The following is a 71,521-nucleotide window of genomic DNA, read 5'->3' on the forward strand; positions in this document are numbered from 1 at the left end:
TACCACGGAGGCAGAGTACGATCGAGCCTTGGAAAACTTCAAGGATGCATACCAATGGTGCCCGGCAATCGTAGACTATGTGATGCAGCAGTGGGTGCCTCAGAGGGAAAAGTTTGTCAAATATTGGACGAACCAAGTTCTTCATTTTGGGAACACTACGACATGCAGAGTCGAGAGCGCTCATAGAGCTTTGAAGGACTGGATTGATTCTTCCACGGCTGCTCTGGATACACTGTTCGAGAGAATAAACAAGGCTATTGATACTCAGAGGAACGGCATCAAGAACTATCTCGAGGACTCCAGACGACGACATGGCATGTTGTATGGCCATTTCATATTTAAGATTCTCCACGGTCGTGTGTCACACCACTGTTTGGGGTTGATTCTGAGCGAGTATACCAGGATGAGGGAGTTGGGCGATGAAGTGGCTATTCGGTGCGGATGTGCTATATCAATGACTCATGGATTACCTTGTGCATGCACCATTCACCGCGTAATTACGCAAGACAGGGCGTCGTTACATGTCGATCAGGTTCATCCATTCTGGCGGACGCTCGTTATCGGAGAGCATGCTGTTCCGCATACGGTTCACCGTGAATAGGAGGAGTTGGAGCAGTTTCAGATGATGTTTGACCAAGTGTCCTCCAGTCACCCTTCGATCATTCGTAGTGCTACACACATACTTCATGACATGTTCAATACATCGTGTTTGGATACCGAGGAACCGGAAGGGGTCGAGCGACCTAGGGGTCGACAACCACGGCGGAACAAGAGTGCGTTTGAGTACATTCGTGGTCGTGGCCGTGGCCGTGGCCGTGGTCGTACATCCTCATCAAGTGGCAGCCAATCATCGTCGTCGGTGAATATGCCCGGCACCGGTAAGACATTCGACTTCAATTTCTTTTGTTGACTGTTTGATTAGTTTACTGTTGACTTGTTTATTGTGTTTATTGATGTGTGTAACAGGGAGAATGGACATTGAACATTTTCCATATAAGGACAGGATCCCTAATATCATGATGCCATTCTTGGACGGGTGGAATGATGTCATTGCAGATGGTAACTGCGGATTTCGGGTTGTGGCGGATGTGTTTCAAATGGGTGAAGACAACTACGGTTTAGTGCGGCAGTTGATGTACAGTGAAATCGCATCAAACCGAGATGTGTATGGCCATGTGTACGGCGAGGACTTGGATAGGTCTCTGCAGCGTATCCGGTGGGGAGGGGGACCTTGCGGTCAAAATCATTGGTTCGATGCGCCACTTGATCTCTTTGCCGTTGCAAACATCTACAAGTGTGCAGTCATGCATTTCGGCCTTGGTTTACATAGTCGAGCCTATTATCCATGTACAACGGTTCTGCCCTGGTGTTCGCGCGAGACCGTCACCAGACCGGTAAGGGACGTTGCTATTGGATTTCTTGGGCCGTCATACAGACATTTTATCCGATTAGACATGTCACCCGATTTTCCGGTCCCAAATATCATACCGAAGTGGTATGAAATTCGTAGAGCAAGCGTGGAGGGTTGGGATGCTTTGTACCATGCTCGCGTGCAACAGTGGAACAATTTAATTGCCATGTAGTTTTTGTTGATGTACACCTACCTTTTACTATGAGGCCTTGTATTGTCAATACTATGTCATTTCTATGTGTTCATTTTTAAAAGATAATGTTTCATTTTAAAAACTAACAACAATAATTTCAAATATTACAAACTAAAAAGATAATATTGAATTTTAAAAACTAAGAACAATAATTTCAAATATTACAAACTAAAAAGATAATGTCTAATTTCAAATATCAGTAATCCCTCTGTGACGCCCACTGCCACTGCTCAAGGGTCCGTTCCAGATCGTCAATAACAGCTCTGCCTGATGCACTCGTCATGCAGTCCCTTTCCTCAAAAAGTCGGTGTCCCAACTGCATAATCTTGCCCATCCACTACACAAAACAAAAAACATGAAACGACGTATTATACATATATATATTAAAATAAGAGAACAACAAATAAAAGATGAGACGTACCGCATAAGAGGCAGTGGCAGGTGGCACATCGTCATCATCTGCGTCGTCGATGTCTTTGATCAACCTCGGGTGCGAGTGCCGGATGTACCATTCCATGTAGTGCTGGTCACACATGGCAGTCACCCCACTTGGCGGCCGCTGCAGCTCCGCCATCCATAGGCGGGCAACCATCGGAAACTGCTCCCACATGAATATCATGTTTGACGGCCATTGGACGACGTACTCCTTCGACGACGCAGATCGTACCGCCTTACTGGGCCATGCCGGTGGAGGTGGGACAACTTGGACAAATCCAAGCTGGCGAAGACAGCGCTGCGGCATGTACGCCTCTACGATCTCGCGATACTGAATCAGTCCAGTGTAGAGGGTCCTGGGTACCCTATTACTAGGGTTCTGGCCGAAAGGCATCCAGTTCACCTGCACATTATTTAAAATCAGTAACAGTCATAAAATAAAGCATCAGATTGTAAAAGTAGAAATAATTTAATCACTGTACCTCTAAGGGGGACATCCTGTCAAGCGATAACCGTATGGAGCGCAGGCGGTCAACGGACTTCTTCTCGACACGCGGACTCCACGCACAGGCACGTGGCTGGCCATCACCAATGGGAACCGGGTCGCGGTGTGGTCGAAACGCAGGAAAATACTCGTATATCCAGGTCTGTAACAACGTCAGACATCCAGTGATACCTGCTGCATCAGCCCGGCTCGAGAATCCTAACTGGCGATACAGATACGCCAGCGTAGCCGACCCCCAAGAAAACTGGCCTACTCTGTCGGGCTCACACGCGTCAACTATGTCGCGTGGCCTGAGCTTGTTCCCGCTCTTATCCGGAAACAAGGTACACCCGAGAAGAAGAAAAACATATGCAGCCAGCTGTGTGTCCTGCGTCCTACGTGCCGTAGGGTGCAAACATCGCTGCAAGACGGCTGCGATCTTAACGCCGCCGTGATCCCACACACCAAGTGCCGATGTGTACAGCGCAACCCTATCCACCGCCAACAGCTCCGCTAGTAAATCTGCCTGATCCGCATCAGTGACGACAGATGCTCGGTTTCCCTCCACGGGAATCCCAAGGATGGCCTCGACGTCATGCAACATGATCGTCATCTCACCGAACGGAAGGTGGAACGAGTTCGTATCCGGCTGCCATCGCTCAACGAAAGCCGTGATCAGCGTCCAGTCAATCCTGTCGTGCATGGTGGCAGGAAGGTGACTCACTCTAGTGGCCCTCAATCGCCTGACCATCTCGCTCTCCTCCGGCCAAGCATCAGCCCAGCTACACAAAAACCTACAAGTCTTTTCCCGGGTTTGGCATTTCAAAATGCCTGTATCCAAAGCCCTCTCCTGGTCCTCCCAAATACGGGTAGCGATGTGTCCTAAAAAGCTAGGAATCACACTCCCGTCTATAGGTCCCCCGGCCACCTCACCCCTCACCATCCAAGAATCATTAACGGCCCTCGACCGTTTTCTGCTACCCGCAGACACAGTGGACGCAGATGATGTGCCAGATCTACTAACAAACCTACCATCTCGACCCTTACGCACATCTACCCTATGCGTCTCATACGTATCATCAAGTCTCTGACTGAATGGACCGTAATCATCATATGGTCCACTCTGATCGTCGACATCCTCATCTGCATCATCCTCGTCCTCGACCTCCTCCTCCTCGACCTCCTCCTCCACCTCCTCATCATCATCATCATCATCTTGATCGTCCGCAGAACAGTGCACCCGTTCTCTGCGGGCCGAGGCCGAAATACCACGGGATCTAACGTGTCTGGGCCCCGAGCTCTCCATTGAGTAGATCGTACTCCTCACGACGTCAATACTCTTCCCCGCACCAGGTCTAAATTGCGATGCCTAACTCCAAGTAAATAACGAAACATAATAACGAAAACAAATTAAAAAAAGTCGAAAATAAACACAAAAGCAAATAAACAAGTCACGGAAATAAAATTATAAACATAAAAAATATAAAATTAAAACAAATAAAAAAACAAAATTTAAAAAAAAAAAGATAAAAAAAAAGGGAACATACAATTTAAAAAAAAGAAAAACAAATTTTTTAAAAAAAAAAAAAATCGAAAATAAAATTTAAAATTAAAAAAAAACAAAAAAAAAATTAAAAAAAAAAAAAAAAGAACGAGGCGCCTAGGCAAGGCGCCCGTACGGTGGTGTCGGCGCCTAGCCCAGACGCCAATACCACGGCCGTGGCGCCTAGCCTCTGCGCCGCTGCCGTGGTAGTGGCGTCTGGGCTAGGCGCCGCCACCACCGTACGGGCGCCTTGCCTAGGCGCCTCCTCCGTGGTGGTGGCGTCTCGCCTTGGCGCCCCACCGTCGCCGGAGGTTTTTTTTTTAAAAAAAAATTACAAAAATTAAAAAAATTACCTTCTGGCCGGCAAACCGCCTTCCGCCCACCGCCGGTGCCGCCACTTCCTTGCCGGGCCGCCTCGACATAGCTCTGGAAATAATTTAGAGAGAGAAAGTGGAAGTAGAGAGTAGAGAGAGAAATTGTGTGTTTTTTAGTATGAGGGCAAAAGTGTCATTTCACTCTTATTTTGTGGGCTTTATGTAGGAATTTGCGGGCGATGTTTAACAGTTCACTTAATTAATTGCAGGGTTGGTTATGATATTTCTTAGGTAACTCATTAATTTTGTGTACTTTTACATCTCTGCTGGTCCCAAGTTGATCTTTTTTCAACTCCAACATGTGTCTCATATTTTTGACTTGGTATTTTTGTTGCTAGCGTATAAGTTTAGGGTATTGATTCAATTCTTATCATCATATATGCATTATTATCGACTAATCAAGTAATCCAATAAAAATAGCACTTATGGGGTGTTTAACAATAGCTTTTAATGTAAGCGTCAATGTTTGACATTATAGTGGTGAATATTCCGCACTCACTAGCTGTTAACTTTTGGTCGGGGTAGTGTTTTACAAATACTAGAGAACCATATAAATGATGTAGACAAGATTTGATCTCAAGTCTCTTGGATACCACCTCTCAAAACTTTAACCAACTAAACTACTTGATTATCCACGGCTTTTTACAAAGTTCAATGTGAATCTTAATGTGCTAGTTTTATTTTATCAACCATTAAAGATACAAATCACTCTCAATGATGAAGGAAACAGTCAACTCATCATTTACGATAGACACCTAGCAAAACAAGAGATAGTAAGTATTAAGCTAAAGGCCATCATTTCCTACTCCAATATTAGTATAGTCCAAGTCTAAAGGCCCCATGAAAAGCCTCTATGCCTGCAATTCCTTTCAAATTCAACTGTTTCAAAGCACTAAAATGACCTTGAAAAAAAGCTCACTATGCTGGTAATAATGTAACAGCTAGTACGAGTTTCTCTCATTTATTTACAAGGACGATTGCAAAAGATGTAATAAGTATTGTCTCACGTAGTCACGTTTCTAATGTTTTTGGGGGGAGGGGTTTTACACTGGTACTTACATCAACCTATCGACTTCCTTAATGTTGCACAAATTAAATTTACGAAGAAATGCTTTGCATTAAGCGTAGTTTTAAATGAACTCGTTAATGCTCGCGAACAATTAGTCTATGCATAATGTGTAGTGCTTAATCAAGTCATACCAGTCTAGTAAAAATAAGCTTTCTAATCAGGCCAAATAGCAGTTTACTAATATGATATTTGAACTAACTATGTTGTCAGAGTTATTAGTGTTCCACTAAACTATAGAATTTGTTTAGAAAACAAAGTACTGTAGTAAACAAAAAAAGCCTAAATTATGGTGCAGCAAATAAAAAACAGATCCAAACTTCAAAACAGCAGGTTTTACATCTAGCAATTTTAGCTTCAGATTAGTGAAAAAAAACATGGAAAGGAATATGATCTTTCAATAGGCATATAAAAAAACCCACAATAAGTGATGTTGCCTTGCAACTACTCTAACGCAAATGGTCCCAAAACAGTAAAACCTTAATCACAAGGCACTATTTTATCTATCAAATTTAAGTCGAAATGATAAAAATCCAATCGGGGGTCGTTGGCTAGTAATTTAGCCAATTGCCTTACACAAATGGCTCAAAAATGTTAACCACAAAATAATTTCTTCTTTTGCCTAAAAAGACGAAATTATAAAAACCTAATTGGCTAGCAATTATCCACTACAAATACCCTAAAGTTGTATTTGTAACAAGACAGTTTTACATTTAATCAAAACAAAGACGAAATGATAAAAGCCCAAAAAATGGCACTGTGTAATAGTCAACCAAGACATCAAATTGGACCCAAAATCTTAGTTACAAAACTTCACAATCCCTATAGGTCAAAAGTCTCACAACAAAGGCGAAATGATAACAGTCCAAATGGTATCAATGTATCATTGGCTAGTAATTAGCCCGTTACCCAACAATGATCCAAAACTTGTAACAAGATAATTTTATCATTTCAACAAGATAACGCGAATTGAATGGTGCTTACATAGGCACATAGTCGCACCAAATACCCCATACACGTTATGCATTGCACCTATGAGATAGTTGAACAAAAGCGATGCAAAAATGCTGTAGGATTACCCACATCTCAATCAGATTATATCAACATATTTTTCTGTCAAAGGTAATTCACAAAGAACTAGGGCACAGAGAATTAAAGAAAGTAAGAGAATATAACACTTACAAAGACTTGAACACCTTCAACTTCTGCCTCCTGCATTATTTACTTACTACTGCATCGTCTGAATTAGGGTTTACAAAACTGACAAGAATTCCAAGCAGCACAATTTAAATACATCCAACATATATATAGCTTTATCCTTCTCTCCATGACTTACAGTATACATAAATCTGCTTTCATATACTCCATAGCTCGCGCTTTATTGCAAATTTGCAATACACTTCATAAATTTTCACTTTGTACAGGAGGGCTGCATTCAAATTAATAAGAACATAAGCCCCAAGTAAGTGATGAAAACGTACACAAGAGAGCCTTATGAAACGGATGAAAACAGAAAGTATGAAGATTTTTAAGAAACGGAGGGAATAGATTAGCATATGAAGTAGAGAACACCAGTAACACACTCACCCCAATGTAAGAAAAGTATTTGAAATTGAGTTATTATCTTTTTTTGGCAGCCATTGAATTGGAGCTGATGAGGGTACGCTGGTATCTGATTCCGCAGCCAAATGCAGCAGAGAAAAATGTTCTTTTGACACATCTTTCATCTGTAGTATTGACCAAGACAACTATTTTACTTCGTAATCGAGAAACTTTCTTTGGAACAGAAGATGTAAAATAAATTTCGAGGTCACTTCCACCTGTTCTTTCAACATTTGATTTTCCTTTGCCGTTTCAATCTCCTACTTGTCCCAGTTGTGCCATCACATTTCAATGTACCAGCAACATCAAAGAAAATAAGGGCAAATAAGTGAAAATCTATGTTGCTTGAACTCATTTACGAGTAAGTGACTATAAAAACATAGTTATGTGACACGAGTACTTGAAGTGAGGTGAGGTGAGGTGAGATGAAGTGTCCAAATTACGTAACAGATAATGCAATATGAGTAAGAAAGAGTACCTTTCCCTTGAGGGTGACAATCTCTTTCCGAAGTTTTTCACCCTGAACACGATCACCAAGTTCAAGCAATTAAAATTTTAGGACTTAATGTAATAATAAATACATGATTGATGTAATTTTGTTTCAAGTAAAGAACACAACCTTGGCTCGGCGAATTTTGGTTTGACCCCTTTCAACTTGTCTTTCTAGTTTCATTAGCTCATCGAGGCTCAATGCATCAAGGTCATCTCCATTTATACGACTATCACAGGATCATAACTTACATGTAAACACGGATCCTAAAGCATAGCACACAAAGCTTACTGGAGAGCAGTTACTATGAAGTTTACCTTATGTCTCGAGTCTTGTCCTCAAGTTCTTTGCTTAGCATAGCACACAAACTATCCTCAGCCTACAAACACAAGAAAAGTAGCATCAAATCAATGTATCACCTAATGGATTTAAGTACTGAAAAGTGATTTTACTACAGTTTTTGAAAGATGTAGAGTTTCATTGTCTGAGCTGGGTTTCTTGTTTTGTAGAAGTAATAATAATCAAGTTATGCATATGATCTTTTACCTTGATTCTGTTTAATCTTAATGAATCATTAAAGGGGACTTAATTCTCCCGAGTTTATATCAATTTGAACATATAAAAGTCTGCATAACCTACTTTTGCTAGGAAAATGTTTGCAACTATATGCGATAGAAATGTAAAATCTCCACATAAAGGACTAAATCAACAAAACATACTATTATATGATTTCGAAGAAGTGGAGAAGTTGATAACTCCAGGATAGTTGAAACAAGAGACGGTTAGAAGAAAGCTCTACCAATTACCCTAGGCCACTTGCATTTGGGACAAAGGAAATCAGACACTGTTAGTCTATTAGCTAGGGTAGGAATTGTATTGAATATATATTGTGGAGTAATACACTAGTAATTTACATAAAGGCTATATAAATGCCTCCAATTTACCTAGAATTCACTCCATCTTCACGACTTAGCAAATGACAGTGATTCCAACAGCAAAGCCCATATGATTAAATGAGAACAGTAGAGCCCTAACTTCATTCTGTCTCCTTGAAGAATCTAATGTAGCATTGACATCCATTTTATGTCCTATTTCCAAACCATGACTTACAAAAAAGAAAGCACAAATTTGTTCTTTCTAATAAAAAATCTTATGAACAAGGTGTTTGTGCCTGCTTTTAGCAAATTTTCTAACAAAAATACCTCAAAATGTAGTTAACACAGTTGCTTTAGATATAGCTTACCTCTAGCTGTAGTGATGATTCCTCTAGCCTGTTGATGTTGTCTGCATGTAACATATGCCGTTGAAGAACTTGTGTCATCCTTGATAGACCAATTAAAAACACATTCAAGTTATGATACATTTACAATATTATAGAATAGTTGGCAAGTGCCAGTTTACAAATACCTTGGGGAAACCTTTGGCAATCATCATAGAGCCAATGAATTGAAACAATTCCAAGGCAAAAGTTTTGATGATCTTAGGTACATAAAAGATTGTTGTGAGCATTTGTCCATCAGGAACATTGACCATACAAAAAAGTCATTCTTCTTCAATATCACTTTTACTTAGAAAGGTGAAGCAATTTAAAAGTTGAAAATATGATCCTACTATCATAACTTCGTAAGTATCTTGTTGTCAGTCATGTGTATTTGGTCAAATAGTATAAGGTCAGACTTATAAGAGAGCAGAAAACAAGTGTAAGCAACATGAAAATGGTTAACAGCTTAACACTTAAGGAGGCGAGATATGGGTTAAGCAAAGCTCCTAGAGATTGATATAATGAAATTAGTAAATTTGGATAAGTTAATAAGTTATGAAGCTAAGTGGTGTTGAACATGTTTGCACGAATATGCTTTTAAAAGGAAGAAAGGAGGACATAATGTTTGTAATCCGTACAGTTGCACTTACTTCAATTTAAATACAATTTAGACAAATCATAAGCCCACAATTCTATTTCTAAGAAAGTAAAACTTCAAATAATCCACAAGAAACTGCCTCTACCACATCATGCAAACTTTAATCGTTACATCATTTCACATTTAAAAAAAAAAAAAAAAAAAAAAAAAAAAAAAAAAAACCCTTCAAACTTTAATATTTACAGCATTTCACATGGAAAAAGAAAACGGTAATAAGCAACAACACTCACCTAATATAAAAAGAAAACAAACAGAAAAGAACTCTCAGAATTCATCTAGTTGGTGCATTGTACAAGGGGTTAGCTTGTGTGGTATAAGAAATTTTCTGAGGACTGTTCATTGTGAGAAGATCATGTTATTGAAATCATCCATGAGTTGAACCCTAAACAGAACAATCTGTTCCTAGTTCTTCTAAGTCAGCAAACCATGATCCCACAATTGGGATAGCAAAATGGTTGCCTATTAGGCCTAGGGCAAAACTCACTCCGCCCACTGATTATATAACTATGATAATTGAAAATTGATGTATATTAAAGTAACAATACTCTCTCCTTTTATTAGTCCACAAAATTAGGGTTTAAAGGTCAAGATTGGCCAAATTTCTCGAAAAATAATGTCACCATTTTCAAAAAAAAATTATTTTTAAAGATTTTTGTGAATAAAAAAAAAAAAGATAACTCTTTGATTACATCATATAAATTAGAATGAAATCATCTTCAAGCAGCAAAAAATTGATAGATCCATTGATGAAGAATATGTAATTTACAGAGACATGAAAACTCTCTTATAGATGTCATATCAAAAACCTCTTGTTATACTACAACAACAAAGCCTTAGTCTCAAAATGATTTAGAATCGGCTAACATAAATTGTCATAAGAAATTGTACCACAAAAAAAATTAAATTAAAAAAAAATCATTTAAAAGAATTTGAAAAAATGTGAGTAAATGAAAGAGCATTTAAAAAAAAAAAGAAAAAAAAAGAAGACAGTTTTAAAGGGTACCCAAATTTCCAATGAAATTCAAGAAAGTTTTAAAAAGAGAAATCAAAACGTCAAAGTAGAAAATATAAAGGTTTAAGAAAACTTTAGTTTTGAGAATTAAACATTAGTAATGAAGAATTCTAGGTAAAAGTGTATATTCATAGGGAATTTTAAGTTTTGTTAAAGTTTGGTGAATTATACATTAACGAGGAATTCTAGATAAAGTGTATAGTCATGGGGAATTTAAATTTTTGTAATTTTGGTGGTTAAGTAAAATGGATAGAAGAAGGGAATATTCCTAGTTGTATATTTTTATCCAGTAAAACTTTCGTGACAGAGGTATATAATTTCTCTAGTTTTGGCATCGTGCAATGCATGGATTCATAATAATAAAATTTAGGATTTTTTGTGAAAAACTACTTTTCATATACAACTTTTTGTCAAAAACTACCTTTTAAAAAAATTGTTGTAAATGACTACCTCTTTTTAAAAAAATTGTTGTAAATGACTACTTCTTTTTAAAAAAATGTTGTAAAAGACTACCTATTACCGGAATCTGGTCGTTCACTTTTTTTGTCGGCGTTGACTTAGTCACGTGAGTAGCACGTGCCCTTTAATGACCCTTTTCCCACCCATTTTCCCCCAAATTTCACGAATTCCTCTAATTCAGCCCTTTTTTGTAACCCTAGAACCCTAATTTCTCGATTTCTTCTCCAATTTAACCCCAATCTGTTGAATTTCCTTCCAATTATTGTATGTTTTCCTTAAAAATCATGTTTATTTTGCTTAATTCGTGCAAACCCCCTTTTCAATTGTGAGGTATATGCGAAAATTGAATGTTTAAAGCAATTGTGTTTTTATGTATTGATTGTGATTGCGAATTTGATGCAGGTGCGATGGCTTTTCCTTCCGGAGACTAGTGCAATTGTGGTTTGAATTTAGGGAAGTTTGAAGTTTGTGAGAGGAATTTACAATAATGTATTTTTTAATTTGATTGTTGCGCTATTGTTGTTAGTGTACCGTGGTTGGGATGGTGGTTAGTATGGCTGCTACTTGTAGCTTAATGGGGCCAGGTGTGCTGGTGTTATTGTTGGTGGCGTCAAGAGGTAGAGATAGAGGGTGGTGGTGCGGTGATGGCGTGGGAATGTGTGCTGCTACGAGAAAGGGAAGGTGCTACTGCGAGGATCGCGGAATTGCGAAGTAGTGTGGGTTTGGATGTGTTAGATTCGACAGGCTGGAGGTGGTTTCAAGTGGGGTTGTGTTGGTTTTGGGATGCATGAAGGTGTAGGCCGGGGTGTTTTGAGGTGGGTTGAGGTGTTGTGGTGGTGGGGTGGTGGTGTAGCTGGTGGTGCATAGAAAAACAAAGAAAAAAAAAATTTAAAGGTCATGTGAGTGGCATATGGGTGGTCAACACCGGCAACAAAGGTCAACAACCGAATTCCGGTAATAGGTAGTTTTTTACAACATTTTTTAAAATATAGGTAGTCATTTACAACAATTTTTTTAAAAGGTAGTTTTTCACAAAAAGTTGTATATAAAAAGTAGTTTTTCACAAAAAATCCTAAAATTTATTATTAATAATAATAGTCAATTGAAATGGAGTTAATTGAAATTAAATGACTTATGTACCACTATTTAATTTTTTTTATTTTGAAGTATGAATTTATTTAATATATGCCCTTAAAAATTTTATGTGTTGCATATGTATAAAAAAAATTATTAAAAGAATTTAATTTTTGTAAAAAAATAATAAGTAGCACTTTGGAGGAAAAAAATTTCACAAAATTTTGCCAAGTGTTGAATCTGGAGATCACTTTAGTATATGTATAGATTTTAATATGACATAAGGCAAGGGAAGGGAAAGATAATGGAGGAGAGGGATCCATCTTCCTTCTCATTAGATTGTTGGAGAGATTTAAAGGGAAAATGGAAGGTCAACTCTCTCCCTCACCTTACTTCCGTTTCTCTTCCCTCTATTTCATTCCTTTCCCATTGCCGTAACTATTGTTATCTAAACAGATTGTAGAAGTTGTGAAATAATTGTGGAAAGCAAAAGAAATTAATATTTTATACCAACAATACCCAACTTATTTAGTGTGTTTGGATGCTAAAAGAGGAAGAAAAAGGAGGGGAAGGAATCTCCCTTTCAGTTGCCTTCTTTCCTCATTTGTTATCCAAATGAAAAATACCTCATCCCTTCATTTTCCTTCCCTTCTCTTCGAAGGGCACAACAACAACCCAAATGAAAAACGGAAATTAAGGTTCATTTGGCATCGCCATGGTTTTCTATTTTTTTGGTTTTTCAAAATCATATGATATATATCATATAATGAATAAAAAATTAGTCAAATTTATTAAAATCATGATAATTTTGAAAAATAACAACAGAATAGTGAAAACACTTTTTTTTTTATTTCCTGTTTTGTTTTTTGTTTTCAAAAACACATAAAACCGAAAATCAAAAACCAAAAACAGTGTCAAACAAGTCCTTAAAGAATTAGTTTGTATTGTCTCTAATTGAAAAAATATTGTTTGTGAATTCTTCAATTGCATTTATTTTCTCTTTTTTTTTTTAATTTTGTAAATGGTAGTAGCTTGCCATTGTAAATGTTGTGGCTTAAATTAAGTAATTTGACATGCTAAACCAAAGCTATAAAGGATGCAGCTATCCATTATGGATAGTCTTAGGATAGAAAACTTAAATGAATCATTAAAAATAAAACATGAACTTCTCATGGAAAAAAAAAAATGGGTATGTTCACATTTATTGAACTAAAGTGAGCTAAACTGAAATGATTGGAGCTGAGCTGAAGTGAGCTGAAATGAATATTTTATGAGGGAAGGAAATTAAGAGCTGAATTGAATTGAAGTGAACTGAACTGAAATTAAGCTGAAGTGAATAGGCCCAAAATCAAAGCCCGCAACATTTCACCACAATCACCGACGTTGCTATTAGAAATTGTGCCTTGTTCCCACCCAATTTGAAAAGTTTTCAAGTGATTTTGGATGTTAACATATTCTCAAATTTAGGAATATAACCTAATATTGAGATTTATTTTGCATCAAATTAAATTTCTCTAACAATTTATCATAAGAATAAAAATCGGGCAAAATAAGGGGGTTTATATTTTTTGTAAAATATTTGAATTCCCTAAGAAAGCCAACAATTAACTTCTTCCTATTTCAATTTAAACAATGAGCAAGCGATCTTCAATTAAAACTAGGCATAAAATCAAATTATTCATTGCTTGTGAATCAGAGAAAATAATTAAGGGTTTAATACAGTTTTAGTAAAACTATAAATGATGACGACATTATCTTCAAACAAAAATCGCCGAGAAAAAAGATAAAGGCAATAAAAGTCGGTAATCATATTGTGGTTTAAAAAGTAGCAATGTCAAGATAATTTTAATAAGAAAACGGAAATAAGAAGAATTGGTTTGGAGTATTGCGTATTTACTAGCTCATATACAGATGCCATTAAGACTTAGTACTCATAATAAGTTTTTAAAATAAGATGAAGACAACATAGCCTACCTGCATACATCAACAATTTTAAGCCTAAGGGAAAACTCAAGTGAGCGAAAATCCATTAAAACTTAATACTCATAAAAAGTTGGAAAATTTCACAAGAATACTCCAACCTTTGCCCTGTTCTCCTAGAATAATCCAACCTTTCAATTAACCTTGAATAATCCCAATTTACTATATATTTTCTTCTACCAATCCTATTTGACTAGTTACCTGAACTTCGGGTATATTTTTTCCCCTTAATTTTTTCCCTCCCTTCTTCCTTCTTCCCTCTTCACCCCCATTTCAAGCTTTTAGCCTTTAAAAATAGCTCCATCACCTTCCTGCACCTTCCCGCCACCACCTCACATCACACCCCGTCAAGGCATCAACTAGCCCGCCCCACTACCCTCTCCTCTCTCCATTAATCAACCCAGCACGTGCTACCCCCTTTGCAGCCACCACAACCCCATTAAACCCAGACCCGAAACCTTTCCTCCACTCCTACCCATATACTCGAACCACCAACCTCACCTAGCTGAAACAATTAAACCCTGTCCCACCCAGAACTCGAAACCCCAACCACACCTACCCAGAAACCGAAACCCCAACCCGCACCATTGTCCTTCTCTCTCTTTCTCAATTTAATTTGGGGTTGAATTGGTTGTGGTCGTACACTGTTGATGTTGTGGGTGGTCGATGATGTTGTGGGTGTTGTTTGCAGTTGCATTGTAGGTTGCTAGTGGATGGATGTTGTGTTGAGTGGTGATATTGGTGGTGTTGAGGTGGTTGTAGGTAGTGGTACAGTAGATGGTGGTGAGTGGTTAAGGTGGTGATAATGGACGAAGGGAGAGGAGAGAGAAACGGGTAAGAAGGGGAAAGGAGAAACAGTTTTTGTTTTTTTTTATTATTATTATTATTTTTATTTTCAATTAAAAATATTTTTTTTAAATTAAAAAAAATAACCAATTAAGAATTGCCACGTGGATGGTAACCAGCTATAAAGGGTAAGGTGACCTGCTAGGGTTGCTGGAAGAAAATAATTGTAAACTTAGGATTATTCAAGGTTAATCAAAAGGTTGGATTATTTTGGGAGAATGAGTGAAAGGTTGGATTATTGGTGTAAAATTTTCCTAAAAAGTTTTTAAAATAAGTAGTATTTTTATCAATTAAACTTTTCAAACTTTGACCATAATTTTACTAATAGTTATAATTATTACTCCCTTAGTTTCATGATCAATAACAATCATTTGACTTTTACATTTGCTAATACTAAGTTAACCCCTATATATGTAATGCTTAGTAATTAATTTGTACAAAAACAAAAAAAAAACAAAGAAAAAACAAAAAACCACTTATATAAATATACTTTAAAGATTACATAATCACCTTTTTGTACATGTGGGAGTGAGAGAAAACCCTAGTGGTTTGAGCTCCAATCCCAATTTCAAGTGATTTTGGGATTAATTCTCATCGCTTGACGCTCGCCCTTATAGCTCTCTAAATACTAAAAAACCTTTGTGTATATATGAAAAAGTAATTATGGTTATAGTTACTGTATAGATAGTGCAAAAGTCAAAAATATTGTAAGTATTTTAAAATGAATTATATCATTTTTTTTACCATTGGAAATCTAGTTATATTTGTTTTAAAGTTTATTTATTTTGGTAACGTAGTACTAACATTTCTTAATTTAACCACCAATGCCCCCACTCGGGACAAATTCAACCACCAACATATAAATGTTGAAATATGTGTTCTGAAAACCATGAACAACAAATATTTCTTAGTTATTTTTAACCGCAACGTTAGGGACTTCAGGCTTGTCGATGCACATTTCATCATAATTTAAATATCATAAGTTGTGTTATAGTAAACATAAAAAAAATTGACATTATAAAAGTGTATTGATCAAGATCTCACATGGCTATCTTTTTTTCTAACTTATAAATCACATAAAATGGTCAAAGGACAATGTGTAGATAGCCTGAAATTTCAATGTTAAGAAACAAAATACGAAGGAAGTACCAATGTTATGGCATTATTTGAAAACAAACGAAATATATAATAGCTAAATCAAATCACATAAAAGTCAAATGTACAAATTATATACTTCGATGAATTTAAGACAACTTTTCACACGATTGCAATAACTATTTTTGAAATTTTACCCATTGTGTACCCGATATACTAAACTTGCATAATGGTGCCTAATGGCAACAACTTACTTGAATAATTTTTCTTAACCTTTAGTTAAATCAAATCACATAAAAGTCAAATGTACAAATTATATACTTTGATGAATTTGAGACAACTTTTCACACGATTGCAATAACTATGTTTGACATTTTACCCATTGTGTACCTGATATACTAAACTTGCATAATGGTGCCTAATGGCAACAACTTACTTGAATAATTTTTCTTAACCTTTAGAGTGATTGGATTGAAAGAAATGGAAGGAAAGGAAGGGAAGGAAAATTGAGAAATAGAGTGTTTTTCATTTGGATACCAAATGAATAATGAAGGGAATTAAAAGGAGAAAATAAAAGGATTGCATTGTAAAAAATTGATCTCTCTAACAATGGAGAGATTTGAAAAGAAAATTCATTATTGTTCCCTCTCCTCCCCTCCCCTCCCCTCCTTTTTCTGTTTCTTCTCTTCCCCTTCCTCCCCTTCTTTACATTCCTTCTTTATGCCCAAAAAAGTGTCATTGTCTACTACCCTCTATGAAACTTAAACCAAACCCCTTTCAAGCTTTCAAGATAGTTAAACTTGGTATTATATCCCCAAAGCGCACGGATGCTTGAAAACCTCTAAAGCAAAATTTCTCATCTGAAGTAGAAGCCCTTATAAAACTTTTGGTGATCATAGTTCTAGAGGTAACACTATAGATTGCACTCTTACATCATATACCCACTATATCCGTGATTGAAAATGAAAAGGTGGCTCATCTGATCCATATGTGTTATCCTTTGCCTTAGTGGCTCTTTCTAATTGCAAAATTTTGGATTTGTCAAGGATAGTCTTGTTTTTTTCAATTTTTTGAGAAAACTTGAGACAAATACAAACTTCAAGAAGACTAAACCCCCCTTCCAATGGCCAATACCATATGCTCCTTATGACTCATAAATCATTATTCAATTCAATGCTTAGAGGTTCTCTCATGAATTGCTCAGTAGCATATTCCAGACCATGGTAAAGAATATCCTCCACCGTGACATAGTGTTCAACATATATAGCACTTCTTGCCTTGGGTGCCTAGCTTGCTTGGATCGGACCTCTAGACAAAGGTATGGAAAGCTTTGCCAATTACCTTAAACAAAAAAATAATAATAAAATAATAAAATATAAATTCTAATTGAAAATAAGTAGTGTCCCAAATAATATTTCGCTTAACAAGTCTTAGCTGCTGCCTAGTGCCTACTGGAGCCTTTCATTGGGGACTTTTAAAGCATTGATTTCAATCTAGTAATCATCATTTCTGGTCAAGGTGACAATCCCGACCCCTGGGATAACATGTAATCTAATCATACTCCGTTGAAAATAATTCAGAAACCAAATAGGACTCGCATCTAATCATCACAAGAGATATAAACTAACAGAACTTACATCAATCAAATAGTTAAAAAATAAAAAGGCAGCCAATGTAAACTTACAAAAAAGCAAGGTAGGACAAAATTCACTAAGCACTTTGTTTTGCTTAGCAAAAGGAAGAGTATTGATTCATAGTGTCTAAGTAAAGTATTAGAGACATTGCATTACACTGCTACACTCACCACCCTCCAAGACCGTCTCTGACTCTAGTTGCTATTACCTTTTTCAAGCTCTTGCATGCTCATACCGTCATACGTGACTGGACAGAATGAACAAGCATAGCTTATACTGATCAGAATAAATTAATCACACATAGCCTGTACTGATCATGTGTGTGAAATACTGAATTTTTCATGCAAGGAGATCCCAACCAAGATATTGGGAAATATGATGCGATTTCAGTAAATAGAGTATGTTATCCCAAAGATTGAAGACAATGAATAACTTGTTTCACAAAGGTTCAAGTAAGGACTAAAATGGAAAAGGACATTCTCATCCATTTTTGCACTATAAAATGTTCAAAAGAAGATAGGTGTGAGCATCAAAGAAGAATTCACATCAGTATAACAACTTATGAGACAACTCTTTGGTCTAGTAATTTTAAACCAAGGCACTGTTCAGTGTTCACTTTACCATATTTAAAGAACATTCATTAAAATGATTTTAGTTTAGTAAAAATCATTTCATTTCAGCAAAAATAAGTTTAAGTTAATAAAAATAAGTCAAAGAGCATACATAATAAAGAACTAGTCCTCTATTTTTCTAAATGTCAAGTATCCACATTAGAAATTTGAAGAATATAGTCCTCACTTCTATATTCTCCCAATTGTTTAGGGAGGCACAATTTTCTTCCTAGGGCAAAATTTCTTGTCTCCATTTTGTTCTTTTTTTAAAAATATATATATATATTCTTCCTCCATAGGTTGAGCATGGATTCACCTTTTAAGAACACCAGCTGGAATTTTAATTCACACATGACAACCTGGGGTCTTCGACCCCCCACTTCTTAGTCTTCCTTCAAAGGGTATCCCAAGTAGCTATCAAAGAACATGAGGGTTGTCTTTAGACAAGCAAGGCAGTGGACCAACAACGTGTGCTAGGAAGGTCCGTTTTACCACTTCGATTGAGATAGAGGCATACTCATTAGATTGACTATCTAGTGGCTGGTGGTATGACATGCTATTATGCCATGGTCAGCAGATTAAAGCACCAATTAAAAATCTGCTTGTTTTAGAAAGATTCTTGATCTATTATCTTATAGTCCTTTTGATCTGACTTCTAGTACAGTTTTGTGGAAAAGAAACAAGCTCTATCCTACTTTGTGGACAAAAAGGACGATTTAGATAGTATGTGGGCTTGTAAGACGAAAAATTATATGCCAAGGGATTCCCTTTCAGTACATTCTTCAATGCACCTTGTGAGCTTTGTTCATCAGAATCTACTCCTCCTCATTTATCACTTCTAGGAAATATCCCCTTTTTTACATTTCTCACCTAGGAACACTGTAAAAAAAAGGAATTTATTTATCCTTTCACAAATAAATTCAGGATAGTACCTTTAGAGCATGGAAATTCATAATCCCCTAGAGATCAGCAGCTAATCTTTCATATCTACCTCGCTAACACCACCATAAACATATATATCTCTTTTCTTCTTATAACGCTAAGTACATCCTAAAAACAATATTGTTTTATACTAAAATAGTACCATAAACACGGTCAATTGCTAGGCTGATGCTAACATAAAAGTAGCATTAGTAGCAAGTCTAGCAACTAGCAACAACAGGTTAAACACAATAACCAAATGATATGAGATGTTTTCTTAATCTAATGTTGCAACAATGTAATTTGTACTTTTGTAGTAGTCCATCTACTTGTGAGTTGTGATAATGTGGATGTAATATTATCACCATGTAATAATTTTTGTATGTAATGGGAGTAAACACTTACTTCAGTGAAAATTCCACTGCAACTATTGCTCTCATGCTATATCTTATGTATGTAAAACTTTTTAACAATGAAATTTGTTCATACCAGTAAACTTTTGATTCATAGGGTAAATAAGTGTTGCATAGACTTTTTGAACTTGAGAAAAAATGATCAATAACTTTATTTGCAATTTCGCTCTCTTTTAAACCTTACTTTGCAACCAGAAACATGAATTTTCCAAAAATCCACACTTAAACCATTGGTGGATATTATATCAAAGAAATTTTGGGGGGCTGTTTTGTAGGAAATAAAAAAATCAAATGGACTGGTTCTCTTAGATTTTTAGTAGAAGGCGTTCCGAATTGAAGGAAATATAGGATTTAAGAGCTATACTGTCATTCATAAAATACTTGAAGAATGTACTTCATAATTTCGTATATTGTATGGTACATATATGGAGTACATGTTATTATCAACATTTGCCGGTGCCTAGATAGTGAGGAATAGCTCAAGTGGTTAGAGCTTTCAACTCGGTTTCAAGTGATCGATTCTCACCCCGCCTTTGTGGCTCTCTAAACACCAAAAAAAAAAACATTTGCCGGTGCCTATAAATTTGCTTCAGTTTTGTGATCATTTCGGTTTAATAAATTTAAATATTGTTGCATAAACTACTCCCAAGTCTCAGAAAACTAACACTAAGCTGTTCATGAAATCATATTATTATTAAATCTCCAGTTGTAGCAAGTTTCAACCAGTTGAAACCACTAATTTTCTGCAATAGACCTCATAATAATATTTTTCTTAAGAAAAATCAAACTGAAATTAAAAACCCTAGATAGCCCCCACCATTAACTACATCTATAAAATCAGATAATAAATCACAGTGCAATTACACACCTTAGTACCACAACTTTCCATGTATATCACATGGTATACTTTTCAAGATTTCATTAGCCTTTCTCATTTTTCATGATTATTATTGTTATCATTCTTTCATTTCAACTAATTACGCAACAGCCACAGCATTCAATTGAATATTAAAAACACGAACACGAATAAATACACTCATACATACAAAATTTAACAACAATAAGTGAGGATTAGAGTCACCTTGAGTTGGAGTATTCAAAGAGTTTGCCAGTGGAAGAGAAAACAATAAGGCCAATTTCAGCATCACAAAGAGTAGAAAGTTCTTCAGCTTTCTTAATTAATCCTCTTCGTCGCTTCGAAAATGTTACTTGTCTCGCAGTTACATTATCAATCTTCTTGATCTGGATTCTTTGTCTCACCATTTCCCTCTACTACCACTGCTGCTTCCCAAATAATAAATTAAAACAAATAAATTATTATCAACCTTATAAACTTTATACAGTAGAATAAACAAAAATAATCGCTCCAAATTTTTAAAAACCTTATTATTAATTACATGATATTCAAGTCAAAAATCAAGTAGATCTTTCAAATGTTGATGATAAAGCTTAAAGCCAAGTTTATAAATAAATAAATGGTACTCCGTATTTACTATACTATAGTAGTAGTAATAATTGACAACTGTTTTTATGGAAATTGATTGTGAACAAAAATTCCAAATTACTAATTTAAGCAAAAACAAGCTAATCAAATTAGTAAATTGATTACCAAAAAAAGAAGAAAGAGACCGGAAAATAAAAATAAAAAATAAAAAAGGACCAACCCTAGAAGGAAAGAAAGAGGGAATATCAAAATTAGTGAGAAAAATAAAAATTAAGAGAGAGAAAAAAAAAAAAAAGAGGTTTACCGATTGGAGACGGAGACTGAATGAGTAGGATTCCCACTATCCTAAGTGGGCGCCATAAGAGGAAAATAATGTGGAAGAATGTGATGGTATTAGAAATCACAAACACCATAGACAAAGCCTCCAATGGTAGGAAGAGAGAGAAGCAATGAAATTTAACAATAAGGAAAAAGGGTGGGTGCCCACTTTGAGATAAATGAGATTCCAAATATAGCCCAATCCAACCCAACTTGCTGGTTGTTTTTCGAGTTATTGTACTAACCAAAGTGGAAACTATTTTTTTTCTAGTAACTTTATTATTTTGGTATTTTAGGTGTACTTTATTTTGTACAGTATCATTTGATTTAATACTTATTTAAAATGTACTTTATGTTGTACCAGTATAATTTTAAATGTAATTTTAAATATACTTGTTTAATAAAATTACTGTATTTTAAATGTATCTTTCTCCCACTCTAAAGTGTCTGATTCATTAACCCGGGGACTTGTAAAAGGTTAAGGTTCGATAAGAAGTCTTCTTCTTACCTATCAAGTTAAAATGTTGCGAAATATTACAAGGAGAAGGTCTAACCAAATCAGAATCTTAAACAAGTTAACTCGATCCAATTGATTTCAATAGAGCATCGTAGCATACATGACCATATATAATCCCTTATTTTCAAAATAAGTACCTTGCTTTTACTTTTATATATCTTATTTAAATGTACCACTTTAGGGCTTGTTCAAAAAAATACAAGGCATGTGCAAAATTTATAGGTAATTTAGAAACTAAATTGAATAAAGTCATAAAAATAAGGTTATAATGATATTTACATACTATTCTAAACATGAACAACATTTTAAATTTTCAAAATTGAAAAACAAGAAATATATGTATTATGGGACGAATGGAGTATACGGAAGTAAACAAGATCATACGCGGAACCCAAAATTGATCACCCAAATTTTGGCGCACGATAGGGTGCAACCTCCCTAGATTTCAAGAAATATATAAATACAGTAAATACACAGTTAAGAGTTTAAGACTAAAGTAATGGTATTATAAAAGTAAAAAAAAATGGTACAAAATTGAGCAGACAAGTTATGGCCTGAGGGGTCCTTGTATTAATGTAAAAGTGTACCCTCGTACCCGTCAATCGTCATGTCATTTCTTTCTCTGCCACTTTACTACGCCTTTTTCTTTCCATTTTTATACTGTGTAATTAATCTGTTACTAATACAGTCTTAACCAGAAACTTAGGTGTATCATCATCTCCTTCTCTTGACTCGTCTCTCTCTATTGTACTATATTCATTTTATCCACATTTCTTGTTCCTTTTTGGTACCTTGTTATTAAAGATATTTCAAATAAAGAAGATTTGAATTCAGAATAATATTTTGCTAGTACATGAAATCTAAGCAATAGTAATTTTAAATATGTATAGTTTTTTAAATAGTTATTTACATAGGCTAAGGTTACCGTGTATTGTAAGGGTTTGGCTCTCTAGATAAGGATAACGTAGCATTTTTTCGCCCGTTAGTGCTTTGTTAGAATAAAACAAAGATGAATTATTATATGTGGTCCTCTTTCTATGTATGAGTGTTTTTTCTAATATTTTTCATTGTGTTGTCCTTTCAAAGAGGTCGCATTTTATAAAAAAAATCAAATGGGTATATATTCTTGAATGATGTCAATGTACCAATTATATAATTTGGGTTTTTTACAGCCAATTATGTCATCATCTTAATAATAAAAATTATGAAAATTATAATCAATTTTGTCCTCGACTTAATAATAAAAATTAAGAAGACAATTTTAGAGTATATCTAGTGGTGACTTCTATACAAGTTTTATTTTCAAAATCTTTAAATGCTCATGTTTTACATAAGTCGAAAGTACTCTCTTTTTTGTACATATTACTTGTATTTCTTAACAAAGTTTGAGCTTACCATTAAAAGACAACTAAAAGGTGGGCATAAGGGCATTAATTCCTAATATTACCAACATGAACAAATGTAAACCACAAGTATAATCTGCACGAGGAGAAAAAAGGATTGGTGCAATAAAGTTGACATACTGATGTAATTTCTATATTTATTATGCACCTGATATTTTGAGGATTATTTACATTTGTGCATTTATAATACCCCATTAAGAGATGAGTGGATCCAAAAATGTTGTTTGCAAGTCAGACAAATCCCTTCTACCAGACAATATGTTAAGCTTCTCCAATTTCACACTGACCGTTTAAGGATCTATGACATTAAACTATGGGATGTGGAAAAGAGGAACATATTGACGATTAATAAGGTATTTTTTTTATAAAAAAAAAAAGAAAAAAAAAAAAGGTTAAAGACTTTGGTCCACTACTTTGTAGTCAGAAGAATCTCACATTTGAATACTAGCCATATCAATTTGAAGGTGTGCTTGTTTTAACTTATTTTAAATTACTAGTCTCTCTGTACCTTAATTGAGTTCTTATTTTTAGCATTTATTCCTCACGTGATAAAAAGAAATAGGAATCTAATTAGGGGTGGAAGGAGTAGTATTTTGCTCCATACTGTATCTCATTATTATTCTAGCAAATATAAACACGAAATCACAAGTAATGTTAAGTGTTTATAACTTGTACCGTTCAATTAAATTGGTCAATATAGTATGAAATATAAATAAAACATGTAGTATTGAAAATATTATAAATTATAATCAATACATATTTCAAAATACAGGAGTAGTTCTTAAGTATATTATTTGAACTCTGTGGCTACTTGGTTATATCCTAGGATATATGAACGCTTCATCCAACTGTTGTGTCCGTATCGGATACCGGCATTTATGGGACACACGACGATATGTCTCGGACTGTATCCTACTATGATATGGAATGTTCAACTCTTTTTTAATGAGGAAATTTAAGTAAAGTAAGATAAATAAGGTAATCGTTAAATAATATGGGTGTCTTAACTCATTGTTAATATGATACAATATGATCTAATGAGAGGACCTAATGACCAATATATGGTCAAATTCTATATTTTTAAATATATTATATAAATTTTAACATTCCTTATCCGTGTCCTTTTTGAGATAGACTTTTTTCTTGTATCCGTATTTGTGTCAGTATCCGTTCTTGCAACATAGGTTATATCTTGTCAATGGCACCACAACATTAAGGACTAGGACCCATTCTAAGCAGGCCAGCACAAGTTGCTAGCTCATGGAGTCATGGGCCCTTATATTTCCCCCCCCCCCCCCCCCCCCCCTAGAAAACATTACTATGACCCATTACTTGCTTAGCACATGGTTTTTTTTTTTTTTAAAAAAAAAAAACTCTATTTATAATTTCGCATAATCATCCTTTGAGTATATTTTCACAACTCAAGTGCAACCAAAAAGAAAAAAAAGAAAAAAGGTCACTTTCTTAATAAATGTACTAATTCTTAAAAATATAAATTAAAGGATATGGCCGTTATGGGGCAATAACGTAATATGATACTTAGGAGTTAGGAAGTACTTGCCTTTCATATTAAAACAATAGGACAAATAAAAATTAGAGTCCTATCAAATACTACTCCACCTAATCATATTTCTAGTTATTTATGATCGACGGAGAAATGAATACAAGTTTTATTCTCTGTATAACCTAGAAAAACAAACATCTGTTATATACATTCTCTCATAGTACAAGGATGGTAAGCTAGTAACAATCTTGTGAAAAAAGGAAGTATAAGTGACATTAGAGGATAAAATTATTTGAGGATAAATTAGGGATACAAATATAGTAAAAGTGACAAATTTTAAGTCGGATCATCGCTCTTAAAAAAACCTTTTAAGAAAATTAAGAACATCAATTTGAAACAATAACAATACTCGTATTACTTGGTACATGCTTATGTCGTTGGTGCCCTTGGGCCTTGGTGGATTAGAATTGGATCAAAATGATCTTTCTATCATTGGAAAACACAAGGAATTACTAATTAGGATGCTTTTAAACCAAACAAGGTTGACATTGACGAATTTTCGTTAATTATACAATTCTCAATTTTTGTTAACCATAATCACATCAAATCCTCAAATCTCAATATCACTCACTAATCCTCTCCGTTTATGTTACATGAAATTCACTAGTACAAAACTATAAACTTTTGAATTCCTTGTGTTTGGGTACTAAAATGGTCATACCCATTTTAGTCTAGGGTAATTCTATCCTTATAAGCCCAAAGGGCGTAAAAAGGCCTTAGAGGCTCTAATTCAGCCAAATGCACTAATATGGCCCATAATTGCCCATAACTACATATACCCCTCAAGTGGCCAAAGGTAAAGAGGTCACTCTTATCATCTAAGATGACCATACTCCTCCACTCTCTCTCCTAAACTCCTCTCAAGCATTGTTTGGCTACTAACTTGGGCGTCAGAGGCTCTGCCCCGGGGCTCGGGGTTCATATTGCAGGTCCATTCAAGGCCCAAATCCGAGGTTCTCAGGCACCCCTTCTAGGCCCGATTAGCTCATATTTTACCGAAACACCTTGTAAGCTGTAAAATTAAAATTTTCTTGTCACATGAAACTCACGATAAATATGTGGGTGAATTACGAGTTAAATCAAAATACACTCTCATATTTCAAGCTTCACACTAGTTAAGTAGTTATGTTCCATACTCTATAAATTCCTTATTTGTTGAAGCTACCATATAAGTGTTTTTTTTTTATTGATTTATTTTTAACGATAACCAAAAAATACAAATTCTTATATGTGACTGGCCACACTGTGTAGCTGAACTGTTGAAGTTACTTTGTTACTAGTGTTTTAGGGTCTGTTCACATTTACTTAATTTCAGTTTATTTCAGCTTCAATTAGTTCAGTTCAGCTCTAATCAGTTCAGTTCCTAATTTTCCTCTCTTATAAAATATTCATTTCAGCTCAGTTCAGTTCAGTTCAGCTCCAATTAGTTCAGTTTAGTTCAGCCCCAATTAGTTCAATTTAGTTCAGCCCCAATTAGTTCAGCTCAATTCAATAAATGTGAACATACCCTTAGGGCTACCTAATCAGTATTTAGGGGTCACTTTTTTTTTTTTGACAGACACTTTGTTAATAGTAGTATATTATAGTATTACTTTATTGATATTATAGGAGCTACTTAATAAATGTTATACGTGATTTAAGGATTAATTTGTTGTTGTACGTGTAATCGGTCGCATTGTTGCACACAAGACGCACCACCGTAACAAACACATCAACATATCATTAGAACAGAGAATAAGGGAAAATAAAAAGGAGGGGAAGAGTGCAGGCAGCAGAAAGAAATGGGGAGCAAGAAGAGGAAACGCGGCGGCGGCAGCAGCGGCGGCGGTGGTGGTGGCGAGAGGCGAAGCATTCATCCTCGTAACAGATACGCTGATAATCCTCCTGATTTCTCTCTCCTCGCTTCTCTTTATCCCTCGTTTTCTTCCTTCGTTTTCTACTCTCGTGACGGTCGACCCAGAATTGATTGGACTGATTTCAATGCAACTCGTGAACTCACCCGCGTCCTCCTTCTCCATGACCACTCTCTCAATTGGTACTTTCTTTATTTCATCTCCTTATTCTTCATTATGTAGACTTTCATATATGTAATTTGTTTCTGGGTTTTTCTTCAAGTGCTTGAATTTTATTACCTTGCCTTGTGAATTTGGTTTCTGGGTTGTTGTGATTATCTTACAAATTGCTTAAATTTGTCATGTTTGATTGAATTACTGTGTGCCTTGATTTGATTTGGGATAAATGATGGTATTTTAGGTGGATTCCTGATGGGCAGTTGTGCCCAACTGTTCCCAATAGGTCAAATTACATACATTGGATTGAGGATCTTTTAGCATCTGATGTTATTGAGAAAAACAATGTTGATGGAGCTAAAGTAAGAGGCTTTGATATTGGAACTGGGGCAAATTGTATTTACCCTCTTCTTGGTGCATCTCTTTTAGGTTGGAGTTTCGTTGGCTCAGGTAGTCTTTTTAGTATCCAGCAATCAACCTGTTTAAGTCTTTTCTTGTTGAAATATTAGTATGCATATGTCTAATTTGAACTTTACTGTATTCGAGTGTAGATGTAACTGATGTAGCCTTAGAGTGGGCGGAGAAAAATGTTAAAAGTAATCCACATATATCGGAACTGATTGAAATTAGAAGGGTTGAGGTTGCTGGACGTGCCAATGATTGTGAAACCTTACATTTAGATGGTAATAAGACAAGTGGTGATTGCCAAGAGAAGGAAGATGTTAATGGTTTGACCAAACATGAAACGAGAGATCTTGATGAACCTGCTGTTACTGATCCTGAGGGAGTATTGGATATCGTGCACTCAGTAAATGGCGAAGAAGTGGAAGGTTTGGATGAAAGGAGGGATGATGAAGCTCAGGCTCAGTCCTTGAGTCCTCCTGATGAACCCAAAATAGACAAAGGTTATCATGGGCCACCTATCCTTCTTGGTGTAGTTAAAGAAGGAGAAAAATTTGATTTCTGTATGTGCAATCCTCCATTCTTTGAAAGCATGGAGGAAGCAGGACTGAATCCAAAAACTTCGTGTGGTGGGACGCCAAAAGAGATGGTCTGCCCTGGCGGAGAGGGGGCTTTTATCAGTCGCATTATTGAAGATAGTGTCGCGCTAAAGCAGTCATTTCGGTACAGAAATTTTTCCATGGGTCATGATTAATGTTTTCAGATGGTGATTTTGTGAATGTTGTCTGATCCACATTTGCTTGCAGGTGGTACACTTCAATGCTTGGGAAAAAGTCAAACCTTAAGTTTCTGATGTCAAAGCTCCGGGAAGTAGGAGTCACCATTGTGAAAACTACTGAATTTGTCCAGGGTCAGACTTCTCGATGGGGACTTGCTTGGTCTTTCATGCCTCCAGCCAAAATTTTGGTTTCCTCTCATGTGAGGGGTAATAGTAGTCCTTCCTTCATGCTCGAGGTATGCCTCATGACTCTGTTGTTTGGTCTTTGAAAGTTTTTGAGTAATAAGTATAGGAGTTGTACATTTTTACCCATTAAAATCATTCTATTTTTTATTAAATTGCTAGCAGATATTGGAAGGTAATTTTCTACATGACCTCACTTAAGGAAGCAAACAAATACTCCCTTTCATTATTCAATGATTCTTATTAGCTTCGGTATCAAGATGTCTGGTTGGTTTGGGTGATTAGAATATCTAAGCTACTTATGAAACCCAAGATTTATGGATTGTTTACATCTTTCTAAGGGATCATTGTTTATTTATTTATTTACCTAACCTACTCTGTTTAAATAGGAATATTATTAATGATGTTCTTCCTATTCAATGGTTATGGTTTGCACATGTCTATTATCATCTTCGGAAGTTCAGATGTACTCTTTCACCATGTCTGAATCTTCTCTTCTTTACTTCCAATTTTCCAAACACTCTATTTATTTTGGTTAAGTACTATGGTAAATGAATTCTTTCTTACTGGAACTCAAATGAGTGTTAAACTTCAGATAAAAGGATTTTTAATCAGGAATGCATCTCAGTAGCTTACAATTTACATTATATCTGCTTATGTTTTATGGTTGCCATATGGAAATACACTATAATCTCAGATTATTTATTTATTTATTTATTTTTGGGTGGTGTGATGTTAGGCTATTCTATTATGTAATTTATTTTAAGCAGTGTATTCTATATTCTTTGGACATTGGTAGGAAATTAGGAAGTAACTTTTTTTTGGTGTCACACCCATTTTCCCCCCAGGAAGCTGGTTGTTCCCTTTTCATAAGGTGTTTTGGTACTGCCAGTCTACACATCTGATTTAGAGTTTTCTGGAATTTTCAGGGTCTCCAGCATCAAACCAGTGCCTTTGATGTTTTGCAGTCTGTGGAATCCTTTTTCAGCTACTTTGGTGTATCCTGCAAATGCAATGATTCATCATTTACTGTTGAAGTGAGTTTATGCATTACCTTTGTGTCTATTTACTTTTTTCCATTGTGTCAATGTCAAACTGCACTTTAATGTTGACACTTCTCTATGCTTAGGTAAGTGCAACAAATGATCATTGTGACACTATATTGAAGACTGATGTCAAAAATCTTGACGAGGCTTCTACTTGCTTGCGTGTGGCTGAAATATCGAGGAGTGCAAATTGTTCAAATAGTCCAGTAAACTTATCTTTTCGCGTCTTGGTATGACTTGAACTTCATAAATGCTTATGGATTACTCAGAACTGACACTTATAATATACAAGTAATTTATTTTATTGTCACAAGGTCTTCCAGCAGATCCCTGGTACACTCCTGGTGAAAGCATCATTAAAGCCGGGAGATAATACACTCGCAGGTAGTAGCTTCCTTGTTCATCTTTTTTAGATCACTCCCTATTAAAATTCTTCCTTGAGAACTTGCTTTTCAGTTTTTTTGTAAATTTTTTGTTTTTCTATGTTTTGCTTATTAAGCAACTTTCCTCATTTTAGGTCTTTCATTTTCAAAGATTTCTATCTTAATTTTGAAACTGTACATATGAGTTTTGTGATGTGATCAATCGTTGATAATGGCTCTCTCACCACTTGTACTGTTGTACATATGTTGTGAGTCTTGTGACCCTTAACACTTTTCTTCTCATTCTACCTTGAGAGTAAAATTTTCAAAATTCCATTTATTTATAAAGAATGGTGCATATTTTATCATTTTGTACAGAAACTGGTGTTCCCTCTGAATTCCTCTAACGTGTATTGTCAAGTAATGAAGAGTTCAGAGACTGGATGATGTTACACGTGTGACTCATTTCATACAAAGTCATAAATTGAGGGAATACCAATGATTTATGTATACCTTTATATGAATGTACAATTGTACATTAACATGTTCATGGCATAGCATCCCCGATCACCACTAGCAACAAGAAAGCTTGAGCCTTTTGTGTGTAACCTATTCCTGTGTCGGTAACAAGTTTTGAGGATTCGTGAAGAAATTACATACATGCTTGTGAATATAAATTTGTGGGAAGTAATGAAGTATAGATATTCACTTGGGACATTCTTTGTGAGATTGCACTTAGATATGCCTACTCATGCTTTTGCTTCATATTGTTTTTGTTGCAGGAATATTTACATCTGTGTTTCAACAATTGGAAGAATTTTTGAAACACAAATTTTGCAGGAAGAAGGCTCGTGTCTAACCCTTTGCATTGAGGATGATGTCAGTTATGGCCTATGGTTAGTGTTAAAACATACATGGAAGTGCAAAGCCATGCTCTTTTATTTTGTTGCCTATTAGGTAATGTATTATTCTACGTAAATGATTGGCCATTGTGTAGTTATATTTTTTTCTCCCTTTTCTAGTATGTTGCAGTTGACTGGTTATAAATAAACCTTTACAGAGCATCAGGGAGGTATATTATGTCCATGTTCGAACATATGCTCAAACCTCGAGCCGGTGGCGACCTTCGGAAATTGGAACAGCTTATGAAGCTATGACCCTAATTACGTTACTTGGGGTATGAAGAGTTTCCTTTGCTCTTTGGTAATTGTTGTTTTCTGCTTGATGGAATATGGTTGTTATTTTTAGATTCATAGGAGAGGTGAAAAAAGAGATTAGAAAGTTCTATTCTACGTACATGATTCCTGTTTTATTTTCAATTTGGGTAAATTATTTCCCCTTTGTTGTAAGCTTGTAACCTTGTATGTTACTGGAATTTAGTGGATTTTGGTCCATACCTTGGAATTTAGGGACTCTATCTCTACCCTTTTAAAAACCAGAAGTTGTGTTACTATTTGAAATCTATAGTGTTCTTCTGTTTATACCCTCAAGCTATTTTTTATTTTCGAAATTGCCCTCCATGCTTGATTTCAGCACTTTGTCTTCTTGGTTTCATTTAGTCCTGCTTTTTCCCCTTTTCATGCTCCACCATTAAATTCTTTCATCTACTTTCTCTCTCCTTTGAACCAGTCTTTCTCACTATCACTCCATCTCTCCTTTCTCACTTTATTTTCTCTCTCTTCACTCGCCATTCTGCACCCATCTCTCCTCCATTTTTTTCAGAATCTGTAGAGACTCTAAATTTCTAATATTATGAAATCTTTCATCATATTAGGGTAGTTTCTTCCTAAATTCCTACTTGCATTACTTCCTAAATTCCTAAATTAAGTTTAACACTGTAAGAATTGAAAGAGTGTGATGAAGAGGCTATTGGAATTTGGGAAGAAAGCAATGTTCTATGTTAGGATTCTTTCTGGTTACGAAGAGCGTCGGATTTGATCTTACATATTGCAGCTTGAGCAGCGTCTTCGATCTGTACTTTCTCTCCTCCCCTTTTTATTTTTCTTTGTCAATTTCAATTGTTGATTCTAATTTAGGGTTTTTGTTGACATTTGGTATGATTTCTATATTAGAGTATTTTGGTTTCGCAATTTTTATGAAAGAGTTTAATTGGGTGTTGTAATGTGAAATTCAGGAGCTAAATATCTAAATTAGACTATTAATGATGATGTTTGTTACCCTATTTTGGGTTCTTTGTGAATCATTTGGGAAATTCTTTGTTGTGCCCGAATGAATGTATTGTGTTAGAAGGTTTTGTTGGGGGGATTAGGATTGTGGGATACTAATATGCCAGATTCAAAGGTGTTCCTGTAGGAATGACAACCATTATGCTGTAATAATTTGTCAATCGTCCGAATGTTGAGAGCACTAGATATACTCTACCTCAGGTCCTCAGCTGTAATGTGTTGGAATTAGTCGAATTGTCTTTATGATAAGTTCTTATGGAGTTGTGAATTTAAACATCATGTGACCTGTGTATAGCTTTTGCTGTTATGATAATTTATGGAATCACTCTGCTTCGAAATGTATACATTTGGTGTAGTTTGGTGAATGTTTTCCATCTGCCCCGAAGTTAGTTGCCTAATGCTTACACGCTTTTAGCGTTCATGTACTATTTTTGCATGCTTGATGTGAGGCTGAGTGAAAGGGTACCTTGAATTCGTTTATCAAGGGAGCATAAGATAAGATTTTGATGTTATCATTTTTTTGATTTATGAGTTTGGAAATTGAATTATCCTAAGGAAAAGTTTTATACGTCATAGAATAATCAAGTGATGAGGGTGAAGAAAACAAGTGTTGAGATGTGAGGATGTGTCACATTGGCTGTGTGTGAGAGTAAAAGAAGCCATCCATGGAATATGATATAGATGACTGTTTAAGACCCTAGATACACATAGAAGAACATGTGGGGAATGGAGCCACGGGGTTGGGCTGTTGGGGTCTAGGGAAGGAGTGTTCACATTCTTTCACAGTGAGAGCTCTTCAGTTTAGCTTTACGTATAATAGATGATGGGGCAGATACTTAGAGAATATTGTAATGTCACAATTCCCATGTTTGAATGAAGAACACAAACTCTTAGCCCATTTTCCTACCCAGCCTTTCTGTTGTACTGCTGCATTTGCGAATTAATATTGCTTTAAGTTAGAACCCAAGGCTGTTTTTCTCACCGATCAAATGTTATATTATTTGTTTCTTTTCATTTGGAGACGACTGATTACATCAGTAAGGATGATATGGATGTTATACCAAATTGATTGATTTTAAGGAATATGTCAGGAGAAATGAGTTGGGGCCTACATTTAATCTTTCTGATCTTTATATTGATTAGTGAAATTGACATTTTCTTCCATGTGTGTTCTCTATTCAGGCACAAGCAAAAAAAAAGAGGCCTCAAGAAAGATCCCTGAACAAATTATGCTGTCTGAAATTCGAAAAATGGTGGAAGAAATGCAAAATGTAAATAAGAGGTTGGAAGAGATGGTGAGTTTGTTTACTGGTTAATTATGCAAGTAACTCTTATGATTGGACTGCAAGGGATCTTTTACTTGTTGCACGTAATTATGTTGATGTCTTGTTGACAGTAGAAAGTTATGTTTTGACTCTCTCTTTAAGTACTGAAATTTGCATCTTGCAAGTTGTACAGTGTTGAGACGAAAATTCTACAGGGTACCTTTGTCTGAATTCTAAATTTCTTTGAAATTGACGCTCACATTTATCTTCTTGAGATTTTCAGAAAAATTGTCTCATTTATACAAAGTACTCCATATGTGCTTATGCTTAAGCATTTACCCAATTTGAAGAAAGGCTATCTTATTAAAATCATTGTGAATCCCTAACTATAGTGGGGTTTGCACAATGTGACTATTAATCTTGGTTCAGTTATTTATAAATTTATATAATATTTATGTTGCTGGCATGACATCATAAATTTGCAGGTTATGCTTAATTTGACTACTAGGGAATCATATATGTATACCTTGTACTATTGTTGTTAATTTTGCACTTTGCATTCGGGTTTGACCTTTAGTGAATTCAGGGCTTTTGACAACTTCATTAGTTTTTATGTGCAGAAAGGTGATATTAACGAGTATTTCAAGCCAGTTGACAAGGAAGTGGGAGTTCTTATGGATATGCAGATGGAGAAAGACAAAGAAAAGATGGAAATGATGGGTTCCATGTATAAACAAGCTCTGATTGAGAAAGCTGAAACACAGGCAGCTGGAGATGTAAACAGTGCTAACCAAGCGAATATGGAAACAATGAGTGCCATGTTCAAACAGGCTCTGCTTGAGAAAGCTGAAGCAGAGGTGGCCGCTGAAATGAAGAAGTCACAAAAAGAACAAAATCTTCCTCTCTCTAAACATGGTTAGACTAGATAATTATAAGAATTTTAGACAAAACATTCTATGCGATGAATAATTATGAAATGCTATGCTTGTCATCTGTATTACTAGGGACAGGTATAAATGTACTTTCGTATCTTTCAAATTATGTAATAGCCTGTTAATTTTCAACCTTATATCTCAATAAAGTCGATTAGAGTGACTGATACTCATCCCTTATAATTTGGTTTCTCCATTGTAGACATTGCTTTGTGGACTGATTGGACTCCCTCCATCAAACGGCGTCCTTCCACAATCGCCAATGCATACCAAGAGCCTTGCTACTCTCAAGAAGCATGTAAGTGTGTTCCTGTGGAAATGAATTTGTTAATTAGTTAATTCGTTGACCAGTTAATTCGCTGACCTTAAATAATATCCACTGTTTACAGTTGATTGGGAAGAAGATGGTAGAGTCTGCAAAACAAAATATAAAGAATAATGCTAGCAGTACTGAAATATATGGCCAGATGCAAGATATTTTCATTGAAATGGATCAAAGTGCTGATGTAAGTTTTCAAGATAGATACTAGAGATAATTTATCTTTAAAATATTGGATAATCTTGGATGATAATTTTTTATTTTATTTTTTCAGCCTCATCAAGTTGCCAAAGAGCTTAGTGAGCTGAAACAGGCAGTCATGAAGGGAGACAAAAAAGAAGGCAAGGACAACAGTACAGCCAGTACTTTTAGACTTGATCAAATCGATGCTTATTTGCCAGTTAGAGTCAACGAGCAGAGAGTTAGTAACCTCTTACAGTCGGTCCTTGTAGCAGGAGCTGTATTTGCTATGCCCGTGATCAAGTTGATACCTACCTCGGTTCTTTGATGTTCAAAACCTGAAATACATTCAAGTGGTCTAATTCAATTGATGGTTTTATATTGTATTTACAGTATAAATATGTTTATTAGGCTTTTAGATTTTGTTTTTTGGGTGTTTGAATTCTGTGCTTGGTAAGGGAATAATATAGTGATAGGACTGCACATATTTAATTAATCATATTTTTAGTATTTCAGCTCTATAAGAGCATTACCCCCTTAGTCTCTAGCTGAAAAAGTATTTTTATAATTATCTTAGTTTAATTTGTCCCAATTAAAGTAAGCTTTATTAATTGACATCTTGTTGGGTTTAGCTTAATGGTTGTGCATAAGCTGTCGGAATCAAGAAGGGAGTTATGGACAAATTAGTTAATTAGTTGAGTGTAATATGCATTAGTAGTTGTTTTAGGCATTGTCATGATAGCTATGGCCAATTAAAAGGGTCTTGCCACACTAATTGACTACTTAGTAAATTTTTTGAAAAAATGGAAATCTGAACATAAAACAGATGATTTCTATGGTGCTCTCTCTTCTATGCATATCTAATCCAATTAGAGCTAATGTCATGGAAACCTTGACCTGTCCTCTTATTTTTCTTATTACTTGGCTTAGTGTTTCCTTTGGGAGGCTTGTCAAGATTTGACTTTAATTATATTGATGGTAGCTGCTGTGGAATCTTCGACACTCGGTATTACATCAGAGGTGAGCCTGAGGCCTTTACATTTTGTCAGTTTATTGTTAATCAATTAGAGTTTAGGAAAAGGAGTATTAATCTATATGGTATTATATTTTTCCACACCTTGACTACAAATGCTTTAAGGTAATATTGGGGTTATGAACCCCAAAAGCTATATTTTTAAATTAGCGTGCCTATTTTTTTTAAAATTTATTTTCCATTTAGGCTTCCTGCAGTGTTTCTTTTAAGTGATCAGGCTAAACTTTGTAATTGACAATTTTTTTAAAAAATTTTTTTGACAATTTTTTTAAATTTTTTTACATGATATCAAAGAAGCCCTAAATCAGCTTCGTGGTGAGATTGTTGACGCTTAGCGTCTTTTGCCTGCTATGGACCTTTTTATGAAGCACGAGTACCTTCCTGAAGATCTTCAGGTTCTCTTTATCTTGCTTGTTTAATAATCTGGTTTGTATTAATTTTCTTCTTTTTTTTTTCTCTCATTTCCTGATAATTTATCTGGGTTTTCTTAATTTTTCCATCAATTTTCGAGGTTTTCTTAATTTTCTTAATTTACCAAGGTTTCCTTAATTTTCCATCAAATTTCTGTTAGTGTTGGTATGATAGGTATGAATGTTTTGGGTTTTGTCAATTTCTCATTACTATATTTGTGGTTTAATTCATCGTCTTCCCTTTAAATTGGTTGATTTTTGTGTTTTCTTTTTGCTTGAAATGCAGTTTTTTTCCCCTTAAAATATGGTGGATAATGCATGTACTGAGCACCCATTATTTGGTGGGGCAATATCAATGACCTTTCCTGATAGATTCCAGGTTTTACATGCCAAATTTCCCAATTTCTTGCTTTTTATTTGTGGGAAATTAACAATATTTTGGATTTTTGTTTTATGTGCAATTTTGAATTATATTTATAGGATTTGAGCAATGTACGGGAAGTGCAGCTTAATTTTAATATTCTTTACTGAGACTTTGTGATTTACATTTGCAGGCAGAGCAAATGGATGTTTTCATATCCGACTTGGCTAGAGTACATAGTGGAGAAGTCACACTTGTTCAAGAGTGTGGTGATTTATTGTCTAGGACACATTTGTCACAGGTAATTTTACAGTACTGCTATTTCAATTACCAAATACTTAATCTGTCCTGAATCTCCTGATATATCTGTGGTTTGTTTACTCAGTTCTGTGAAAATATAACCTCTTTACAAATGTGGCCTATCGTTTTAAGGTCATAGGTTATTGTCTGTCCTATTTTTCGTTAGTTTATAGATTAACTAAGATAGATGGTGCTACAACTTAGACCTGACGATATGCTCCTGTTATTCACGTAACTTTCAGATAGAAGAGTGCAGTTTAAGAGGACAACTTATTCAATTCCAGAAATGCAATCTAACAGGATCCAAAGAAAATCAAATTCTAACAGGATCGTGTTAGTTCACACACCATACTTAATTGTCAATTTGAACAGTTGATCGTCTGATGGTGATAAGCACGTAACTCAAGTTCAAGAGGTCAACAGTTCAGACTCACCCACCTTCTGTATGTAATCATTCATCCTCATTCTTTTGCTACGTCCAGCCAACAGAGAATTTTTTGGAAGGTCTGTTGATATAGAGAGAAATCGAGTAACTTGGTACACATAATTTGGCAAATTTTAAGGTTGTTTTAGCTGTATTAGATTGATTTGTGGACAACGTAAAGCTAAATTCAGCATAGAGATAAAACTAATAGTTGCTCATTTTTTGTCTAAGCACCTGAAATCATATTTCTTCTCAGAGTTTATATGTTTTGTAGCTTTTTTATGTTTTGAAGCTATACAATTAGTTGCTCATTTTTTGTCTAAGCATGAATTCTATAGATCATTGTTGCTGTCCTGGTTATATAAAAGGCTGAAGTAGTTGGCTTGCCACACTCCTCATTTAACAATCATAACTTTCAGCTCTAGGGAATTAGTGCATGGATTGTTCATATATGACCAGAACTTTAATTAGGTTCTTCATGCAGTGAACCTAAAGCATAATTGTTAGACCACTATTATAGGTGCTCTCTGTGTGGATCATTCTTTTTTCCTAAATAGTATCTCCTTTAGTGCTATTCCTTAGCTCAGCACCTTTACTCAACATATCTCCTTTAGTGCTATTCCTAAAATAGGTGTAAGACGAAAATATCGGCAACAACTCCGCCGTTAAACCAGACCTGAATCCAGGTATATTTTCTTCTTTTTTCGAACTTTTTAAATGTGGGTTTGGAGTTTGATTTGGTGAATTCTGGTTACAATCAGTTCGATCTGAGGCAAGGGAGGGAGAGAGAGAGAGATGGGGGAGAGGGAGAGAGGGAGGGAGGAAGGCAGGGAGAGAACGAGCGAGAGGGAGGGAGGAAGGGATTGAGAGTTCAAACCCTTTTTAATCAGAAAATGTATGTTCAGTTTCAGTAAACCCCACTCCCCATTGTTAATGAGATCAATAACCATCACAGGCATATAATCAGTTTGTTGAACGGATGATTTGATGTGATACCCTGGTAGCATTGAATACCACGGGTCTTTTGCTCACATCAATGTAATGACCCTTACCCACTTAATTATGGCTTTGTTAATTGTGTCAGAGCACTAAAATTAATAATTGTGGTTTAATTTTTTAACTGCCATTTTTTTAGTGAAGAACTGAAGGTTACCATCTTTTTTTTTTCCCCTTTTTGTTACAATATATAACTAAGATATGTCAAGAAAAATTAAGGTGAAAAGATCGAATCTTTAATCTTTCCTTTATGATTTGGTGCAAACAATATTTTATTACTTTCACACCTGTCAATGTTTGGAAATATGCTAATTCTATTTATTCACAACAATTGACCGTGCAGCACAGCCAGCTCTAGACCGGGGTATCAGAAAACGAATTGCAGTAGAGGCAGTTAGGGGACTACTGTACCTTTATGAGTAATGTGATTCTGAGATGATACACAGGGATGTTAAGGCAGCTAAAATCCTGCTACACGATTGTTGTGAGGCCATTGTTAGATATTTTGGTTTGGCAAAGCTATTGGATCACCAGGTTTCACACGTCACTACAGCTGTTCAGGGCACCATGGGTCATATAGCTCCAGAATACCTCTCTATTGGAAATTTTTCAGGAAAAAAAAATGTCTTTAGATTCGGAATTCTGGTCCTAGAGTTTATAGCTGGTTAGAGGGCACTATATTTTGGAAAAGCAGCAAACCAGAAAAGAGTTATGTTAGAATGAAAGAAAATTTAACACAAGAAAAATAGTATAGTATGTTTTTTCAAAATTGATTTTCCTCTAAATTTTGGTTGTATTTGTAGGTGAAGCAGATTCACCAAGAAAAGAAGCTAGAGATTATGGCAGACAAGGACTTGATGAATGAGTATGACATGATTGAACTTGACGAAATAGTCCAAGTAGCTCTTCTATGTACTCAATTCCTCCATAACCAGAGACCAAAGATGTCAAAAGTGGTAAGGATACTTGTGGGAGACGGTCTTGCAGAGAAATGGGAAGATTCTTAAAGAGTTGATTCCACAAGGAGCAGAGGCAATGAGTTCTCATCAGAACAATACTCTGACCTAGATGATAGTCCTTTTTCCAATCAGAGAACTACTATATACAGAGTATTTCACGTAGTGTTAGATATCGGGTTAGTTTAACATAATCATGGAATCAATCAATCTGGTTTTCTTGAGCATCATTGTAATGCATATTAGAATAAATAGAATAAGAAGAAATTAGTTGCATATAATTGATAATTGTAGGATGTGGATTAGAAACCTTTTTTGATACTTTTTAGTGCGTGTTTGGAGTTAATCTTATGAATTCATAGATCATACCTTTCAATGAACTTGAATTTCATACTTGTTCTAGCTGAAGGCATATGCTAACTCTATTACTTTTGTGATTTTAGGCTCTGCCAGAAGTGACATCGGGTCAGACATTGGTCTGATGTCTCTTCCTAACAAAGAATCATTCAGATATGGAACAAGAAAGTGTACTAGAGGTGGCTAAACCAAAGAACTGTACTGCATATTTGTGAAAGAAAGGTGATGGAAATTTTTGAGGTATGAATTTAGAGGAAATGTGAAAATATTTAATTTTGGTTTGTGAGATGAATTATACTCAGATGTTTTTTTTTTTTTTGACAAGAACTCGGATGTTAAACTATAATTTACGGTTTTTACATGATCTAAATAGAAAAAAAATTGTTTCTAAGCATTTTACACCTTGGGAATTGTAAACACATTTTACTTTATTAATGGAGAACAAAGTGCTTTTAATTGCTTTACTTAATAAATAAGTTTCTGTCCCATTGCTTGACATGAGCCACAATGATTGAGAGTAGTACTAGGATGGTTGACTTTCTAGGAAGTCTTCAGGTTGGTTCATGTAGTTGACCTTACTTATGGGATTAAGGCGTTAAAGTATAAGAAGAAGAATGGAGAGCAAATTGCTTAATTGTGTTGATTAGTTATTGTTTCTCGAACAGTGACCACTCCTGCAGCTTGCTATATATGTAGTTTAAAGACTGGTACGGTCTTATGAGTCAAAAACTTAAATTATAAGTGATGGGGAAGAAATTATTAAAGACAAAGGAACTGTTCCTCGAGCATAAAAGAAAGGTTAGAAATCTATGTAAAAGAAAAGGTATGAAATTAATTAGCCAAGAATACTATTCCTTCGTTTCAATTTTCTTCTTGTTTTGATATGTTTACAAAAGTACAATATCACTGTGTCTGACAAAGGTTATATATGCAGAAAAAATGGGTAGATAACAAGGATGGAAGCTGTGGTTTCATGTTATACGCACGATTGGGTAGATAACAAGGATGGAAGCTGTGGTTTCATGTTATACGCACGATTCCTGTTTATAACTTGGGGACAATCTTGTTATTGGTCTTGGAATAGCTTCAAAGATACCGAGTAAGTTATCTTTGATCTCTCTTGCATACTTTTGTGTTTAAGGCTCAAATTATAACTGTATTATTTAGAGAAGCTATACTATGTTAAATTACTTAGACTCGGGCTACTTTGTGAAAAAATTTCATGATTTTTAACCAAAAGTGAAGTGTCCAAGTGTCAAAACCATGTATAAGGCTCTGACACTGAATAATGTATAGGCTAGCATTATGAGATTTAAGACTATTTACATTTGTGATTTTGTTGGCTAATCGACAGTGATGATAATATTGAAGTCGCGAAGCTGAACGCTGTGTGCTGGCTAGATGTGTGAGGTAAATTGGCTATGTCGGAGCTCTCACCAGGAGTAACTTATGAGGTTGTATACGCTGTTAAGCTGACAAAATCAGCATCTGGGTGGGAGCTTCTACTTATGCTGAGATTAATTGCACCAGGTAATGAAGTTAAGTTAAGGCAAGTCAGCTTGTTGATGAAACCAAAAGGAGAATGGTTTGAGCTGAATTTGGGCAGTTTTCAAGCAAAAGCTGATGAAACTGAAGAGGTGTGTTTTGATATCTTTGAACGTGGCGGTCACTGGAAGACCGGGCTCATCATCAAAGCTGCCATCATTCGATCCAAACGCTAGCTTGTTTGCTTTTGTGTGTGTGTTGTTTGGTTGTTTAGCTCCGCTACTCTCTTTATGGTGTATATTATGTTTCTATAAGGAAATTCTCATCTACATCATGTCTGGCCAATTCCAGTTTAATGTTGTTTTCAATATCAAAAGTTGTAAAAGCTTTAAGTGTTAAAAGCCAAATTTTTATAAATTCTACGGCCTACCATTGAATGCCTAAGTACATCTAAACCCGTTTTTAACACATAACTATATTAGATTTATACAGTACATATATTTAACGGTACCATTAACTTCACTCATTCCGTGTTTATTGGGCTATCGCGTGCGATGGCTCAACTAGTGGTTTACAAAAATAGATGAGTATACACTAAAAAGATGTGGACACAGTTAGCTCGTAGTGTACGGTGCTCGGCCATGGGCAGCTCTGGGCATCCAACGATGCATGCTCAACATATGACTTTTAAAGTCGAAAGTTAATTAAAAAAATTGCTAAACTGTTATGTAATAATTGAGAGAGAAACATAAGCGCTTGATTTGGAAGCTAATTGTGAGTTTAAGTATACAGTGCTTTTTGATCGTGCTCAATTAACAATTTTTTTTTACTGGAAATTAACAAATATCTTAAATAAGGGGAATGAATGATTCATTGAGCATAATTTTGTTGGAGTGGTTGCTCAATCAACATCTACCATGTTCGATCGATGGTCCTACTACACTTACAATTTAAAGTTCCTTAACTCCTTAGGTTTGGAAGAAAAAAAAAGTTGATGATGTCAAAATTACAAATGCAGATTTTTAGATGTTGTACATAACTTTAATCTAAAATTTAAAGGAAATTTTGTTAAGAATAAGCTAACCTTTAGGTGATTAGCTAAAAAAAGCCAACTTTTCAATTAATTCAAAATAAGTTAGATCTTTTAAAGGTATTATGTTTTAAGGGATTTCTAAATGGTGCCCTAATTTTATCAGGTAACGCCCGCATTTAAATATGAATAGACAAACATATGCTCGCGTGTATTACATGTTTTTCTTCTTTGGCCTCTAATTCAATCTAACATTCTCTCCTCCCAACAAACCACCACCGGCCGAGAGCAACGTCATCGGACACATTATCGGAATAATTTTTTTTCTTTTTTTTTGGGATGGGGAAAACGCCTAATTTTTTCAAAACTCTAGGGGAGAAACGCCTAGAATTTTCAAAGTCCCCGGGAATTAAAATTTTCGAATCTCCTGGGGACTTTTGAAAATTCTAGGCATTTCCACCCTTAGAATTTTCCAGTTTTTTTGCGTTTTTTTTTTATCATAACTTTTGATCTACGTGTCAAAAAAAAAACTTTTGATCCAAAAATCGGATTAAGACAAATAATATATCGTTGGAAAGCTCTACAAGTCTACTTTTTAACCCAATTGAAAGCAGATCAATGTCATTTTGTGGGTTTTAAACATCAATGCATAATTTATCACGGAGTAATTACTAGTTATAACCTTTACAGGATTGTTACAAATTACAATCAACTGTTTTATTTTATGAAATGTTAGAAAAGAAAAAGTCTAAGGCTTCAAAAAGAGCCACATATGAACAAGTGGAGCTATGAGGCTAGCTGGAAATTCTAACTTCCAATAAATCAGGAATACCAGAAAATAAAAGCACCTGTACTACCACAATTAAGTTACATTGATGAAGAAAAGAACAACATTTCAGGGAATATATACTCCAAAAAACTCTCCCAAATAACTATTCCCACAGAAAATAACAAATTCTATATCCAAATAATCATATCACCCCACAATTTACAGATAAAGGACAGACAATAATATCTGACAGAAAGCAATGGTATAAAATTGAATGTCTTTAAAATCTATGCCGTGCCTTCAATCCTTGCATGAGTAAGTGCAACACAAGCATCCACAAAATCAGCATCAATAAAATCAGTTGAGAAAACCTGCAACCGATCAGCTATATTTCTTTCAAAGCACTGCTTTATGAACAGCCTTGCATACCCATGAATCCTATCAGTTACAGGTTTCACACACAAAATCGGGTTATCGGCCTGAGGTGTTACAGTATTCTCCCTCCTGTAGAAATACTTCCTAGATGACACTGGATGTTGATCAGCCAAATGCTTTAAATTGCTCTCGAATTTCGTGGATGGTAAGTCTGTATCAATCCAATTATCCTTCAGATATCCTGAACTCCAAAGCGGATCGCCTTTCTTTGGAGCAGGGGATTTCCTTGGTTTCCACACACAGATGACTCGTTTAGGCAGCACTTCAGAAACAGTCTTACCAAAGACATGATCATCCTGGTGGATTAGATAATCTCCAAGTTTCTCCACGAGAAACTTGTCGAATTCAGGGGGATCATCATGTCCGAATTCTGTCCTGATCTCAAGGATGATAATCTCAGATTGAGTCTCTGATAAGAACTTGTTGACCTCATCTAAGACAACATCAACACTGTATGTCTTGAGGATGCCATGACAAACTCTACGATCTTCCTGAACTCGGATGTCAAGGAGACGAGTGCCTTTCACGAGCTGCTCGTAGATAGACAAGGATTGGCATTGAGCAAAGGGGCGAGAGATGAAGGGTATACCTATCTTGTTAGTGGCAGAGTCATGAGTACCAGGCCATACGATCTTGTTGATCGTAAGCTTTTCGAGATCGAGGCCTACAGTTTTTCCTATCAGAAGGAAGGTAGTCACATCCTGGATAATCACAACCACAACTTTCATTCAATTCAACTAATGTTTTCTTCTCTGTTGATAATGATTTCCGCTTCTCAATCTGCCTTGAGATATGACCACCCATTTGTTAATGATCAAAGAGTAGATCGGCGAACCTGTGAAGGATGAAATCTGACCTTCTTCCTCACCCTCTGTCTCTCCCCTTTTTATGAATCTTAGAAAGTTCTTGTCCCTCTTCTTCTGTCTGTGTTTGTCGTAATATATATATGTAAGTTTGTTAGTTCGGAATTAGTTTTTCCCAGTACAGCAAGGATTAAAAAAGGAGTCTGAAAGCTGAGTTAATTTGGGAATGAGTCTTGTTCATTATTTTGATCAACTGATTGGAACGTGTTATTTAATACTATTAAATGCTTGAAAAAGAGGACTTATAAGCTGTAATTATGTATTATTGGTGGAGTAATATGATCCAAGGATATTTCCTAGTGTTGATCCACCAGTCTTTTTGTTGTGTTAGTTGGGTTTCTTCTTTGCTGTTTGTCGCTTTTATGGATTAGCCCTTCCTAAGTAATCAGTAAACCAAATCAAAATCAAAAGATCTTATTTATTACTCCGTAGTTTTTTCAAGAATTTTTGACATTTACTCATCAAATAATTCTGAACAGATTCAGAATATACATTAAATCAGTGTTAAGCTAACAATCCATATATAATCCATATTAGTTTTCGACCTTTTCGTTACAATATGACCAAACCACCTAAATTTCAATCTAACCATACTCCCTCTCCTTCCCAGGATAAAATTTGATCCTATAATCGGGGATTTGGAAGGCCCGTGCAGTGTTACTACCGACTGAGTTGAGGCCACAGATAAAGATTCATAAGAACCCTTGTCTAAATGTGACACTAGGATATTTGGATACGTGAATAGCATTATGTATTTATGTCTATCATACCACGAATACCAGTATGCTACGTAGTCATCAATCATAGTCTTGATTGTTGAACAACCCCTTGAATGAAATAAAGCTAGTAAGATGGCATCAATCACAGTATTATATATATATATGTGGCTACGGTGTCTCCTACCGACTTAACTCTTGTCTAACTAATCCGAATCCAAGCAATCTCTGTTTCTACTGTATTAATCTGTATTTCAGAATATCCATTATTCTTTGATGATACAGCAAAGTATCATGAGCTCATCTAATCACTTGGACAGATTAAATGTGAATTACTAAAATTGAGTAATTATAGGCTTCTAGTTATTAATTTGATTTGATTCAAATATAGGCATAAGTTTCTTTATCATACTTTCATACCATTATTTATGACTATCTTTGTCTTTCCCTGCTTTAGTTGGTGCACCAACTGTGATTAGACCCAAAAGTTTTGACTAGCAGTTGGATGTGGTCGGACATTAGGACTTAAATCATGTTCAATTAAATATCACAGATGATATCAGTCAGCTCAAGAATTCAATGAAGAACAAATTTATCCATTAGAATTGTAACAAATCGGGTTAATCTGGATCATATGCAACCCTGATTAGTGATTACAGTGAAACACAAGTATTCAAGATATACGCAAGCTGTATTCGTCGTTGTCAAAAATAAATAAAAAATATAAAAACGCAAGCTGTATTCTAAAATACAAGTATAGTTCCACTATACCTTATCTTGCAACAGATGAAAATTATAGCTGAAGCCAAAATTGGTTCTAACATGGAACTATAAACTATCGTGCACTAAGAGGATGAACCTTGTTGTTAGTTTCAACCCAACTACTAGCTTGCTCTTTTTTGGCACATCTTTGATCCATGAGCTGCCTCATCCATTCCACCCTTTCCCACTCCCCAGATGCAGCATGTATGCTTGAAAGCAATAAATATGGGGCATAAGAATGTGGGTCTTGTTTGATAAGGTGTTCTGCTGCTCGCTTTCCTAGCTCAACATTCTCCTGAATTCGACAGACACCAATCAGGGAATTCCATATCCTATCATCAACTTTACAAGGCATCTTTTCCAATTGTTTCATCAGCTCATCAAAGCGTCCAGCTCTACCCAAAAGGTCAACTAGGCATGCATAATGCTCCGCGTCAGGAGAAATTTCATGATCATCAGTCATGGACTCGAAGATAGCAAGCCCCTGATCTACAAGACCCGAATGACTACATGCACTGAGAATGACTACAAGAGTTACTCTATTTGGTCTTACGCCATAAAGAATCATCTCATCAAACGCTTTGATTGCCTCCTCGCCATAACCATGTTGTGCCAGAGCACCTATCATGGGGTTCCATGACATAACATCTTCCTTAATACCCATCAGGCGAAAAACCTGCTGGCTAAGCTTTAGACTTCCACATTTAGAATACATATCAATGATAGAGCTGACAACCACGGTACTAGGTCTAAAACAAGTTCGTATCATATAAGCATGGATTTGCTTACCGTGCTTCAATGAAGCAAGGATAGCACAAGCATTAAGCGCGCTACTGAAAGTGAACTGATCAGGTCTAATGCGAGAGATCATCATTTTGTGAAACAACTTCAGAGCAGCATGTCCAAAGTTATTCCGAGCATAGCCAGAAACCATAGCAGTCCACGAAACAGGATTCTTTGCAGGCATCGCATTAAACAATTTTTGGGCTGATTTCATATCACCCCACTTACAATACCCTGAAATCAATACAGTCCAAGCTGGAATATCCCTAACCTGCATCTCATCAAACAATCTCCCTGCATCACTCATCAATCCACATTTAGCATAAGCATCTACAATCGAGCTCGAAAGAACTAAATTAGGAAGAAACCCAACAACCAAAACTTGACAATGTGCTTGCCTGGTTAACACCACATCCTTCAACTTGATCCCAATGGTCAAAACACCAGCAAAACTAAACTCATTATACCCAATACACTCCCTTCTAAACTCCTTATAAAACCTCATAGCCTCACCATATTTCTCTTGTTGCGCATACCCAATCACCATCGTATTCCACGACACGACATCCCTTTCAGTCATCTTATTAAAAATCCTCTTAGCAGCATCTAACATACCTAACTTAGCATACCCAGAAAGGGCATTATTCCAACTGTAAACATTTCTCACAAGCATTTTATCAAACACCTTGCGTCCTTCAATGTGATCACCACATTTAAAGTACATGCGCATCAGATAATTCGATACTATAGTACTGGGACGTTTCATACCAGTAGCCATCATATGAACATGCACCCATCTTCCTTCTTTGCGCGACCTAGTTTTTGCGCACTGTCGTAAAATCAATATTAAAGTTTCTGAGTCTAATCGTATGCCTTTTCTGGATAAAATGCTGAGTGAATTAACGGCTTCTTTGAGTTTCCCTTGGTAACAGAAATTAATCAATGGCTGAACAATACATGGAAGATTTCTGGGGTTCTGTTGAAATTGAGAAAAAGGGAGCATTGCAGATTCAACACCATTTCAAATTGGTGCTTCTTTCGAAATAATGGTGATTTCAGATAGATTAAAGATTCAACAATATACCGGAAAATTATCTCCGGCGAAGATGGTGGCGGCTGGCTAAAATTTCCGTCGCCGGCGAAGAGATTCCGAAATCTGGGTCAAAGTGATACTTTTGGAGGGACTTTTAATTTTGTGTCCATGTTCTAGAGCTTGGACTGTTTTGACTCAAAGGTATGGGCTAATGTTTCATTATTTTGGATTCATATCTTAAGGCCCAAAATATGAATTTTAGTAATATTTTACAAGTAAATAAGGCTGGCCCAACCCACATGTAGATGGTTTAATTTAGAAACCACAACCATTGGCCAATTGGGTTAGACTTTTTCATTGTTAATTTTTTTTTAAATAAACTTTTTCGTTGTTAATTTAAAAAAGGGTTTTATTATAATAAACGGCTCCGAGTGTCAAATAAGCAATTAATTTATTTTTTTCTCAAAAAAAAAAAAAAAAAAAAAAAAAAAAAAAAAACTACAGTGACATTTAACATAGGAATGCATGTCAAAATCAGGCGTTGATTTGTGTAACTAATGTTTATTTTGATTTAATATTTTTGGTTTTTGTTATTTTATTATCCAACACCCTCACAACCTTTTACCATAAAATTATAATGGTGTTGAAGTAGGGATCACTTGAACCGGAAGGAAAGCTTTAATCACTTGAGCTAATCCTCGCTCTCTAATACTCTGCGTATGTCTTTGTATGATAATTGGCTACCTTACAATATACCTAGACCTTAGGAATACTTGGTGAATAGCCTTATTAAAAATTTTTTTTAATGGATTTCTTTATTAATCTCAAATTATCATATCAATATACATTCATTCATTTTTTTTTACGGTAATATATACATTCATTCTTGTAACCAATGTACTTCCTCTGTTTTTAGTTGCATCACTTTGCAAATTGTGGACTCTTAAACAATTTTAAGAGACAAGATAGATAGACTTTAAAGGAGAGAAATATATAAACTTAAAAGGATAACGATGCACCTACTTTAAAACTTCCGTTTTAAAAAGTGATGCAAAAAAAAAAAAAAAAAAAAAAAACGGAGGAAGTATATGTTCACCACACACCAGTTCACCACCCCCACAAGATTTAGATAGAAGAATGGAATATAATTCTAATAAAGTATATAAATCTCATGCTTCCAAGTTAATCATGAAAAAAAGATGTTTACTAATAAAGGCTCATTAATCATTCATTCTTCAATTTCTAGGTCACATGGCATGTACAAAGCTTCCCAAGTGGGTTAGGGAGGTCCATAGGAGAAACCAATATCAAATTAATTAGCTGCCAAGCGCAAGAAACAAGCAAAAGCTAGCCAACACAAGGAAATAATTTCTCTTCAAGACTTTGTTTGAATTATTTCTAGCTAGTGACCTCTAAATTGTGGTCCATGTAACTTTGTTTCTTACCCTACATAACTCACATATATTGATATTACTATCACAAATGTGCACGTGAGAGACCATATAAAACAGCTATGTTACCTCATTATGATGTATATCAAGAAAATATAATCTTTTCTTATGTCTCCAAAAGCATCTATTTTCACTTATATCAACATTAAGTCATCAACAAGCATCAAAATTCTTAATTAGCCAACTTGTTTTGTTAGAAAGATAAGATAGAATTGAATGTTTACAAGTACAACTTTACTAATTTTGATGAAGTATTAAGTCAATATAAAATTACAACAATCACAACTAGTGCATTACCACCCCAGACAAATAATATGATAATAATGATAAAAAATCATTGTATGAGACGATAAATATAAAGGAAAATATATAGTAGCTGTCTAGTTGATTGGGTTTCTGATTTCTCCTTATTACCTTGATGTAAAAATTGAATGATGAGTCTGAACGCAAATCGAGATTTTAAGTCTTACTTTTTTTGCTATCAATTTCATATAGTGGGTTTCAAATTTTAGGCAATGTGTTGCAAATCATGAATCCATCACAAAATAACACATGGTGACCTCTAATTCTAATCATCTTACCTAATAATTGTTTCACTTACAAAAAATCAACATGTGTTTAATTGGGAGTATTTTTTTTTCCTTTTCAATCCTTCTACAATTGTGGTATAATAAGAAATTGTGGTATATATATATATATATATATATATATATATATATATATATATATATATATATATATATATATATATATATATATATATATAAAAGTACCAAGGCTATAATAAGAACTAGGAACTAATCTAGGCCCTTAAATCATATTAATTGGATGGCTCACATGCTTCCCGTGTCATTAATGGCATTTTCGTAATATTTCAACTTTGCAAAGTATTTTCCAGTTTTATTTCTAAAAAGTAAATAGAAAGTTAATAAATGAAATCAGTCATAATGTAAATGAAATTGCCTTAAAAGTTAAAGAAAATGAAAAAAAGTTACAAAAACCGCAAGATTACGAAAATGTCATTAATGGATGCGGGTGAAACGTGAGCCATCAGATTGAGTGTGATCAATGACTGAGATTGGTTCTTAGTTCCTATTATTCACCTTAGTTCTCACATGATATCAATTATATATATATATAAGAAATTCATGATCAATTAATTTAAGCTTACATAGGTCTATCATATGTTAACTAGTTAACTACTACTCTTAATAATATGATACAACTTTTTTAAAAAGAATGTATGACAAAAGCATGTGTCATTCACTATAATTAGATGAAGGATAAAATGAGTAGGTAGGTAGGTAGGTCCGTAGGTTATAGAGAGAAAAATGTAGCATTTTTAATTAATACTACCTCCGGTTTTATTTAGTTGACACGTTTTGACTTTAATACTATTCACACACCTCCTTTTGACCGTGATTTGTGCTTTATACGTAATGAAAGATATAGTCATGTGAGATCTTGTTAGTTTCGTCACGTTATATACTTTTAAAATATCAACTTTTCATAATTTTTGTTTTATCGCTAATTAAGATATTAATGATTAAATAAGTGCATTGACAAATGTGACTAAAGAAATGTGTCAACTAAAAAGAAACGAAGGAAGTAGTACATTAAAAACAAAACAAAGAACCTACCATCCTAACCTAAATTTTTATTTACTTCCTCCGTTAACTATTATTTGTAACAAAGGGGGTGTTTGCGGACTCCTAGGCAAAAGTTGTTTGTGAGTGTAAAATGGAGAGAGAAAAAGTTGGGTGCATGTGATGAGGAGAGAGATAGAGAGAAATGGTAACCTAAAAAAGAAAGAAAACATTTGTTGTTCATAATAGTTAGCATCCATTTATACTATACTAGTTTTGTGCCCCGGCGATGCCCGGGTAGTTTATGGACTTTTAAGATAAAATTATACTATTATAATTCAATTTGATTGAAAATAAAATTCTAAATTAACTTTTTTTGCTACAAAGTCAATCTATATTTATCCAACGCGGTACGATACTTGGCGAAAAATTAAAACGCTAAATGATATTGTCTTGTGGCCTAATTATAAATTTATTATTTGGTATTTTATCGAAGAAATAACTGTAAACTAATAATCTTATTCTAAAATTCTATCCTATTTTTTTTATCTTTGAAATTTATCCAAGGTGGCGCGACACTTGACGATTTTTTATCATATAAAGTTTATTTAACTCTACCAAAGATGGCGCGACACTTGGCGAATAGTTGAAATGACATGTGTCACTATTTCGTGACCTGGCTAAAAGTTTAGTTTTATGTATTAGTTGCTAGTTTTGTGCCCGTGCGATGCCCGGGTGGTTTATGAAGTCTATTTAAATTTATCCAACGTGGCGCGACACTCAAATTTTATTTTATCAAAAATAAAACTCTAAACTAACAATTTTATCCTAAAATTCTATCAAAATTTGATTCAAAATAGAATTATAAACTAACTTTTTATCTTATGAAGTCTATTTGAACCTATCCAACGTTAGAATGACAAGTGTCGCTGTGGTACCTGGTTTTTAGTGGACAAAAATTAGTCTATAAAAGGTTCCACTTAAGTGTCTGATAAGACTTATAAACAAAACTTAAAGTCGCCACCTTATTTTTATCCGAATAAGGACGGATTTTAGAACAGTCAATTTTAAGAAATTAAAACTTAATAAAAATCAACTGCTAACTTCATAATAGGAAATAAGGCACAGGGTTCGGGGTTTAGGTTAAGAGAATCGAACGTGTGGAACTCGTCTTCTCTTCCGTTCTATGGAACGGGCTCTTACTATTGCGTTGTCAAAAATCAAGTTTAAGACATATTAACCACATAAAAAAAATAATTAATACAAGGTAGGTTTGAGCACCAAAGTTGCACTACGTACCGATCATAGTGAGATTTTGAATTCACTCACGGATCAAAACCTTCGTAGTTCGGACAGATGCCATGTTTTAAATAACCAATTCCATTGGGTTTTTAATTTGGGTTGTTGACATAAATATCATTTTTGTAAGTGGGATTTTAGTGATCTTTGACGGATTCACTCATAAAAGTAAAATGAACCACCTTGGTTGAGGAAAATCACCCCGATTAGTGATCACCAAAAATGTCTTTTGAATAAGACAATTCAACAAATGCGTCCCAATTGACGACTTTTTAGTGGGTCAAGGTATTTTTTGGAGCAAAACTGTAAGGGTTCACTATATAATCTCACTTTGGGTTTAAATTCTCTCAAGGATAATTTTTGTAAAGTTTTAAGGGTTATGTGTTTAGGCTTAATGGAATTGGCCAAGTAAAACACGACACCTGTCAAGGCCTTACTTCCAAATAAAAGGGAACAATAAACTATTTAAACATACCTGATTGTCAATTAATCCATCGGGTAATTATTATGGGATGTAAGCTTACTTTCATGAAGATGGATAATTGTTACAACCTTATATGACTAAATAATTAATCTTAACCTCATGTTTGGAAATGAGGCCATAACCTCATATTAACTATTATTACCTAAAAAACAAACAATCAAAGTTATGATTCATTCTTGTTCACAAAAGGGTTTGAAATAAGAAGGTTCACAAAATTATAAAAGAAAATAATGCTTGTTAAAACTTTTATTTCTAAAGTCTTAAAAGAAAATTAAAGTCCTTAAGACATCATTTATTTCAAAAGGTATCTTAAAAATTAAGATTAAAGATTTTTAAAACAACAACATTTAGAATTAAAGACTCTTATTTCTAAAGTCATCTTTAAAATAAGATTAAAGTTTCTTAAAATAACACTTAGAATTAAGGCTTGTTAAAACTCTTATTTCTAAAATCGTTTTTAAAATAAGATTAAAAATATTTTCATTAAAACTTCATAAGTTAAGAAGTATATATATATATATATATATATATATATATATATATATATATATATATATATATATATATATATATATATATATATATATATATATATATATATATATATATATATATATAATATAGTGTAATATAGGTTTCATACCATCATTAGGTTCTTAAGAAAAAATAATAAAAAATTAAAAAAAAAAAAGCAATTAAGAGAAAAACGTGCATATTTCATCTTTTTGATAGATTGAACTAAAAAAATCATTAAAAATCAAAGAAAAATCAAAAAAATTATTGTGAGATATGGTTGGAAAGCTATTGAAAATTTCTATCACTTGAGCTAAATAACTGGAACTGATTCTGGTCGTAAAGGTTCTTTAATAGGCCATCTTTGGGACGTGGTAAGTAATTTCTTACTCTTGAACATCCTCTACATAAACTCTTAATTCATTAGGTCTTTAAGCTCACTTTAAGAAATAAATCATTCTAAAAAATATGCTTTAGGCAGACACATGAATGTATTGACCTTTCATATTTAAAATGCATTAGAAAGAGATGCAATGCAAAATGCAATTACCCCCCCTCTTTTGTAACCTATCACCTCACCAATAGGCTCGGCTTTCTAATGTGGAGTAATGAAAGATTTAGGGCTAATTTAGCACCTAATATCGTCATTACCCCTATTGGTAACACCACATGAAAACAAACACATTAGTTAGCATAATAATAATAATTAAGGAAATTAAGGAAGGAATAAAGATAATACCTTGAACTAGATGTAGCAATTTTTTGGATAACCCTTCTTACTTATCAAGAATGAAAAGATGATTACTCCTTAGTTAAAGTGTAATAAAGAGACTAAGTGATTTTTTTTTTTTTGGAATTTTGAGATATTAAAAGAAATTAATGCAAAATAAAGCTAAAGAACTTTTTTTTTTTTTTAATTATAGAAAATAATCTTGAAAAATAAAACTAAATCTTAAGAAAGAAATTTTTTTTTTTAATTTTTTTTTATAGACTAGGATACTTGAGCAATTAAACTAATATTTTTAACAAAGATAATAATAACAACAATACTTAAACTTGAGATATTTTTGTGTTTTTTTATAGGAATTAAAGATAATAACAATATAAAAATAAAAATAACAACTTAATTATAAGATTTTTTTTAATAAGCTAATAACTTAAAAAATAAAGCTAAATTAGAGAGATTTTAACTAAAATAAAGATTAGAGGAGAATTTTTAGAGAGAGAAGTTGTAAGAATTTTTTGATGTGTTTAAAACTTGAGAATTAGGGGGGTATTTATAGGAAAATAAAGGGGTTAATTTGTAAATAAAAGAAAGTAAATAAGTTAAAATTCAAGGATTACTTTGGTAAATATCAAGATTTTGGTAATATATATATATATATATATATATATATATATATATATATATATATATATATATATATATATGACCAAGTCGTGTCATAACTAAAAAATAATAATAACAATAATAATAATAATAATAATAATAATAATAATAATAATAATAATCACATGGTATACAATAAAAGAGTGCCTAAATTTAATTAGTCACTATTATACTCACCAAGGTGTTAAAAAAACATTTATAATAAAAAGTCAGCTCTGAGATGTCAGCTCTAAAAGATACACAAAGACATTAGGTTACAATACTAATAGGGTTGGACAAAATATCTCAGAGTTAGTAAAAAAAGTAAAAAGAGAAATAAACCCGGCCCTTATTAGATGGTACATATAAATTTACCCCAGAACATCTGAACATACGACAAAACCTTATACATACGAGCATTTCAAATAATAACCCTTACTAAAAAAAGTAGATCATATAAAATCATAAGATTGACATGGTCAACGTGAAAATACATCATACAATATTAAGCCATACAACATAAATTTAAGGTGGTCAAGAGTAAAATATATTCCCTTGACCGGATGACCTTTTAAAAAAAAAAGGTGAACTCTTATCTTACTTTACTCTACTAAAACACAAATTTATATTTATCATAGTCGTAAAAAAAAGACAAAAGATACAAAACAAGATCAAAACAACAGAACAACAAATAAAACGGAAGCCATACTCACGTCGGCAAAGTAAATTATCATAACAGAAATTACTATTTGGAATAGTGTCAAATAGTGTTTGAATAGTGAAATGCAATACATGACACGTCTGAAATCTAGCTGTCCCAACTAGCGTCAGATAAATATTGATGCAATTGGTCCAAATTGAAATTTATTGGATACAATATTAACCGCGGAGAGTAAAAAAAAAGGTGACGTTAATTCACTATTGACAATTGCTTATCAAAACTGAAGAAAGAATACACAAACTAGATCAGAGAAGGAAAAAAAAAAAGAAAAAAAAAAAAAAGAACAAAACAAAAAGAAAAAAAAAAACAAAAACAGAAAAGTAAAAAAAAAACGGAAAGCATCCACATGAATGTCAGATTGTGGATGAAATATCATAAAGGCAAAAAAAAAAACACGATCCTATTTTATCGTCGAAAAAACTATTCATCTAAATAACGAACATACACAATTATACATACGTATCCCTCGTTTACTCTCGTCCATACAACACCTAGATAAATATGGACAGGTTAGGTCCGAACTTGTATTTATCGGATCAAGTATTAACTGCGGAACAAAAAGATAAAAAAAAAGATATTAGAACAAGCGTACATAAAAGGAGGTCCCTTTAGCACTACAACATATAGTACCCATTTAGGTGTGGGAATGTTTTTCATTTCCCTATATTGGTTGGACATGAGTCTTCAGAGTAATGGACTTTATGGCTTAGGTAAATTGGTCATATAATAGGGTAGTACACAAATCACAAAAAAAATAAAAAAATCACTAGATAAAATGAAAAAAACACTCTTAACAGTCTAGGTGAACAAATTAATATACTTACTATACTCTAAAGGGTTAAACGATACTTGTTTATAAGGAAAATGACACATTCCCCTGGCGAGACAAAGAAAAAAAAAATTTACTTTATACTATACGATTATTATACATACACGTATAAAAAAATACGGTCTAAAATACGTACTTTTTGCTATAAAAAGAAATTACCCTTATCCAAAATCTCCACTCACCACTTAAATCTTATCTTCTTCCATCTTCCTTCTTACCCGAAAAAATCAAACAAAAACCACCATTAAACTCAAACACCATGTTTCAAGAAAACCAGGAAGACCAGCCTGTCTTCACCTTTGAGGAAGACATGAGGATGATAAAGGTGTACTTCATGTACATTGTGGGGCTAGTGGTCTTCCTAATGGCTGTATTAATTTACTTGCTAATCCATAAGTAACCCGAAAATTACTTCGGTGGAGCAGGGTAGAAATGCATATAATGTCAGTTGTACTTCAATATTTTGTAATTTAGTAATTTAGAAGTACAAATTGTAACATGTATTTTGGAAATTATGAATAAAAATCATTATTATTACTTGTTTCTTTCGTTTTATGTAATTAAACAAACGTCATTAAGTTTATAAAAATAATTAGCAAAATAATAATTATTATTTGAAAAAAAAAAACAATAATTATAGTAATAAAAAATAATTAATAGTGATAATTGAAAATGTAGGATCAAAATTTGGTGTCTACAGTCGCTGCCTCGTGACCTGGCTAAAAGTTTAGCTTTATATATTAGTTACTAGTACGTACCCCGGGCGATGCCCCGAGTTCCCTCCGCAATATATATCTTTATGTTTTAAAAATCCTTACATTAGTTCGCAACTTATAAAGATGGGTTAAAGTTGTGTTAAAAGTATTTAAAAGTTATAATTATTTATCTTATGCGTGTCACACTAATTCATATTTGTTGTTTACATGACGTGACACTTGGCGAAAAATCAAAATGCCAAGTTTTGTTTTGGTTGATTAAAGTGTATATAAATAGTTTTGTACAACTTTGTAAATTTTATGATATATATTTAATTTAACATATTTATAAGATATATTTTTAAAGTTACAATCTACTTATTCATATGGAAAATTAGAAGTCCTATTAGAAATAAAACTATAAATAACTTTTTTATCAGAAATAAAACTCTTAATAACTTTTTTATCTTAAAAAAATCTATCTTAAATTCTCTTATCTAGCGTTAGAGGTATCATACTAAATCTTATATGTCGCCTATGTGGCATGACACTTGGCGAAAAGTTAAAGCGCCAAGTGTCGCTGTCTTGTGACCTGGCTAAAAGTTTAGCTTTATATATTAGTTACTAGTATCGTGCCCCGTGCGATGCCCGGGTTGTTTATTAAATTTTAAGATAAATTTTTATTCTATATATATCAAAGTAATGCCTAATAATATTAGTGAAAATGTTCGATTTAATACATAAAAAAAAATTAGCAAAAAATAAATTAAATTAAATTAAATAAATGTTCAAATCCCGTTGGGTTGATTCGAACCCAAAACTTTAGGCAAGGGTTGAACAGTTTTGACTCGTAACCTGAAGTGACTCAATCCGAAATTACTCATGACCCGACCCTAATTGACATGTCTACATAGTTATAAAATTCTATTAGCTTAGATTGTGAATTACATTATTTTAACCGGTTAGTATATATTATAAATGTATGTTTTACTCTTGAAGTACTTCCTTCGCTCCAAAAAATATTATGATATAAAAAAGTAAATTTATATGATAATTTTTTAGAATTTTAATCTAATAATTTTTTTTGAATAAAATATAATTCAATTTGTACATCTAAAAAATTGGTATTTTATTGAAAATAAAACTTTTAACTAACAATTTTATCCTAAAATTCTATCCAAATAGAATTCTATACTATTTTTTTATCTTCTGAATTCTATTTAAATCTATCCAACGTGGTGCGACACTCAAATTTTATTTTATTGAAAATAAAACTCTAAATTAACAATTTTATTCTAAAATTCTATCCAAATTTGATTCAAAATAAAATTTATATATATATATATATATATATAAATATAAATAAATATATATATATATAAATATATATATATATAAATATATATATATATATATATATAAATATATATATATATAAATATATATATATATATTTATATATATATATATATTTATATTTATATATATATACTAGATGAAGCCCGTGCGATGCACGGTTTGTTTGATTTTTTTTAAATAATGTTTTTTTTTTTGTATTTATGAGCCTAAAATTTGTTATATATTTAGATAAAATTCCTAGTATTAAAAGATAATATATAATATTTAATTAATTTAAACTTAAAAATCTCATTCGCCAATTTTGCTTACATGGAATTTAAATTATTTAATTCTAAAATAAATTAATAATCTCTTATTTAATTGGCTATTATTAAGATTTATAATCCTACATGACGCGCTGAGAAAATTGGATCCTACGTGGCTCTCTAAAAACTCGGGAAAAAACTCCCCTTTATATATATATATTAGATTATAAATTTTGCACTAACAAAATATTTTTTGCACCAAAATTAGAAGATAATAGGTTTATATTGAGTGTAAACTACAAAAATATTTTTATTTATCGTATCTTTTTCTCTGTGATAATTTTTATTTTTTTTACTGTGATAAAATTTAAGAAGGTGAATCACAAAAGTATAAGCCAATGAGGTGAAAGTGTACGTCATAAAAATTGGCATTTTTCACGAGTGCTACCAATTCCCAATTTCACATCCGTTGGATCTTTCTACGAAATCTCAAACCGTAGATTAGCTTTGTTTATCCTTGAATTTCAATCTCATCAACTGCCCTGCCTTTTCCTTTTTATTTTTCATTTCACTAACAAAGACGCGAGTTTGCTTCAGCTTATCCCTCTTTCTTGCTCCTTCCTTCCTTCTTATACTGGGGTGGTGAGCCACATCCAACTCTTTTTTCCCCCTTTTTCTCTCTCCTCCTCTCTCTAAACCCGTCTCTTTCTTCATCCTACGTTTATTCCCAGGTTAGCCTTTTATCCTATCTCCTTAATTTCTGTTTATTTTTTGTTTATTGTTTCGTTTTTTTGTATTATCCCTGATTATATACAAAATCATATCTTTATAATGTGATTAGTTTGTTTTAAGATCTGTTTTTTATGGTTTGTAATTGAATGATCTGGGTTTTTGTTGAATTCTTGTATGTTTATATGCCCATTCGTTTTTAAGGGTTTGTTGAATTTCTGGGATTTTCGTTTGGTGGGTGGGTATTAGATATTTTTATTATTTGAGCAAAAATTGATTGATTTTGTATGATATACAGCTGATTTGATGTCTGGGTTTTTGTTAAATTTTAGGATTTCGTGCAAAAAGTAATTTTGGGGATGGAAAATGGGATGGGAGCTGTTCATGGGCCTAACGATTCTGGAGGGTCAGAGATATTTGAGGAGGCAGTTGAGTCGGCTTTAGATAATGAGAATGTTGGATTGACACCGGATTCAGATGATGTTGATGTTCGTAGTATTGCTATTGGGGAGAGTGATGCAGATTTTGCCGCTGCTGAGGGGAGTCCGAGACCGTTAGATAAAGTGGAGAAGACTGAAATTGCAGTAGAGGGGTCCAGTGAAGGGAGAGATGACAATGGCGCGGGTGTGGAGAAGACTGAAATTCCAGTAGAGGGGTCTAGTGAAGGTAGAGATGACAATGACGTGAGTAGTGTGGAGAAGACTGAAATTGCAGTAGAGGGGTCCAGTGAAAAGAGAGATGGCAATGGCGAGAGTAGTGTGGACAAGACTGAAATTGCATTGGAGGGGTCTAGTGAGGGGAGAGATGACAATGGTGAGAGTGTGGAGACGAGGGATGAATCGTTGGTGGGAAATAGTGGTGAGGGCTCTGTGACTATTGAGAATAACGATGATGGTGTAACGAATGAGGAGTTATCAAATGTTGATGAGAGGGTTCTTAGCCAAGATGTCGCTGTAACGAAAGAGTCTCAAAGCGAAGAATCTGAAGCTTCACCATTGAATGTTAAGGAGATTGAAGCTATAGAAGGTGATGAGGACACTGTTGAGAAATCTGTTGTCTTGGAGATATCAGAGAGCAAAGATGTTGGGACAATTGATCAAGATGGTGCTCATGCTAATCTAGCTGAGGATGTGAAAGATGTAATAACCAATGGGGATGTCGAACATGTGAATGAAGAAATGGTGAGGGAACTTAAGGATGCTTCGGCTGACAAATCTTCCGAGAGTCAAAAGGAGAAGCCTGAAGAAATCAAAGAAACTTTGAGCGAGAATTTAGTACATGAAGACAGCGAAGCTGTTTTGTCAAGAAATAGCCCTGACATTAAGGAGAGTGTTGAAGTTGTGCCTGATAAGGTTTTGGTTGAGACCGATTCACAGATTCATGATCGTAATAAGGATTCTGAAACTAGGGTTTTGCCCCCTGAACATCATGATGAAGGTCCAAAGGCCGAAGGTAGGTCCTCAGATGATAGTTTGATAGCATCTTTATTGCAGGATGCCAAAACTGAGAGTGTTGCTTCTGATTTGGGAGCACCGACTAATGGCACTATTCAGATGCAGTCTCCTGATACTGTTGCTCGTGATAGCCAGGCCTTGGCTGCGGGGGCTGCTACTGAAAAAACAAAGACTGAGGAGAGACAAAACAGTCAAGCAAAGGAGACAACAGTTAAGCCTGTAGAAACATCTGCTGCTGCATCCGTAAAGTCAGCAAATTCTGTTCCTCCTGCTCATCCTGCTGGACTTGGACGTGCTGCACCACTATTGGAGCCTGCACCTAGAGCAGTCCATCAACCACGGGCCAATGGGCAAGTTTCTCAGGCACAGACCAATATTGTTGATGACACCACAAATGGGGAGGTTGAGGAAGGCGATGAGATCCGGGAGAAACTCCAGATGATAAGAGTGAAGTTCTTGCGTCTCGCTCATAGGCTTGGGCAAACTCCACATAATGTTGTTGTTGCTCAAGTATTATACAGATTAGGGCTAGCAGAACAGCTTAGAGCAAGAACTGGGGGACGTGTTGGTGCCTTCAGCTTTGATCGTGCCAGTGCCATGGCAGAGCAACTGGAGGCTGCTGGGCAAGAGCCCCTTGATTTTACTTGTACAATTATGGTTCTTGGGAAGGCAGGAGTTGGCAAAAGTGCTACCATCAATTCCATATTTGACGAGGTGAAGTTTGGCACTGATGCTTTTCAAATGGGTACAACAAAGGTTCAGGACGTTGTGGGTACTGTGCAAGGGATCAAGGTCCGGGTCATCGATACACCTGGACTCCTATCATCCTGTTCTGATCAACATAAGAATGAGAAGATCCTTCACTCTGTGAAGCAATTCATTAAAAAATCTCCTCCTGATATTGTCTTGTACCTTGATAGACTGGATATGCCAAGCAGGGACTTTGGTGACATGCCACTGTTGAGGACAATTACTGACATATTTGGACCCTCAATCTGGTTTAATGCAATAGTTGTCTTGACTCATGCAGCATCAGCTCCTCCTGAAGGTCCCAATGGCACTCCAACAACATATGATATGTTTGTCACTCAACGTTCACATGCTGTACAACAAGTTATTCGCCAAGCTGCTGGGGATATGCGGCTTATGAACCCTGTTGCATTGGTTGAGAACCATTCTGCTTGTAGAACAAATAGGGCTGGCCAGAGAGTTTTGCCAAATGGACAGGTTTGGAAGCCTCATTTGTTGTTGCTGTCATTTGCCTCCAAGATATTGGCGGAAGCAAACATCCTTTTGAAGTTGCAAGATACCCCACCAGGGAAACCATTCACTACTCGTTCACGAGCACCACCTTTGCCTTACCTTCTCTCTACACTTCTGCAATCTAGGCCTCAGTTGAAACTTCCTGAGGAGCAGTTTGGTGATGATGATGCTATGGATGATGATTTGTGTGAATCGTCTGAGTCTGATGAAGAGTCAGAATATGATGAGTTGCCTCCATTTAAGCCTTTAACTAAGGCCCAGCTGGATAAGCTGCCTAAAGCCCAGAAGAAAGCTTACTATGATGAGCTAGAATATAGAGAGAAGCTTTTTATGAAGAAACAGTTGAAGGAAGATAGAAGGCGACGGAAGATGATGAAGAAAATGGCAGCCGCAGCCAAGGACATGCCTAGTGATTACAGTGAAAATGTTGAAGAAGAATCTGGTGCTGCTGCATCACTACCTGTACCAATGCCTGATCTTGCATTACCTGCTTCCTTTGACTCAGATAATCCAACTCATAGATACCGTTATCTGGACACTTCTAATCAATGGCTTGTGAGGCCGGTTCTTGATAATCATGGTTGGGATCACGATGTAGGCTATGAAGGTATAAACCTAGAACGTATGTTTGTAGTCAAAGACAAGGTTCCCTTGTCCTTCTCTGGTCAGGTCTCAAAAGATAAGAAAGAAGCTAATCTTCAGATGGAAGTAGCCAGCTCCATAAAGCACGGGGAAGGAAAAGCCACAACTTTGGGTTTTGACATGCAGAGTGCTGGTAAAGACTTGGTCTACACATTACGCAGTGAAACAAGATTCTGCAACTATGTGCGGAATAAAGCAACAGCAGGTCTCTCTGCTACTCTGATGGGTGATGTAGTATCAGCTGGAGTGAAGCTGGAAGACAAGTTAATCATTAACAAGCAACTGAGGATGGTATTGAGTGGTGGTGCTATGGCAGGTCGTGGAGACGTTGCTTATGGAGGAAGTTTGGAGGCCACTTTTAGGGACAGAGACTATCCTGTGGGCCGTTTCCTTTCAACTCTTGGGCTGTCGGTGATGGATTGGCATGGGGAACTCGCTCTTGGTTGTAACATAAATACTCAGATCCCGCTGGGCCGGTCTACTAATTTAATTGCCCGGGCAAATTTGAACAACCGTGGATCTGGGCAAGTTAGTCTTCGCTTGAACAGCGCAGAACAGCTGCAGTTGGCTCTTATTGGTTTCCTTCCTCTCCTTAGAAAGCTTATGGGCCAGGGTCAAGACCTTGGATATTGATGAAAAAGTACATGATACATTCAGCAGGATATTTATTAGGAAGTTCGTTCTATATAGTCTTGTCACCAGAATTTAGCAGAGTGAGTAACTTTTCCCGATCTTTTTCTTTTTGCTTTTCATAGCCTTTGTAATTTTCTTGTTAGATATTTTGCATCACCTTTTGGCGTACCACATTAAAAACTCAAGTTCTTGATCCAAGAATTGCTTGTTAAATTTTGGTTCAGTTTGAAAATACGAGTAGTACTTACTTTTCTCGAGCATGAAATATATGTGCATTGGGCAGTTTGCTTGCGCGTGAAATATGAGGTCTTTTCCTCTTCCCTCGACCTGTGATTTGCTTCTGTTTTTTATTCTGGTTTATTTCAAATTTAGGGCATGAGCATAACCTTCTAGCTGTTTCAGACGATGCTTTAGATGCTTGTCAGCAGATCATCGTATGTTAGTTTAAAGCCTGTGGAAACATTAGCCCTGAAAAGTGAAAACATAAGGCAGACAAATTTGCTCAAACTTATCAAACTGAGAAGGTGGTTGAAACCCATCAATTACAATGCATGTGGTTTTTGGTGTATATATACTGTAATTAGTTTTGGATATGTAAGTGGCATGTGATTTTGGGTATAGGCGTGTATTTCAGTGTTCTCTGTTTTACTCAAGACTCGTGTATAGGTGTTCTATTTTTATAAAAATTTCCCTTATTTGGTCTAAATTGAAGTGTCAAGTATCCATACCCATCCAGTAAAAAAAAACATTGTAAAAATCACTGATATATACTTGAGGTGAAGTGGAATGTCTGAGTGACGCATGTATTTCAATCTGTTGAAGTGGTGAACTGGTTATATAATCTCTTTTTCGTCCAATCAAATTTGATGTACATACAGTAGGGAGATTTGTGCTGATGCGGTAGCATGCTACTGTGCCAGTGCGTCTGGTGTCCAAAACATATGTACTGTATGGAAAAAAATACCTTTAGTCGTCAAACAACAATGTCCTAAGAACCTATTACCTGTATAGCTGTATGTGATTTGGCTAAACAGCGTAGCCTTTAGTCATATTTGACAGTGTAGATACACTACAAACATATGTGCATTGTTGACCTGCACTGAAGCTTTGGAGTCGTAGTTATTTAACAGTCATTTCTCTACTAGATGTATCCCGTTTGATTTCATGCAAAATTTATTGGCTGCATTTTTAGATTATTTTTAGCTGTTAGTATTCTATGTTTCGTGTTCCTTTCCAATGGTTCCCTTTCTTGATGAGATTTGATCTTTGGGACTCGACTGTATGATGAGACAATGGAGGCACAAGTAAAAGAAAGTGTTTTTATTATTTTTATTATTGAGGTTGGCCTCAGACCAATAAAAGTTCAGTACAAAGAGAGCTATGAAAGTATGAATAAGGGAAATAAGAGCAGACACACACACAGCAAAAGGAAACAAACTAATCCTCACCCTTTAGAGCATTCTCTTGATTAGTTTCTGATGTTGAGTCCATTTCATAAACATCACACCATCGCAGGCCGCTGGAGGTGCTTAGAACATTAGTTCAGCCAGTACTGTACCATAGTATTGTTTTGGTACAAAGCAAAACCGACAGTAACTAATACAATTAGTTAGTAATTTAGTGAAAAACTGTAACATTATACCCAACAATGGCATTCCCAGATTTGCTATCATAAATGAGCCTGGGCGTACCCACGAGCCATCCGAAAAAACCCGGTTCCTCCCACAACTGGCATCTGTCTCACTGGACTCTTAGCCGAGTTCCGGCCCAATATACTTAAGGTACTCCCATTGTACTTTCCATCATTGAAGCTGTAGCTCAGGGCCATAAGTAGGTTCAATTCATCCCAGCCAGCTGATCCATAAAGACCTTGGGCCCTGCCAAACAAGCTTTGACTTTGGGCCAGGCCCTGCCGTTAGTGGGTCGTCGATCATTGTGACGACCCCAAAGCCTGTGGTTGTCTTATATTTGGGCTTTAGGGGTTGAGCAACCAGGATGGCACTTGGATTCCTCCCACTAACGGTGTCATGGAAGTAAAATTGAAGAGTGGTTGTGCGCTCTTTGCCTAATACAACCGTCTTTGCCCATTCTTGGGCATGGGTATGGGACGTCCTATGAGCCCAGACCATACTTTGGTCAGCCATGAAGGCTGCGAAAATTACAAACTTCACCACCTGATGAATTAGCATTGCCATTTTTAAGAGGTAGACACAACAAAAATTGTGTAATTTTGTTGTGAATTGAGAGAAAATAGAAGGAAGATGTACGTATAAGAAGAGATTGTAAAGTTAATAGAAACTATGTGGGGGCTAATGTAATTATCAGGTCAATTTGCTATTTTAATTGGTTGCTTTATTAGGTGAGGTTGTCAAATATCAGAGATTTTGTTATTAGCCATTGGCCATTGCAACTAGTACCTTTCTTGTTTCCTTTTATATTTATATATAGAATAGCTTAAATAATTTCTCATTTGCAAGTTAACCAAACAAATATTAATATGGTCCTATGCCTTGTATAAAAAATGGTTAAAGTAGTCAAGTTATCTATCATACCTTGTTCTGGGGATCAAACTTAGCACATTATGTCATGATATTTCCTTTTTATTTTTTTATTTTTTTATGTATCATAAAGAATGTGGAGTATGAATTCATAATTTTTTATGATGATATAAGTTATGATTGTTGTTGTAAATTTTAATTATCAACTAAAATTGTATATTACTCCCTATTTATAATAAAATAATGACGTTTAACATGATTAAAAGATATAATAATATTTATATTAATAGAAGGCTTGAAGTAAAGGTCAAGTGATCAACCCTACAATGTCCCTACTGGCTCACCGCCCATAAGGTAGCTTATACGGTTTTCCGGGATTCATAATCCATCAAAGCTGTGCCCAAGCTTATGGAGATTTAATACTACTCCGTACTATGGCAAGATGGGCCCTTTTGGCTTTTGCGTAGTACATTACTACTAATCCTTTGAACAATGGTCTAAATTTTTAGTCAGATGACCTTGTACATACGTAGCAGTTACGTAACGACGTTTGATGTATTCCTTAGTCATTGCAATGTACTATCTCCGTGCATAAATCATTTTAAGACACGATAATAAAGGGTGGTCTGGGCTACATTATGTTTGAGATAGTTCCAAGAATGAAGTAATTCGATGCATAATTTTGTCATGTCTAAAAAAAGTTATCCAAGTGTCAAGTTCGATGGCTACAGTACGTGAAATCGCATGCACCAATTTTTCATATATTGTGATACGATACCGAAAACTTAATGGGCGATGGTGCCCATGGCGGGATGCATCCTAGAGGCATACTATGCTGTTTGTAAGTATACATTGTCACTAGTTGATGACATAATGTCTTGAAGTAGCCTTGAGTTAACGAAGGGGGTCGTGTATGTGACCGTCCAAACCGAGTAGATTGATTGACTGTTTAAAGTAAAATGGACGATACAGGCACCCAAATGGCCTCCAAGAGTCTGAAGTACGTGTGTAGAATTGTAGAAAGTGCCTTGACCTTTTTTTTTTTTTTTTTTTTTTTTTTTTTTTTTAATCCAGAAAAAGTTGAAGATTGTCTAAAACTGAAAGCTATATCCATGCTTTTGGGTCAATTATGAGAAATTTTTGAAAATTTTCTTCAAATTGAAGTGGATTCTTGGGGTGTCCTTCAGGGTCATAAGTGTTGATTGGATCAATAACAATCCCACCAATATGTTTTTCAAGTTCCAAAAATGAATTTGGTTTGATATTGTGGCTATTTCGGAATTGTTGCAATGATAGTCAAGTTGCAAGAGATAGTTCCACTCACAACCTTATTGGTATCCTGAGATCCAATTTAGATGTCAAGAATCTCATTAATTGGGTTATCAAACTCAAACTCATTCATTCATTACTTACCAAGTTACCATATCGTTGTGGTGTTGATGCACGCATTACATGCATGCACAACAATGCATCACGGATTTGTTTATATTACACCATATTGGTGTGAATGGTGTCTGTTACTCAACACCAATTCCTAATTTCCTATTGATGATTTTGACGAGCCTAACACTTGTTAATTTTGTTTGGGCAACGAGATTCCATGATTGTGCCCATCTTATACTATAACTTAATAAAGTAATTCATGTTCTGCAAGAAACTAACAACTAAGGTACATATTTTTTGATTAAATGGGTTACAAAACTTATGGAATACTACTTCTATGCTCAAAAGTATTACGAGTTGAAGTCAGGGGTGGTTCTGAGCATGTGCAGGGTGGTCAACCGCACAGGGCTCCAAAGTGAAACTACTATAAAAGGGCCCCGACTTTTTAATTTCGTAACATACTTTTCCTTAAAAAATTGATTTTAGGTCCCAATTCAATAAAATTGCACCAGACCACTATAAGTGTTAGTATTTGTAATCCCGCCTCTGAATGAAGCAATAAATGATTACTTTCAAGAAGAATATTTGTATGACGGAATATTTTACTCGAACTTGAATCACTCAATTTTTTCAAATGGAATAGTGGTCATTGAATTACATTCGTTTTCTTGTCAATTGTCGTGCTAATTTGTTTTTGTGGCCAAAAAATGAAGTTATTGTAGCCGTCCTTTTACCTAAAAGATCCGATGCGATAACCAAAGAAATTTATTTGCATGCTTACGCGCGGATCTCTCTTTCTATATACTTGTATTAAAAGTATCCTCAGCTTTATTTGATCACGAGAATCACAACTTTAACTCTCATTTGTTAAATTGGAAAGCCGAAGAGAATAGTAATATGATTAATGATTGACGTATCACGTATGGTATACAAATAGTTTACAAAGGTGTTACTTACGTCATAAGGAGTAAAATAAAATGTTCTTGCCTAAATTTTTACTCGGTATTTTAATTTTTTTAAAAATCAAATATACTTCCTCCTTTTTTCTTTTATTGCACCATAAACGCTTTTATATTAAACATATAATATTCTTTTACCATCATTTGTGATTTATCCATAAGGAAAAACATAGTCACGTGAAATCTTGTTAGATTCGTCTTAAATCTACATACATTTCAAATATCAAATTTTTATAAAAGAGTAAATAAAGATATTAATAGGCGAAATAATGCATTGACAAGAGTGAAATTACTCGTGGTGCAATAAAAAAAAATGACGGGGGAAATATTAATGATTAAAGTTGTGTGCTAAACAACAACATAAATAATTACGGACTACAACTTTTTAAAAACTGCAAATATGTATATTGAATATCCAGGATTATGTAATGCTTTCATACATTTCACTAAATATAAACTTTGTTTCAAACAAGTTTAAAAATACACCAATGATGGGACAACTAGAGCAAAAGAACAAGATCACGAACATAAAGAAGATTAAGGAGAGGAACTAATTAAGCTTATTAAACATGAGTTTAGTGCATAATGTCAAATATACCATACTATTGTTTTGGTACAAAGAAAAATCGACTATAACTAATTAATGCAATTAATTCGTGATTTAGTGAACAAGTGTAACATTATACCCAACAATGGCATCCCCGGTTTTAAAATCAACCCAGTATGTATGAGCTATGGCATACCCACGGGCCATCCGGAAAAACCCGGTTCCTCCGACAACCGGCATCTCTCTCACCGGCTCCATGGCCGAGTTCCGGCCCATTATACTAATGGAACTCCCATTGTACTTACCATCATTGAAGGTGTAACTCAGTGCCATCACTAGGCCCAATTCATCCTGGCAAGCTGATCCATAAAGACCTTGGGCCCGGCCCACAAGCTTCGACTTTGGGTCAGGTCCTACCGTTAGTGGGTCGTCAGCCATCATGACGACTCCAAAACCCGTGAGGGTCTGATTCTCTTGCTGTATGGGTTGAGCCACCTTAACCGCACTCGGAGACTTGCCACTAAGGGTATCATGAAAATAAAATTGAAGAGTAGTTGTACGCTCCTTGCCTTTTTCAACCGTTTTAGCCCATTCGTCGGCCTGGGATGCCATGCTGGCCCAGGCCGTACTTGGGCTAACCACGAAGATTGTAAAGAGTACAAACTTCATCACTTGTAACATTAGCCTTGCCATTTCTTTAACCTTTGTGGTGACTAAAGAGGCAGCGAGACTAATCGCAATCGAAAATATGTGCACGTAAGTGTTAAGACAAGTGAAAATAGAAGGAAGATTTGCGTACGTTTATATAAGAAGAGATTGTGAGATCTCTAGAATATAATATGGCTAGAAAGTAAACTGAGGTGGGGGGGCTAAGTGATTAGTTTTCTAACTTGTTTGCTTGCTAATTAGGTGAGGTAGCAAATGAAGTAGCAATGTTTGTCAAATATTGGAGGATTTTCTTGTTGGTAACACGACTAATATCTTTCTTGTTTCCTTTATATTAGTATGTAGAATAATAGAAGTAATAAAATTTAATGTCTAAGATGTAAAAACAAATATGGATCATTCCTTTCAAAAAGTTATAAAAGTGTTGAAGTCATACTTACTGTTCTTAGAAAATAAGAACACATTATGTCACCTCTTTTAAGTTTGTCTATCATGCTAAACGTGGAGTATTGCTCTCATAATTTTTGATGCTGACATAATTAGTTGATAAAAATATAAAATGATACTGATACTCAATTTTTGAGGTGAACTAATTGCCTTACAATTTATATACTCTTTTGTGATCATGTATAGACATTATAATTAAAAAATAAAATAATAAAAAAAATTTGGGTATTTACGTAGAAGCTTCTATTCCATGAACGCAATATGCGCCAAAAGATATGGACGAGATCCAAAAAAATTGGTTCTTACTTCTTAGCTAACTGGTGAACTGGTGGGGTTACCGTATATTTCTGTCTGTTCGTTTTATTGCTTTTTTTCTTGTTTAATTTCCATTTTTCACTTCTTTTTATGATAGTGCTAATTTTTTTTTGCTGTTGATAATTTTGTTTACTCCTTTCAACTTTCTGGAAAATTGAATATATCTACTTACCAAATAGCTAGTCTTAAAGAGTGATTTTCAATATTTTAAACTGATAAGGGCTTGTTCTCATTAACTAAACTAAACCAAATTAAGCTGAATTGAACAAAATATTTTATAAGAGAAGAAAATTAGGAACTTAACTGAATATTTTATAAGAGAAGGAAATTAGGAGCTGAACTGGACTGAACTGAAAATAAACGTATGAGAACAGAAGTCGTCTTATATATGTCATTTGATACTAAAAAAATTAATACGGAGTACAGCTTGTTTAAGGAATTTTGATTCTAATGAATATTGTTACATACAAAGGTATAAATTTTAAAATACTTAATATACACTATGTTTTACAAATCGAAAAAATGTACTTCGTAATTAAATAGCTTAAACAAAAGCTGGATTATAAATTGATCAGTTGCGAATCTGATAACTCATGAGAATTGATGAAGGTGTAAATTTTTTATAAGAATTTAAGTAGTTACAGTAAAATTTATTAAGATCTAAAATTGAAACAAATTATTTATGTGTTTTTAAATACATGTGAGCTTATCAATCAAATATATATTTGATAGCGATAAAGTTGATCAGATTTGTATGTATCAATGTACAATCAAGTTATAGAAAATTTAAAATTAAACTTAATTCATGTCAAAAATAAAATAAAATAAATAAACGTGATATCGGTTATATTACGTTTATGAAATGTTGGCAAATGGTAATCGCATACATTGATACATAGTCATCAATTCATCATTTAATTTGTTTTTATTCTTGCTCAAGCAAAGGGGGCAAAGAATTTCATGAGGAAAACCATAGTACAAGTCTTCCTAACTTCCTTTAATTTGACTTATACACCTTTTCCATTTCATTATCATCAAAGTTTTCCATTGAATAGTAGATAGGTTGATACTAAAAATTTGAGCACATACTTTGTAATATAGCAACACGAATATATTTTTTCTTAGCATAAACGGTCAAAGTAACTTATAAAAAGTCATAATGTATGAACTATTAGGATATTGCAGAAGAAGTAACTTATTATGTGATGAATTTAAGTAGTTTGGTTACCTTGTTGAAAAGTGAAGCCTTTCCTATTCCCTTTCTGACCGTTAATGTTGAGTTGTAAATACATGTGACTGATATGCCATATCATATGCCTTTCCGACCGTCTAGTTTGGGCTGTTATTTGATCCATGTGAATTTTCTTCATATTGCCAGATATTAGGTCTTCCGTTTTTTAAAATTTCGTACTTTTTTTTTTCTTTTTTTTTGTGTGTGTGTGTGGTGAAATTGTATTAATTTCTATAACACTATTCATTGTGTAACAATCTTTAACGTCCTTAATTAATAATTTTGGTTGCAACATTTTAAATTTATATGAGTAGTCAATTATTTTGAGTAATTAATAATCTTATTTTAGTCGTTATAAGAATGTTTCATACGATTCCCTATGATGATTCATGTTAGTCAATCTCAAATCATTTTGACACTAAAGTTTTGTTGTTGTTGTATAAGAATGTTGATAAAACAAAGGAAAAATTGTCAAGAACTACCTACTTAATAGGTCATTTTGTCAATAGCTACTCCCATAAATTTTTTATCAAAAAAACTACCCACTAAATTTAAAAAGTTTGAGTAACACTACCCATTTTGGTTCTCAGACAACAAAATCCGGCAAGTGTGGCCGAATTTTATTTTTTTCTTCCAAAACTTACCTAAACCTCGTATTAACAACTAGAGTTGTTAATTCAGGTAAACGGGTCAGGTAAGAGTGGGTTGGGTCAACTCGAGTTGGGTCAATTCAGATTAATTCCATAACCTATGCGGGTCGGGTTTGATCAGTTAGGTCATGCTTGAGTCGGGTCACATCGAGTCATACTTCTTATCGGGTTTGGGTCAGATTTAGGTCGGATTAATAACAGGTTGGGTTACATTCGGGTCGGGTAAACAATAGGTCGGGTTTAATTCGGGTTTTCACGGGTTAAAACGGGTTAGGATAATTCTCGGGTTTGGTTCAAGTCAATAATTTGCGGGTTAGAATCAAATCGAGTCATTCTCGGGTTTGAGTCGGGTTCGGTTCAAGTCAATAAT

General features: G+C 34.6%; 7 protein-coding genes and 3 pseudogenes across 14 annotated transcripts; 4 read left to right on the forward strand and 6 right to left on the reverse strand.

The window, feature by feature from the left end:
• The first annotated feature begins 476 nt into the window (after positions 1–476).
• Positions 477–1,665, forward strand: LOC110739480. Its single transcript, XM_021919927.1, has 2 exons — positions 477–878; positions 967–1,665. Exons 1-2 carry the CDS (start codon positions 623–625, stop codon positions 1,581–1,583), a joined length of 873 nt encoding a protein of 290 aa, XP_021775619.1. The 5' UTR covers positions 477–622; the 3' UTR covers positions 1,584–1,665.
• An 83-nt stretch (positions 1,666–1,748) lies between these two features.
• Positions 1,749–2,745, reverse strand: LOC110739488. Its single transcript, XM_021919935.1, has 3 exons — positions 2,522–2,745; positions 2,026–2,442; positions 1,749–1,941 (listed from the first exon to the last, which is right to left on the reverse strand). The coding sequence occupies exons 1-3, from the start codon at positions 2,534–2,536 to the stop codon at positions 1,801–1,803; spliced, it is 573 nt and encodes a 190-aa protein (XP_021775627.1). The 5' UTR covers positions 2,537–2,745; the 3' UTR covers positions 1,749–1,800.
• A 3,818-nt stretch (positions 2,746–6,563) lies between these two features.
• Positions 6,564–21,533, reverse strand: LOC110739497 (MADS-box protein AGL24-like). Of its 5 annotated transcripts, none has more exons than XM_021919968.1 (9): positions 21,311–21,533; positions 20,644–20,840; positions 8,842–8,920; positions 7,916–7,977; positions 7,728–7,827; positions 7,587–7,628; positions 7,327–7,368; positions 7,094–7,233; positions 6,564–6,935 (listed from the first exon to the last, which is right to left on the reverse strand). In XM_021919968.1, exons 2-9 carry the CDS (start codon positions 20,823–20,825, stop codon positions 6,908–6,910), a joined length of 675 nt encoding a protein of 224 aa, XP_021775660.1. In that variant the 5' UTR covers positions 20,826–20,840; positions 21,311–21,533; the 3' UTR covers positions 6,564–6,907. The 5 variants fall into 5 exon arrangements, with proteins under 5 accessions (XP_021775660.1, XP_021775635.1, XP_021775653.1 ...); XM_021919943.1 differs by having other exon boundaries at positions 20,644–20,843; positions 21,311–21,530; XM_021919961.1 differs by lacking the exon at positions 21,311–21,533 and adding an exon at positions 21,227–21,282 and having other exon boundaries at positions 20,644–20,843.
• Positions 21,534–26,474: 4,941 nt separating this feature from the next.
• LOC110739526 (methyltransferase-like protein 16) lies at positions 26,475–33,799 on the forward strand. 4 transcript variants are annotated; one of them, XM_021919977.1, is made up of 11 exons: positions 26,475–26,843; positions 27,062–27,267; positions 27,369–27,942; positions 28,026–28,233; positions 29,110–29,217; positions 29,310–29,456; positions 29,541–29,610; positions 30,371–30,545; positions 30,649–30,765; positions 32,957–33,069; positions 33,660–33,799. In XM_021919977.1, the coding sequence occupies exons 1-8, from the start codon at positions 26,590–26,592 to the stop codon at positions 30,445–30,447; spliced, it is 1,644 nt and encodes a 547-aa protein (XP_021775669.1). In that variant the 5' UTR covers positions 26,475–26,589; the 3' UTR covers positions 30,448–30,545; positions 30,649–30,765; positions 32,957–33,069; positions 33,660–33,799. The 4 variants fall into 4 exon arrangements, with proteins under 4 accessions (XP_021775669.1, XP_021775692.1, XP_021775677.1 ...); XM_021920000.1 differs by having other exon boundaries at positions 30,371–30,484; positions 30,611–30,765; XM_021919985.1 differs by having other exon boundaries at positions 30,371–30,484.
• Positions 33,800–34,570: 771 nt separating this feature from the next.
• LOC110739549 lies at positions 34,571–41,247 on the forward strand (annotated as a pseudogene).
• A 1,418-nt stretch (positions 41,248–42,665) lies between these two features.
• Positions 42,666–44,207, reverse strand: LOC110739556 (annotated as a pseudogene).
• Positions 44,208–45,185: 978 nt separating this feature from the next.
• Positions 45,186–47,371, reverse strand: LOC110739564 (pentatricopeptide repeat-containing protein At2g21090-like). The gene has a single exon (XM_021920022.1). The coding sequence runs from the start codon at positions 47,151–47,153 to the stop codon at positions 45,441–45,443; it is 1,713 nt and encodes a 570-aa protein (XP_021775714.1). The 5' UTR covers positions 47,154–47,371; the 3' UTR covers positions 45,186–45,440.
• A 10,909-nt stretch (positions 47,372–58,280) lies between these two features.
• LOC110739573 (translocase of chloroplast 120, chloroplastic-like) lies at positions 58,281–62,720 on the forward strand. The gene is made up of 2 exons (XM_021920031.1): positions 58,281–58,465; positions 58,796–62,720. Exon 2 carries the CDS (start codon positions 58,823–58,825, stop codon positions 62,453–62,455), a length of 3,633 nt encoding a protein of 1,210 aa, XP_021775723.1. The 5' UTR covers positions 58,281–58,465; positions 58,796–58,822; the 3' UTR covers positions 62,456–62,720.
• Positions 62,721–62,835: 115 nt separating this feature from the next.
• On the reverse strand, positions 62,836–64,919 carry LOC110739581 (annotated as a pseudogene).
• Positions 64,920–67,677: 2,758 nt separating this feature from the next.
• On the reverse strand, positions 67,678–68,849 carry LOC110739588 (dirigent protein 23-like). The gene has a single exon (XM_021920047.1). It carries the CDS (start codon positions 68,533–68,535, stop codon positions 67,957–67,959), a length of 579 nt encoding a protein of 192 aa, XP_021775739.1. The 5' UTR covers positions 68,536–68,849; the 3' UTR covers positions 67,678–67,956.
• Positions 68,850–71,521: the final 2,672 nt, after the last annotated feature.

The sequence above is a fragment of the Chenopodium quinoa genome, unplaced genomic scaffold (genome assembly GCF_001683475.1).
Source record: "Chenopodium quinoa cultivar QQ74 unplaced genomic scaffold, ASM168347v1, whole genome shotgun sequence".
In the NCBI taxonomy this organism is placed as follows: Eukaryota; Viridiplantae; Streptophyta; class Magnoliopsida; order Caryophyllales; family Amaranthaceae; genus Chenopodium; species Chenopodium quinoa.

Bases quoted from the DNA above. Each gene is read 5' to 3' on its own strand.
- LOC110739497 (XM_021919968.1), bottom strand. From the start codon at position 20,825: ATGGTGAGACAAAGAATCCAGATCAAGAAGATTGATAATGTAACTGCG. The intron at 7,828-7,915 runs GTAAACTTCATA...ATCCTGTGATAG, and splicing joins GACAAGACTCGAGACATAAG to TCGTATAAATGGAGATGACC. The intron at 6,936-7,093 runs GTGAGTGTGTTA...ATTTGAATGCAG, and splicing joins AATACTTTTCTTACATTGGG to CCCTCCTGTACAAAGTGAAA.
- LOC110739564 (XM_021920022.1), bottom strand. From the start codon at position 47,153: ATGCTCCCTTTTTCTCAATTTCAACAGAACCCCAGAAATCTTCCATGT.
- LOC110739488 (XM_021919935.1), bottom strand. The intron at 1,942-2,025 runs GTACGTCTCATC...TGTTTTGTGTAG, and splicing joins CTGCCACTGCCTCTTATGCG to TGGATGGGCAAGATTATGCA.
- LOC110739480 (XM_021919927.1), top strand. From the start codon at position 623: ATGATGTTTGACCAAGTGTCCTCCAGTCACCCTTCGATCATTCGTAGT. The intron at 879-966 runs GTAAGACATTCG...TGTGTGTAACAG, and splicing joins GGTGAATATGCCCGGCACCG to GGAGAATGGACATTGAACAT.
- LOC110739526 (XM_021919977.1), top strand. From the start codon at position 26,590: ATGGGGAGCAAGAAGAGGAAACGCGGCGGCGGCAGCAGCGGCGGCGGT. The intron at 26,844-27,061 runs GTACTTTCTTTA...ATGGTATTTTAG, and splicing joins CATGACCACTCTCTCAATTG to GTGGATTCCTGATGGGCAGT. The intron at 28,234-29,109 runs GTATGCCTCATG...TGGAATTTTCAG, and splicing joins GTCCTTCCTTCATGCTCGAG to GGTCTCCAGCATCAAACCAG.
- LOC110739573 (XM_021920031.1), top strand. From the start codon at position 58,823: ATGGAAAATGGGATGGGAGCTGTTCATGGGCCTAACGATTCTGGAGGG.
- LOC110739588 (XM_021920047.1), bottom strand. From the start codon at position 68,535: ATGGCAAGGCTAATGTTACAAGTGATGAAGTTTGTACTCTTTACAATC.